The 70,582-nt window shown below is 32.9% G+C and overlaps 8 protein-coding genes across 11 annotated transcripts; 4 read left to right on the forward strand and 4 right to left on the reverse strand.

Annotated features, from left to right (window-relative positions):
- Positions 1 to 11,243: 11,243 nt before the first annotated feature.
- Positions 11,244 to 13,836, reverse strand: LOC107958221 (pathogenesis-related thaumatin-like protein 3.5). The gene is made up of 3 exons (XM_016893913.2): positions 13,348 to 13,836; positions 12,537 to 13,230; positions 11,244 to 11,891 (listed from the first exon to the last, which is right to left on the reverse strand). The coding sequence occupies exons 1-3, from the start codon at positions 13,409 to 13,411 to the stop codon at positions 11,702 to 11,704; spliced, it is 948 nt and encodes a 315-aa protein (XP_016749402.1). The 5' UTR covers positions 13,412 to 13,836; the 3' UTR covers positions 11,244 to 11,701.
- Positions 13,837 to 17,312: 3,476 nt separating this feature from the next.
- On the reverse strand, positions 17,313 to 20,153 carry LOC107958222 (ferredoxin--NADP reductase, leaf isozyme, chloroplastic). Its single transcript, XM_016893914.2, has 9 exons — positions 19,739 to 20,153; positions 19,437 to 19,671; positions 19,202 to 19,335; positions 19,021 to 19,099; positions 18,352 to 18,443; positions 18,193 to 18,270; positions 18,041 to 18,103; positions 17,723 to 17,957; positions 17,313 to 17,652 (listed from the first exon to the last, which is right to left on the reverse strand). Exons 1-9 carry the CDS (start codon positions 19,841 to 19,843, stop codon positions 17,585 to 17,587), a joined length of 1,089 nt encoding a protein of 362 aa, XP_016749403.1. The 5' UTR covers positions 19,844 to 20,153; the 3' UTR covers positions 17,313 to 17,584.
- Positions 20,154 to 20,293: 140 nt separating this feature from the next.
- Positions 20,294 to 23,320, forward strand: LOC107958224 (monocopper oxidase-like protein SKU5). 2 transcript variants are annotated; one of them, XM_016893917.2, is made up of 7 exons: positions 20,294 to 21,104; positions 21,203 to 21,312; positions 21,443 to 21,713; positions 21,782 to 22,239; positions 22,310 to 22,660; positions 22,745 to 22,823; positions 22,915 to 23,320. In XM_016893917.2, exons 1-7 carry the CDS (start codon positions 20,958 to 20,960, stop codon positions 23,134 to 23,136), a joined length of 1,638 nt encoding a protein of 545 aa, XP_016749406.1. In that variant the 5' UTR covers positions 20,294 to 20,957; the 3' UTR covers positions 23,137 to 23,320. The 2 variants fall into 2 exon arrangements, with proteins under 2 accessions (XP_016749406.1, XP_040969708.1); XM_041113774.1 differs by lacking the exon at positions 20,294 to 21,104 and having other exon boundaries at positions 21,197 to 21,268.
- A 1,408-nt stretch (positions 23,321 to 24,728) lies between these two features.
- On the reverse strand, positions 24,729 to 29,414 carry LOC107958223 (protein PSK SIMULATOR 2). 2 transcript variants are annotated; one of them, XM_016893916.2, is made up of 13 exons: positions 29,169 to 29,414; positions 28,454 to 28,765; positions 27,734 to 28,059; positions 27,559 to 27,651; positions 27,371 to 27,461; positions 26,895 to 26,988; positions 26,553 to 26,650; positions 26,259 to 26,322; positions 26,066 to 26,169; positions 25,862 to 25,978; positions 25,648 to 25,724; positions 25,495 to 25,539; positions 24,729 to 25,364 (listed from the first exon to the last, which is right to left on the reverse strand). In XM_016893916.2, the coding sequence occupies exons 2-13, from the start codon at positions 28,703 to 28,705 to the stop codon at positions 24,872 to 24,874; spliced, it is 1,854 nt and encodes a 617-aa protein (XP_016749405.1). In that variant the 5' UTR covers positions 28,706 to 28,765; positions 29,169 to 29,414; the 3' UTR covers positions 24,729 to 24,871. The 2 variants fall into 2 exon arrangements, with proteins under 2 accessions (XP_016749405.1, XP_016749404.1); XM_016893915.2 differs by having other exon boundaries at positions 29,071 to 29,414.
- Positions 29,415 to 32,969: 3,555 nt separating this feature from the next.
- LOC107958226 (tubulin beta-6 chain-like) lies at positions 32,970 to 35,715 on the forward strand. The gene is given in 3 exon segments (NM_001327671.1): positions 32,970 to 33,415; positions 34,472 to 34,741; positions 34,835 to 35,715. Coding segments are annotated over 3 exon segments (1,353 nt in total). The 5' UTR covers positions 32,970 to 33,015; the 3' UTR covers positions 35,518 to 35,715.
- A 30-nt stretch (positions 35,716 to 35,745) lies between these two features.
- LOC107958227 (uncharacterized) lies at positions 35,746 to 37,910 on the reverse strand. 2 transcript variants are annotated; one of them, XM_016893919.2, is made up of 5 exons: positions 37,536 to 37,910; positions 37,296 to 37,407; positions 37,146 to 37,210; positions 36,463 to 37,056; positions 35,746 to 36,014 (listed from the first exon to the last, which is right to left on the reverse strand). In XM_016893919.2, exons 1-5 carry the CDS (start codon positions 37,737 to 37,739, stop codon positions 35,895 to 35,897), a joined length of 1,095 nt encoding a protein of 364 aa, XP_016749408.1. In that variant the 5' UTR covers positions 37,740 to 37,910; the 3' UTR covers positions 35,746 to 35,894. The 2 variants fall into 2 exon arrangements, with proteins under 2 accessions (XP_016749408.1, XP_016749409.1); XM_016893920.2 differs by having other exon boundaries at positions 35,746 to 36,006; positions 37,536 to 37,881.
- Positions 37,911 to 48,075: 10,165 nt separating this feature from the next.
- On the forward strand, positions 48,076 to 51,830 carry LOC121228875 (uncharacterized). The gene is made up of 7 exons (XM_041111885.1): positions 48,076 to 48,571; positions 48,845 to 49,220; positions 49,736 to 49,851; positions 50,356 to 50,766; positions 50,884 to 51,108; positions 51,346 to 51,568; positions 51,683 to 51,830. The coding sequence occupies exons 1-7, from the start codon at positions 48,076 to 48,078 to the stop codon at positions 51,828 to 51,830; spliced, it is 1,995 nt and encodes a 664-aa protein (XP_040967819.1).
- Positions 51,831 to 56,786: 4,956 nt separating this feature from the next.
- On the forward strand, positions 56,787 to 57,611 carry LOC107961304 (gibberellin-regulated protein 1). The gene is made up of 3 exons (XM_016897473.2): positions 56,787 to 56,942; positions 57,034 to 57,076; positions 57,172 to 57,611. Exons 1-3 carry the CDS (start codon positions 56,859 to 56,861, stop codon positions 57,351 to 57,353), a joined length of 309 nt encoding a protein of 102 aa, XP_016752962.1. The 5' UTR covers positions 56,787 to 56,858; the 3' UTR covers positions 57,354 to 57,611.
- The last annotated feature ends 12,971 nt before the right edge of the window (positions 57,612 to 70,582 follow it).

Consider the following 70,582-nt stretch of genomic DNA (forward strand, 5'->3'; position numbering starts at 1 on the left):
AAATTTCCTAACAAAATTTTAATACCACATTACTAACATTTCATAAATATTTATAAAATTATTTTTGACTCGGTTTTACGAGATAGAGGTTCTGATACCTTGTTTTTATCCAATTTCTTCAATAATTTCTTTTTCTAACTAACCACTAAATTGGTAAAATTTTTCTATCAATATTTTCATACGATTTTCCTATCATATCAATTTTCATGCAAAAATATTGAAATAAATTTCTTTTTAAATCGGATTTGTGGTTACGAAACTACTATTCTGATAACTTTGAATTTAGGCCATTACAATTAATGTTATAATATAAAGTTAATAATAATAGTTATGATAAAAGAAAAAAAAAGAAATGATAGTGGATGCATGCAAGTTAAACAAAGAAAGAAAGAAAATAAAAAGAAAGAAAGAAAAAAAAGAAAGGAATGCACGGCACTTGGGGGCTTGGTATTCAAATCCAAATTGGTTAATGTAATTTAGTCTTTACACTTGTAATTTTTACGTTTTTGGAATCTCCGTATTTATGGCTACCCAACCCATATTGTAATTTTTAGTATTTTTCAAGATTTTAGATGTTGACATTGTTGAATAGTTTAAGTGTTAGGGGTTAAATAGATAGATTTAAGTTAGAAATGAAAAAGGACTAAATTGTGGAATTAATTGTTGATTTTAAACAATATGGACTAAAATGTGAAAATTTTAAAATTAAGGAATCGAATTGGAAAAGAGGAAGCTAAATGTGGTCTAGAGTGAAATTAGTATTAAAATATGAAGTTAAATGTGATGATTAAAATTAGTTTGGGTTTAGGGACTAAATTGAAGAATAAACAAAATATAGTGTGAAATTGAAATGTATAATACTAATGTGATTTAATTGTTTTATTTCGTAGCTAACGTCGTATCGGAATTCTCGAGTAAAAAGGGGAAGGATAAAATCGATGTTGAATAGCTTGAAAATCACGGTTTTTGTTTCTATAATCCGAATTAAATAGTAAATAATTGCATATATAATTGTTTGCTTATGGTAAGCAATTAAAGTGAGTACTTTGATACTTAGGAATTGAATTAAATTCATAATTGAAATGAAATGGATTAATTTTGTATATTATAAAATATATTGATTATGAATGCATTTGTATTGAAAAAAATGTGATGATTATCATATTGAATATATGCTTAAATGTGATGATATATATATTCATGAAACTGAGACATTGGTTGTATTGAAAAGTGAAATGAATCCCTATTAACTGTATTGGGCTGAACCGGATATAGATGGCATGCCATAAGATAGGAAGAGTTCAGGAATTACTTCAACCTCAAGTTGATGACGCACTGGGTGTCAATTTGCTTTGGTTTAACTGATGAGACACTGGGTGTCAATTTATATAGCGCTGAGCACAATTATTATTTCGAATTTATCCGATGAGACTGGATACCAAACTAGTGTGCTGGTTGGATCCATGTATCCATTCGAGTCCGTGTCGTGTTAATAGGGAAAAGTAAAATAATAGTTTATGAGATGAGAAAATATTGAAATGGCAAATATGAGAAATGATTATGACATGAGAAATGAAATATGAAATGATGAATTGAGATGTGAAACTTGAATGAATTCAAGTATTGATCAAATATATGAATCATGCCATTGCATGAGATGATGTATTCAGATGTTAAATGAAATGCCATTGATATATATATACACTTATATATTTGAACATGTGAAAATCTTCGTAGATGTGAATAAGGAATGAGCAATAATTATACTATTGAATTGAAACACATGAACATAGATTACTTGTTGCATTTTGCATTTTAAATATTTATATCAAGTTTATGTTATTCAGATTATAGAAATATCACTGAATTTTACCTAGCTTACGGTTTTGTTTTCCGTGCGCAGGTTAGGTACTATTCAAATTATTACTGACTCAGCATCAAATCACAAATCCTGAGCTCAAGTGTGGTGATATTTTATTTTGTAATGGCATGTACCTAGGGAGTTTTTTGTTGATATTGTTATAAGATGTTGTTTACCTAGTCGCTATTGAAATGATGGTTAAATGTGTATATGGTTGTGGTTGTGACTATGTTAGTATGCTAGCCTAGTTTGTAACGCCCCCACGCCCGAAACCGTCGCCGGAGTCAAGCTTGAGGGGTTACCGAACATAATTTATCAAATTAAGAACTTCAAATCATTTGTTTCTACATTCACAGCTTTCTAACTACCCGCATCACAGTTACAAGAAAAATCATATCTCGAGTTACGAAACTCGAAATCAAGATCCGTAAATTTTCCCTAAATCTAGACTCATATAGCAATATACTTATTTTGTGTAAATAATTTTATGATATGGCCATGTTTGGTTGAGAAAATGTTTGATATTGATAAGTCATGGTGATGGCTAATTTAGATCATGTTTGATATTATGGAAGTTCAATAGGTTATCTAGTTCATAAAAATTCATGGAAAGATGAAACTTGCCTTAAAACAGAATATTGCTGCAGCAATGACATGAATTTGAAAAATCACTAAAAATAGTATAAATGGAACTAAATAATGAGTAAGTTATGCAATTGAAGCTTAATGAGTCTATTTTCATGTGGATTGAACAAAACATGCATATAAATTATATTTTATGAGATATTTAAACTTTTGTGGAACAGGGCCAGAGTGATTTCTGGATCCCCTATTCTGACTTTAAAAATTCATAATAATTTTTTTAAAAAATAATTAGAAGTTTTTCTTTATATGTATAGATTCCTTATTGAGTCTAGTTTTAAGAAAAACAAACCTCGTAGTCATTGAAATTCTGTATAGAGAGATATCTGATTCGTAATACACAGATGTCAGAGCAGTCAAACCCTGAAACAGGGGAGACTTTAACTAATAAACTGTACTAATTGACCCAACCAAAAATTCTAGAAAAAAATTAGTAAATAGATATATGAGTCTAGATTTAGGGAAAATTTACAGATCTTGATTTCGAGTTTCGTAAATCGAGATATGATTTTTCTTGTAACTGTGACGCGGGTAGTTAGAAAGCTGTGAATGTAGAAACAAATGATTTGAAGTTCTTAATTTGATAAATTATGTTCGGTAACCCCTCAAGCTCGACTCCGGCGACGGTTTCGGGCGTGGGGGCGTTACATAGTTTATATTTTGGTATGTGATAGTTTAAAGTTAGTAGCTTAACATAATGCTTGGTATGTGCTTAGCTTCATATTTGGTAACTTTAGAAGTTTAGATGTAACAACCCGGTTTAGACCCTAGTCAGAATAGTGGTTTTGGGACCATAAATCCGAGTAAAAAATATTTAAATATTATTTTCTGTGTCTACAGTATGTGGTAAAGCATATGTGAAAGTTTTGTATAAAAATTTATTCATTTGTGTGCTTAATTTGATAAAAAGGACCTAATCGCATAAAATGTAAAAGTTGCTTGCTATATGTTAAGTGTGCCTAATTGTTATGTCTCTTTAATTTAGAGGTCCTTATGTGGTTAATAGACCATTAAACTTATGAGTGGACTATTATGGACATGAATTAATGAATTTCATGTTTTATAATTGAGGTTATATGAGTCTAGTTTCAGGGAAAATTAACGGATCTTAATTTGGAGTTCTGTAGCTCAAGTTATAAATAATTTAGTGGCTATGACTCAAGTAGACAGCTTTGAATGAACTATAAATAATAGTTGAATTATAGAAAATGTTGCATATGAACATGAAATGTATTAAATTGATAATTAAATTTATTTATTTAGATCCGGAAGATTCAAATACGAAGCTAGATCGAGGAAAGGAAAAAATTCGGGATTAGTAGATTTTTATTGTTTACAAACAAGTATCAAGGTAAGTTCGTGTAACTTGAATTGTATTCTTAAATGCTTGAGATTGTATGTTATTGATGTGAATATGATTTGAGTGTTCATTGTATGAAAATTAATGAAACATTGATATATTTGATAAAATGGGAAGAAATCCCGGTTGAATGAAAGGAAAATTCGATGGATCTCTGAAAAGGAATTGACGGTAAAAAGGATCTAGCCCGGACGAGTGATCCTATTCCGATATAGCCCTCCCGAAGAATATGTGTAAAATGGATTTAGCCCGGACGGGTAATCCGAATTAGGGTCTGAATTTAGCCTGGACTGGTAATTCAGATCCAAGCTCATTAGAGTAATTGTCGTTGCAGGGGATTTAGCTTGGACTGGTAATCCCGACAATACTCTATGAGTTTATATTGCAGGGGATTTAGCCTGGACTAGTAATCCCGCTGCAAGGTTGAGGTTCGCGGGAGTGTGCTCTCTGAAATGGATATGTGCGCACATGAATATGAATTGACGGACCCGGAATTGTACACTAAAAGTGTACCTCTGAAAATCCATCGAAATTCCGATAAATTCAACGGGATAAATATGAAAAATAATAAGGGAATGAAAATCATGGTATTGATGAGTACATCAATCATGGTATATATTATTGGTACATGGAAATTATTGTACTAACTTGAATGTTGAGTTTGTGCATATTAGGGTAATAATGCATTGAATGGATATATGGATGTTTATTGTATTGTATTGAAAATATTAGGTAAGTATAATTCTTGTTACATGAGCTTACTAAGCACGAAGTGCTTACCCCGTTTCCTTTTTCCCTGTTTTGTAGTGTTAAGAGCTTGGAGGTCGGATTTGGTCGGAGACACATCACACTGTCAACCTCAGGATTTCGGTATATAAAGAAACTTTATTTTGGAAATCAATGGCATGTATAAGCTAACAAAGTAAATGTTAACGTGAAATGAATGTAAAGTTAGCCATTAGTATGGTTAACAAACCTGGTTTTAGATATGTGATGACGTTATCTTATAAATATGCATGAATTTATCTTGAAAATATGTTGAATTGATTTGGTTGATGTGGATTGGTCTCGATTTAATATTGCAGGGAAGGTTAGATGTTTATAAAGGGGCTATATTGAATATAAAAAAAAAATTAATTCGTAAACTCCGGTAATGCCTCGTACCCTATTCCGGCAATGAATACGGGTAGGGGTATTACATATATAATGCTTATGTGATGGTTTGAATATGGAATGTTGAATTGGCAAGTTGTGGTATGAAGTATGTGATAAAATGATGAGTTTATGTATTTGGAACTTATGTAAGTTGGGATGATTTTGGTACATTGGTTTGGTTTGTTTTAGTTGTGGAATTGAGTAATAAAATGGTTGAGTATGAAATGGCATGAAATGTGTGTGATTTGGTATGTTTTGGGCTGCCTATAAGTGTATGGAAATGATTTCAAATTGGTTGTTATGAGTTCATGATTGTAGGGTGGCAAATTTGGCTCTTGAAATAGCCTATTTTTGTCCACACGGGTAGAGACACGGGCGTGTATCTCAGTCGTGTGCGACATACGGTCATGTTACACGACCGTGTGTCCTCTAAGGTACCCTACGATTTTAAGTTAGTATACTCTACAGTTTTGACACAGCCTAGACACGGGCGTGTCTATCAGTCGTGTGTGGCACACGGGCTGGCACATGGTCGTGTGGTCGGTCGTGTGACCCAAGTCAGTAACCTCTCTAATTTTCACATGGCCTGGCACACGGGCGTGTCTTGTGGCCGTGTGGACAATTCAGTATGTATGCCTTGTTTTACCATGGCATAGACACACAGGCGTGCCTAATGCCGTGTGAGGCATGCGGCTTGTTCACACGGGCGTGTGACCTTTATAATTTAGAAAAATGTTTAAGTTTTGGAAAAAAATTGTATGTGCTTGGTTTAGTCCCGACTCCTTTCTAAAGCATGATTAAGGTCTCGATAACCTAAGAAAGAGACTTTATGTTGATGTTTGATTATGATATGATGAAGTATGACTTTTAGATTGTGAAATAAATTCGAAATGTTTCGATTGTCTGGTAATGCCTCTTAACCCTAGTTTGGCGATGGATACGGGTTAGGGGTGTTATATTGGAAGTTAGTTCAAATATGACAAGTGTGATATAAATAAAAAACTTGAATGTTTGATGTGTTGTTGACGTATTTGAACATATAAAATGTGGTACCAATGAGGGTAAATTGATTAGGCATATTAGGTGATGAATTTGGTGTATTTTGGGCATGTTTAATCGTGTTTTGAATAGGTTAAATGATTAGCAATTGAGTTGCTTAGTGTCCAAGTAAATAGGAAATGATAAACTTGTAATTTAAGGCACATTTTAGGTCTACACGGCTAGACACACGGGCATGTGACTTGGCCGTAGCACACGGGCGTGCGAGGCCATTTTGAAGGATACACGGTCTAGCACACGGGCGTGTGACTTGGTCGTGTGACCCAAGTTAGTGAGTTACACGAGCACAGACACGGGCTGAGACACGGCCGTGTGTCCCTACTTCGAATGCCCACACGGCAGTGTGACCCCTGCAGTTAAAATTTTTATAATTTTTTCCTAAACTTTTAGAATTGTATCAAATTAGTCCTTGCTATTTTTAAACTACTTTTAGAGTTCCATTGTAATAGCCCAAATTTCAGCTATGTCAGAAATAGTGGTTCGAGACCACCAAATCTGAAAAATGAACTTGGAGATTATATTATTTAATATTTATGAGCCAAATGTAGCCTTTAAAAGATTTTTGAAATAGTAAATTGTGTTTTATAAAGATTTATTTGGTCAAGAAATTAAGAAAAAAAGTATCGAAATCTCGGTGTTATAAACCGAGCCATAAATATTTTTATAAATATTTACGGAGTGTCAATAAAGTAGTATTAAAATTGAATTTGATACATTTAAATACTTTACAATTTAATCCTTATACCAATAATCCATTTTTACTTACTGATCCATTCTCTATCATTTCATTTCACATCCTTAATTTATATAACAAACTTGTAAGTAACATTATCTATAATTTTTACTATTTACTTATATGAATATTCAAGCTGTCTATCTGTGTCATAGTTACTAAATTATTTTTACTATTTATAATTCCATTACTTACATCGTTTTTTCTATAAGAAACTAGACTCAATAAGCTTTAATTTCATATTTCATCCATCCTCTAATTCAATTTCTACAATTTTTGGTGATTTTTTAAAGTTAGACTACTGCTACTGTCCAAAAGAGTTTTAATGCAAAATATCGATTTCCATTTTACCCCAAAATTCACGGTTCATACAATTCAGTCATTGCTCAATTAACCCCTCAATTGAGCTAATTTTTCTCAATTAATACTTTAGTCTATCATTTTAAACTACTTTATAACCCCTGAAAATCAAAACTTTAGCACTAGACCTTAATTCTAAACTCTTTCATAATTAGGTCCTAAAATCATCATACATCAAAATTAAAACTTAAATTCTATATTTTTTCATCATATGCTTCCAGCACTCATCCATAAAAACTTTAAAAATTAGCCATGGAATCAAAAACTAATGACATAGTAAGTTGGACCCGATTGTAAAAGTCCAAAATCTTAGAAATTTCAAGGAGAAAGCAAGAATTAAACTTACATGAAGCTAGAGTATGAAAACCAGCTTGAACCCTCTTCCATGGCTGTTTTTCAGCTGATGAAAATGAAGAGAAATGAAGAGAATTCTAGATATTCCATTCTAGTCCCCTTTTTATTTAGTAAATTGTTATTTTCCCATTTTGCCCTTATTTCTTGATTTTTCTCTGCTTGTGCCACCCAAAGTAGCTTATTTTCACTTTATGTCCTTCCTAATTTGACAATTGAGCTATTTAATCCTTCTAGCAACTTTTACACCTTTTTCAATTTAGTCCTTTTTATTTAATTAATAACCCAAACATCAAAATTTTCTAACGAAATTTTAATGTTACTTTATTGACACTTGATAAATATTTATAAAAATATTTATGGCTCGGTTTATAACACCGATATCTCGATACTTTTTTTCTTAATTTCTTGACCAAATAAATCTTTATAAAACACAATTTACTATTTCAAAAATATTTTAAAAGCTACATTTGGCTCATAAATATTAAATAATATAATCTACGAGTTTATTTTTCAGATTTGGTGGCCTCGAACCACTATTTCCGACATCGTTGAAATTTGGGCTATTACATCCATAAACTCGTAATAAGGACTGTAAGAGTAACTTTTACTTTGAATTGGGGTGGATTAGCAAACCTAAATTAGGTGCATTCTATTAACATCGTTGACGATAAATTAAAAAGATAATTGTAGACGTAGTATGGACTAATACTCTGATGCTAATAATTGGAATAGTCTTGTATGTATCTGAATTCTGACATTCTAGAAGGTATAAATAGTGATAAGAGTGTAGACAGTAAAGACTAAGTTTAGAAATGCATAGCATAATTTATTATTCGAATGTATAAGAATCTAGCATGAAAATATTAGATTGTCGTGAACTGCCCTTGCATATTATAATGTTATCAGTTAGTTTATATGTTGATTATGATTGAATTAATTGTTTGATTCGTTAGTAATGCTCATGACCCTAATCCGACGGCGGAGAGGGGTTAAGAGTGTTACAAGTTATTTATCGAGATAGAATTTATACGAATGAAACCGATTGAATTTGGTTCAATTAATATTTATCAATAATTATAAAATATAGAAATAAGTATAAAATATATTTAGTTTAAAGCATATTATCAATATATTACTATTATTTTTATATAATGTTTATCTAAAGCATTTAATTTCTATGAATTATGAAGAATATTGATAACATGATTTAATTATTATGGTATTTAAAATAAATTTCGATTTATAGATAAAATTAGATTGATTTAATTACAAATAAGCTTTTATTATTTTTTAATTTATCAAAGTATATTCAATAAATTTATAAATTTAAATTTTTTATTAATTTATAATATATATATGTGATGTTTTTTAGTAGAACATTTAAATGGTATGACCAACTTAATTGCCACATTAATATATTATCAAATTCATTAATAGTTAATGAATTTTATATTTGTTATTATCACATAAAAATTATTAATATAATGTTTTTTAATTTGGCTTAATAATAAGTTTAACCCTTAACGTTTACATTTTCTGTCAATTTGAACTTTATTCTTTTTTTAACTAAATTTAGCCTTTAACCTTTAATATTGTTGGCGTGGCAACTCGTACAATAGCCCATGTGCATATCATGCTAACATAATATCATTTGCTTTATATGTCACGTCAATAAATATTTCAAAAATTATAAAAATAAAATATCAAAATCAAAATTAAAAATATAAAAAGATCATAAAAATTTAAAAAAAAGCATTGAGTACACGTAGAATGTCATGCAAGTTGTCGTGTTTAAAAATTAAACATTTTAGTTAGTATTCTTATTAAAAAAAATCATTTTTACTCTTTTCCAAAAGGTTGATAGTTAAGCTTTATTATTTTAAAAGGTTGAGAGTTAAATTTAGTTCAAAAAAGAATAAGGACCACATTGAGAAAAAAACGTAACGTCAAGGGCTAAATTTAACATTATGCATTTTAAATTTTTAGTACATAATAAATTTAAAATAAATAATATTTAATAAATAAAAAAAGTTGGAGTCACAATTGAAGTAATGATACAATATTGAAATATATATATTTGTACTATGTTTAATATACAGACATATTGCAAAACCATATTTCTACTCTTCATATAAATAAATTAATTATATTATGAATGTTATTAATAATAATGTTATTTTTATAAATGTTTTAAAAATATTATACAAAGTAAATTAAATAATTAATACCAAATCAACAATAATTTCCTTTTAAATTAAACCTGTCACCAAGCGAAATTGGAATTCTGTATTGTTTTACTTACCTTTTTGGTTTTTTGGATGGACCAACATGTTTTCTCATCAACCGCCATTGCAACTTGCAAGCCAATTGCAGTGTCATTGACTTCGACAGACAAAATACATTTATAAAAGGCGACAGTCAAAGGTTCAATGCAGCAAAACATACTTTTTTCATGACCTGGAAATGTCGTTTTATACATTTCAAAACAATGGATATCGATTCGATTGTCGAAAGTTCAACGTCTTATACGGTTAGGCAGACACCTGACCACTTTTAACTATTTGTTCCTTTTGAAACTTGCAGATGAATATAATCCAGACAGGTCTCCTCTCGCACTCGACAATAACAGTGTGATAAAAGATAAAAGAATTGCAGCCCTTGAATTTGACGGTTGAAAATCAATAAAATTTATTAATTATTCATATTTCTTGTTTACTACCCTTAGTTGGATCCTACTGGATTGGCCTGCCGGCTGTCAACTTTTATTTTGGTTCGTGTCATTTTACCAAAACTAACTTATACGAAGGATCTCATCCACTTAAATTAATGGAGATTCCCAAGCCAGCTTAGCAGACTAAGACGTTTTATCTGTCTGATTATAATTAATTAGCGCACACAAACAGTTAATCACACTACCATCGAGCGTTCTACAATTTCCGTAGCCCTGGGGGAATGGATAAAACATGCATTCAAATCATTAATTATCGGTATAATTTTATAAGTTATTAAAAGTCATAAAAATTTTAACAGAAAGTTATTAAAAAAAAAGTAAAAATTGATTTAACCAATTTAGCCATCCCAATTTCTAATATTTTGTTAGTTAATCAATTTAACTCATCTCTTTAAATTAATATTTTAATTCAACTAATTTAATTGATTTTTAATTTGAATAACGGTCTAATCTAATTTAAATAACATTGGTGGAAAAGGAAAAAACAATCCTGTGCCACCAAATCACGTAGTTGTGGTTAATTGATGTCAACATGTTGCAGCCAATTAGAGCATCTACACGCATACAAACATTTGAATTATTAAGCAACAATTATTTGTACGATCTTATCTTCACAGCCATTGCTTTGATTAGGAAATTTAGAAAAGGTTGCATATTCTGCATGCTAGCTGTCGATGAAAACGTATACTAATAATAGAAATTAAATAAAATTGCGGGTGGGAAAATAACTGATAAAATTGACAATGAAATCCAACAAAAAGCTGGGCCAATCACCCTCCACACAAATTGCAACCTCTCCCGTACCCAAATAGAATTGCTATTTAGCTGGTTTATTAGTAGTCACTTTGCACGCCTTTTAACACTCCATCCTTTTAATTTAATTTAATACATTATCCTATTCATTATATTCTGTTTGACGAATCACTAGAATTAATTTAATCAAATTCCCAATGGATACGACATAAAACATCAAGACAAAAACAGGTAATAATAAAAATAAATAATTTCATTTTGCTTGGAAGCAAATGTTGCAGTTGTTGGTAGTGGCAGCGTACATGATAATACTAATATAGTCCATACATTCCATGAATTCAACAATCGAAAGAATCCCATCCCCTCCTGTAATATATACTATAAAAAAAATATTCATCCTAAAATAACTTTAAAATAAGCCTAAAAGCCTCCCTTTCGTTCATTAGGCTCTTCACCCCCAGCCCCACCCACCAAGTGCTCCATTGGACTGTTGCAAGTTGAAAAGCAAATGGTTGGGCAAACTTCTGTTGATTTGACGGATGAGCTTTTAAGTCCTGACCGGAACCCACGTCATAGTAGGCCATGCTCATGGGCCTACAGGGGTCACAAGGCCCAAATATTGATGGGGCTTTCCTCAGTTTATAGCCCTATATGGCCTCGAATCCTACCCTATGGATGAAGTTAGTGAACAAGTTAGAATAGTTGCCATGACCACCAAAACGCCATAAAAAATGTTATGCCGACGAACACGTGGGTGCACGTGGACGGTGATGCTGCATTTTCGTTCAAGGCACCTTCGTATACCATTGTGCTGTTTATAAGAGGTGACGTTGGCGTTGTTGTTGTTGTGGGTTCCCCGTTTTCCCCTTTTGATGATTTCTGGCTGCAAATTTACGTGCCAAAACAAAACGTTAAAAACATTGCACGTTACAAAAAAAATAATAATAAAAACTCTGGGTCAGAGTAAAATATATTGAAAAACCCTTGGAATTGAAGCATTTATTTTGAGTATTACAATAATAGAATATTGATGATAGGCGTGCACTGCTCAGTCTGGCAGAGCAATGGTGTCAAGGGTTTGGTATCAAAAAGCGATGCCTACAGGCTATAATAAATTAAACTGTGTCGGTAATAATGCCTATCGGGAGATGAAGAGGGATTGATGCATTAAAATTCAGCAAGAACGCCTAAAATGACCATTCCACGGCCACCCTACCTAGCAAATCAAGGAGGCAGCCATACAGCGACTCTTAACTACATCTTTTTTTTAAGCTTTAATGGGCTAGCTCCCGGGGTGATTTTATTGGAACTCAAGGTGAGCCATCTCAGTACGTAAATGTTAAAATGTCCCACAGCCGACATGGCGGCCAATGAAGGCCAACTTTCACATTTATTATTTACGGCCACTGGGGATAGAACCTTTTTGTCATGATAAAAATTACACTTTGACGTTTAACGTGCAAAAAAGTTGGAAAAGGTTGGTAAAGTCGACCAACAAAAAAAAAAGCAGTTTAGTAAAGTAAATTACCTGGTGTTAGGCGAAGGGCAGAAAGTAATCGTGTAATCAGCATTGGCACATGTGAAAGTACTGGTTTTATCATCGTAGGCATAGCTGTAGGCGAGTGGGCAAGCTGTCTTAAAGATCTTCGAGTACGAAGAAGGCTTGCAGGTGTCTGGTGTTGCATACGCGCCGTTGCAACAGTACTGAGGCTGGCGGAAGGCCTCGCAAGCACTCTTGCAAGCGACGCCGTCTCCGCCGTCTGCGCTCATCACCCTGAGATCTGAAGGACACGAGTCATTAAGATCCACCGCGCAGCCGGTGTAGGTACAATTCGGTCCTGTGCCACCCTGAGGAACTACTAACATAGGGACGTTATAACCATCCACCAAGCTCACATCGAAAAAATCGAGTCCGCCAGCGCCATCTAAAGTAAATTCAGCCAAAGTGGCAGGCGGAGTAGCGCCATTCCCCGAACATTCTAACTTGCCGGAGCCACAATCGCCGGTCAAACATGAAAATTTACCAGTGGAATCTTGGGAGCAATGGGTTCTACCCCAAAAACGACCACCCCATGATGTCGGTGCGGCAATGGTCTTGGTTTCACCTCTTTGGAGAGTGAAACCTGTAGTGGGAAGCGGTGGAACACCTGCGTTTGTGAGAATTCCAGGCCATACAACATAGTCGCATTTGTTTACTATGGTAAAGGTTGTTGCTTGTACACCTGTTTACAATGCAGCGAAAAATCTAAATTTATAAGAAAAACCCAAACTAGAATCCAATTCTCGATGTTTAACAATAGAATTGATTAAGTATGTTTGAATGTTTCCCAAATCAGTACCTGATATGACCGAATGTGATAGAATAAGAACACAAATCGAAGCAATAAATGTAAGCTGGGCCATGAAGTTTGCAAGGAAAACCCTTTATATAATGCGAAAGAAGAAGAGGAAGTTTTGGGGAACGCCAAAATCCAACACAACACTTCTTCTTCTTCTTGAGAAATGGTGGTTGGGAAAAGGTAAGATTATGCAATGGCGATACAGCATGGGTGTTTATAAAGGGAAATCGAGCTTGAGCTATATACAAAAAAACCTAACGTCAGATACAGTCAGAAAGATGATGGGCGGGCCCAACTAGACGTTGCTATTTTGTCTACCTCATTGAGTTTTGAGATGAGCTGCAGTGCTCAGTCGAGAATTTATTTTCCTTCCTTGGGCTTTTTTTGCATGTAAAACAACTTCGATGATAAAAATACAAATACGAGGCTCCACTACAATGAAACCATAATAGTTTCCATTTGCTGAAATAATCTGCCGTCTAAAGTTTCTAGTTAGAGGCGTTATAATAGATATGACTAGAAATAGGGAGAATTAATCAGTATAACTTTTAAAATTTTAATTCGCTCAAATTTTACAAATTATTTTTCTACTGTATTTCGAAGCTGGAAGAATGGTAAAACTTATGAACAGGGAGAGCCAAATCATTGCCGAGGATGATGCAGAACACCAAGTCAAATGCGGCTGGCTACAGCCCTTACATCTTCACTTGCTCCGGTCCCTTAATTAGACGGTTTAGAGCTCTTTTGATATAAAATAAACAAGAAAATCAACGAGGGAAAATAGTTTATCATAGATTAGCTTTTTCTAGACCCATAAAGGTCGCAGCAAGTCTAAAACCAAGATTTTGAAACATTATCTTCATTTGTTTCGAATTTTGCAATATAATATATTTTAATAATTAAAACTCAAATTTCCAATTTCCCAAAATTTGAACAAAGAAATTAAAAAAAATCAACCTAACTTGATTCTATAGGCATAATAAGGAGAGAGCAGACAAGGGGTTTGGCTCCCTCTAGAAAAAGTTCACTTAAAATTAATGAGAAATTAGTTCAAAAATTTATCATTTGAAATAATTTTTTATCCTGATGGCTTGTGTTTTATTTGAATTTAAATTTTTGTTTAAAAGACGAAATAGACAAGCTTGTAAACACAATCCCCACTGACCAATTTTTTTTGGTTAAACTAATATTTGTATGAGTAGAACCCATTGGCCCCTCGACGACAGAGTATGGCGTTGTTTGAGCAACTTCTATGTTAACTATGTTTACACGGTAAAGCAAAAGAAGAAGATAAAATAAAATTAACCAAGTTTATTTAGTTCAATAGTCTGAACTCTGAAGTTAATAAGTATTAATGAGTCAATTTCTAACAATAAAGTGTCATGAACACAAACGGTATAACCTGAAAGCAACCACTTTAAAGATATTTGCCCTCGAAAATATCTTAATACTAACTACCCCAATTAAAATATCTCAAAGCTTAAATGCTGAAATTTCCCTCGGGAGTATTTCGCGCGCAGCCGTCGGCTTTAAAGTTGAAACCACTAGACCAGGAGGTTTGTGGTTGAATTTTGCAGTTAGCAAGGTGGGCACGCCAGCTTTGAAAACTGAGATAAGGTCAAAATTCATCGTTATTAGGTGTTGCTCATTTTCGCTTATAACAGATTACTTTTAATATATGCTTATCGATTTAAGACTTTTCAAATTAAAATTAAAATTAAAATTAAGATTTCTGAAAGCAATGTAATTAATTACAACCAACAAGATGCCCATTTATAGTGCATTTTTTTTAACTTTTCTAATCATCTTACAAATTATTGTAACGATCAAAATTAAAATTCTTTATTTGGGTGATTAAAATGAAAAGGTTAAAAAATTTAAGTGATCAACTGAATAATTTACCCAAAAGAAAATTACCCATTTACCTCAGTTGAAAGATATATATAATCTTCTGTCAAAATTTCAGTGGAATCCAAATAAATTTAAAGCACATATTAAAATTGTTTAAAGCACATTTTAAGCTATCAACATGTCTGCATTGGCGCATTCTTTTAGCCTCTGAAATAAAAAAGAAAAATAAATAAATAAAAGAATTCATTTACCTTGATTCTCAGTGAGGCCAATCGTTTAACCCTCGAAGTTTGTCTCCCCTAACCCAGAAAAATCCCAACAACAAACAAAGGCACCAACGTGCTAATAACATACTAAAATTTACATGATTGTGTTACCTTATTTATTTATTTATTAATATTTAGGAAATATTCACTGAATCACTCAGTTTTGATTTATGAAATTTGGTTATGACTACAAGACAAATGAACGGGTTTAAATTAAATGACAGTGATTTATCGAGAGAGGTAGAATCCAAATGCTACTTCTCTTGGTATTTGGTAGAAAATTGTACTGAATATTAGCGGTAATGATTAGGCTACTGACGTTTAAACAAACATATTACACAGTAATTAAGTTGTTCAATATTAAATTGTATCTATTGGTTTCTTATTCATTATTTTGGAACACAAATTAAATATCGAAATATAATTTTTCTCCACATAAATAGATTAATATTTAATTTATTGAATCAACTTGGAATATTGAAATATATATTTGTTAAGAAAATTTTACATGAATATTATTTCCATCCAAGTGGAATTATGTTCAAATAATATAGCTGTATGATTATACAGTCAATTAACTTAATAATAACATAATATTAATTTAACTTTATTTTTAATGATGTGACCATCATTTTTATTGATGTCAAAAGTATTCAACAGCTGGCTTATGGATAACATGTATCGATAAGCAACGACAACGACATTAACGACATTTTTTTTATCACCACAGGCCACAGTAAGATCAGTGAATACAAATCTATCACGCCTGGGCTATAAAATTAGAGTCGCATTCTAGAAAAACGTCAATACTTCGTCGGCGTTTGGGGGAAAAAAAAGGGAAAGAAATTGCTAGTTTTAACTTATAACGCATAGATACAATAGGTTTTTGATGATGCGAATCGTTGAACTATAATATGAATAGGGATTGGGCAAATGATGTTGAAATAATGGCGTGAAAATTCAAAGAAGAATTCCAAGAGTAGAAGCATGAAAAAGGTGTATATCATTGGTGACTTGTTTTTATGCATGAATGATTTGAAAAGAGTAGGAAAAGTAGGGTTTTTGTTTTTGTAAATGTGAAACATTGAATTTTTTAGACTTGGCAAGAACAAAATGCAGAAGGCCTGACATTTAATGGGATGTTTTTTTGTTGTTGTTGTTGTCATATTATATGATTTGAGAAGATGAGAAGCACTGAAAAAGAGATGACATCATGCTATTCGTAATATTCCAACAATGGGAGGTGGTGATAAGAATAAAAAGAGAATCAAATGAAATCAGCTGATGCAAGAAGGCTGGCCTGTGGTGAGAAAAATAATAACACCAATTATTGATGAGGTTATCAAGATTAGTTAATTTACGAAGCAAGCATTTGTTGGTTACTAATAGGAAAAAATTGTTGTTGTCTCTCATTGCCGCCTATTGGCAATGCACTTTCCATTGGTGATTTGCACTAACAAACAAGAGGACAACCCCAGACTACTCCAAAGAAATAAAAAAGAACATAAGCCCATTTTACTCTCTGTGTACCCTTTCCTCACATATTAGACTTTTACCCATTTAATGACTTTAGATGAGGTATTGAATCATTGGGCTTGACGGGTCCTAATAGTTAGTTTTAGAGCCAGGCCCAAGAAATACTTTTGAGCGAAAGTTGGAATTTTCTACTCCTTCAGGTTAAAAAAAGTATTTTCGTAAAGCAATTTTTGTCCCAATGGTATTTTCAAAAAGTCCAAAAACATCTTGTTTAGTAATGCTTTTATCTTAAAAATATTTTTTTTGTTCCAAAAGTGCTTCTAAGAAGTAATGTTAAACTGACTATTAAAATGATAATTTCACTACACTCACTTTAATGTATCAATTTGGAGATAAAATTATGTGGAGAAAATAAATGTTAAAATTGTAAAAGGACAAATACAATAATTAGACCAAAAAGAAAAAAAAGGAGGATATTACAGGATACGAAGTTATCTCCTTCAAATTTGCACTATACAACCTGTTCTGAGGCAAGAATTTATGAGTTGAGTTGATAATTCAACTTCTACAGCATCAAACAAGTTCAAAAAGAGATGGTGCAGAGAGAAGCAAGGAAATGACTGAATAGCAAAATCCCACCTAGATCAGTAGACTTCAACGTTCCATTGTTCTCCTTTCTTCATTTGTCTCTTGTATTCAATCCAATCAATACCTGGAAGATACAAAAAGTTACAAGATAAGATGGTATTTTTGCAAATGCTGAACCCCGTTACATAAATTACCATCTTTGGCAGCCAAAGAAGTCATGATATCGTCGATTCCCTTTTCCATTCCCTTCAGCCCGCACATGTAGACATAGGTGTTATCTTTCTTAAGCAATTCCCAAAGTTCTTCAGCATATTGGGCCATTCGGGTTTGAATATACATCTTCTCACCCTGCTCATTTGTCTGTTCTCTACTAATCGCATAATCCACCCTGAGGTTATTTGGTGCCTTCTCCTTCATCTTCTCAAATTCCTGGGTTGAAAGTAGAAAGCCTAAGCCAATATGTTCCAGTACCAAGAGAAAGCATGATGTGAAAGTTAAGAAAGCTTGCTTGCCTCTGGGTAGAGCAGTGAGCTACTGGTGGGAACACCCAAGAAGAGCCAAGCCAATCCGTTGAACTGCATTCCATGCCAATAACAGGTCAAGTACTTTCCATAACTTGCTAAAGGCTAATCTTTTTTTGTTAAGCTTTCGATATCAAGCCTACCTTGTAGTCGTCGTGCTTTTCGAAGAACATCTTCCACAAGAATGAACGGAAAGGAGCAATTCCAGTTCCAGTAGCGAGCTGCAACAAGGAAACCAGAAATTAACATAGTAAATTCTCAGATAACAAGATAGTAAAGATACCATTGTGATGTAAACACACCATTATGATGGTGGCATTTGGATCTTTTGGCAAGAGCATCTCTTTCCCAACAGGCCCTGTGATCTTCACTTCAGCACCAGGCTTCAAGTCACCTGAATGGAACAATTACGACTGATAAATGATGTAATGTTCTAGAATTGCAAATTCTACCATAGTTGATTATATTTAGAAAAAAAAAAGATGAAAAATTTATCCAAGGCAGAAATTTGGGAAAATATTAAGATTATCTGTCATGCCTTAATTTGAACCAGTAAATGGTTTCTTATAGTTACACGGGACAAAATATGTCAGGTGCTGTTGAACATAGGACCCAGAAGATGTTACCATGGACAGACCTGAAAGCAAGATGTTTATTTATGTTTTTTTCTGCAGTAAATTGCTGGCCAGCTTTATCATTATATAAACGATACGTGCGGTGCTTTGTCAATCCACATTTTGAGAGATAATTCCATAAATATTAGAAAGAACGATATATAGAGATAAACCTTTGTTATAATGCTAGACATTTTTACAAAAGAGGTAGCTATTGGCTAAGAAGCCAACATGCTGCTTATTAAACAATCAACAAGCTTAGAAGATCATTATAAATATGTTACAAGATTGATCGAAGTGAGGGTTTCCTTGAAATTATTAAATAAAAAAAAACACTAAAAACTTTAAAATCCTTACACAGGAAATTGGAGCAAACTCCTTTCACTATCTCTCCTTGTTCGTTGGTGTAGACAAGCCTTTTCACACACAAGGAAACCTGCAATTACAAGCTCATCAAGATCAGATTAGATATCACACTGAATAAAGGCACAAAAACCTTATCTATATAACATGTTATTTGAAGGGATCAGATCCTTACAGTTTGAGAATTGCCAAAATCTCCCAAAGCACTGCTAGCAATAGAGTACAATCTAAGTTTGTGGGGTTTTCCGTTCTTGTCAATACCATCTGGGATGACACCAATGGATTGTCCTTCTCTGTATGGTACTTCCCCTGTGCCATCCAACTTCATATGATCAAATGCATATAAAACTGACACAAGGTCACCTCATTTTCAATGACTAAAGCAAGTTCCTAAATCGTTAAAAGTTCACCTTCGGTACTAAAAACCATGTGCCAAGTCTCTCCTGGAGCATCATCTCCGGTAATTTTGGTGTTGAGGAGGCACTTTCCAATGTAGGGTTCCTTTGGTTTGAACTTGTTCACAACAATACCCTCGTCATCTTTCTTGGAAATTTTTGGTGCTTTTGCAGGAGCTTCTGTAGTGACCTGAGCTCTAATGGAAACCACATTTCCACCAAGGCTGACATTTTTTGGGTACAAAACACTCTGGAGAGGAAACCAAGAGATTGAGTCAATGCAAATGAATGAGTGGATCTTCTTAAAGAAACCATACCTTGTTGAAGTTGATTCTTTCAGGGACAGTGACTGAGTTTTTAAATGACAGGGTAGATGACTTGGAAGATGGAAGAGATACTGCTGCATTTACAGTCATAGCCATTGTGTACAAGCACAGGAAAAAAAAAAGAATGAATTGTGGCCTTCAAGTGGAGGAAGAACTTGAGTCAAGTAGAACCAAATTGAAAAAGGAAATAAAAAAGACAAAAAAAAAGTATGGGAAAGGATTACAGATTGGTTGGATGAGAGAGGAGGACAAATTCAGTGGCAGTTTAGTATCTATGGTTGGAAAGTATTCTCGGTTTAGATTCTTGGGAGATGCATTTGTGGTGTAAGTGCCTTCATTGCCAATGGGAAACTCCTAAAGATATTGATTCCATTTGGGAACCACTCAATTTTATGAAGCCCGTTTGCTTTCGGGTTAGATATTTATGTGCTGGGTGAATTTGCTGTCTAAGAGCCTGTGAAGGAAGGCCTAAACCCAATAAAACTAATTGAATATTTTATGGGTTGTAATTAAAACCCCAAACCAGAAAGACTATAATCTAAATGATTTTATCCTTTTCATGCCCCTTTCTTGACTAATATAGCTAGGCTTACCCATTAACCACTATTAAGTTTAGGTCACCTATGGTTCACTTGTTTAACTTCTAAAACCACCGGCTAATGTTGTTTTATCATGTAAAATTTTAAAATTTTGAGGTTTTTTTATATTATTTTTTATCCATTCATCCCATTGTCATAAATAAAACTTCTTTTCCTTATTTATTTTTTAGGAATTCATTTTCTATTATAAATTGAATAAATGTAAAGAAAAAAGAATTGCACTTTGAGTTATATGGCTAGGCTTACCCATTAACCATTACAAAGTTTAGGTCACCTATGATTCACTTGTTTAACTTCTAAATCCACCAACTAATACCGTTTTATCATGTTAAATTTTACAACTGAAATGATAACATATTAACAAGGATAGAGTGAATTTTAATTTAAACCAGTAAAGATATGCATAACAGTTCAAATTTCAGAAGTAAGACACCTTTTTCCATCATTCTCTCACTTCATCCCTATATCACTCGAGTGTTTGAATCAATGTATCCCATTGCTTGATGGAATTGCTGCCAAAAAAAGCGCATCAAACCCAAACTAGAAATCTTCTCCTTTATCCAATCTAGCCTAGGGTTGCTTTGTTTGTGATCAGCTATAACCTCCAACCAATGAACCCCATCAGGCTGTTAACATCGTCAGAGCTTTGCCTTTGCACTTGTTTTTTACTGGTGTTATTTTATAGAGGCTGGTCACAACTTTTCTATGATTGGACTGTTTCTTACTCTCAACTCGCCCCTCTTGGCGTTGATAAACAGGTTCTTTTTTTTCTCCATTGTCTTAGAAGTTCTGGTTGTAGTTTTTAGTATCTATTTGATTCTGGTTATAATGTTGTTGTTGTTTTTGTTACAATTAGGTGATTGTGATCAATGGTATGTTCCCAGGGCCAGTGTTGTATGCATCAACAAATGACGTTGTGAATGTTAGTATTCATAATAACTTGAGAGAGCCCTTTCTCATGACATGGTTAGTTTAGAAAGTGGAAAATCAGGATCAAAGTCTTTCTATTTTTTCCCCTTAGAAACATTGATGTTTAGTAACTACTTGATCTTTGAATATAATTTGTGGTGGAATGAGTTTTTTTATTTTATTATAGGAATGGGGTTCAAATGAGAAAAAATTCATGGCAAGATGGTGTGCAAGAGACGAATTGCCCTATACTGCCAGGCCAAAACTGGACGTACAGCTTTCAGCTTAAGGATCAGATAGGAAGTTTCTTTTATTTTCCTTCACTTCTCCTACACAAAGCTGCTGGTGGGTATGGTGCCATTCATTTGAATAATCTCCCTATCATTCCCATTCCATTCCCACAACCATACAAAGACTATGCAGTGCTGATTGGTGATTGGTTCAATGCCGACTATAGGGTATGCTAAATTGAATTGGTCCCCTTTTTTTCATTCCAGAGAGTTGTTGAATCTGTGACCTTTTGCAGGACCTGAGAGCATCACTGGAAAATGGTGTCTTTTTGCCCCATCCTGATGGGATTCTCATCAATGGACTAGGGCCTAATCAAGCAAGATTTGAGTTCGAACCAAGTGCCACATACAGGCTAAGAATTTCAAATGTAGGCTTGAAGACATCCTTGAATTTCAGAATCGAGGGCCATCCAATGTTGTTGGTGGAAACTGAAGGTTCTTACTTGATTCAGCAATACTATGATAGCCTGGACATCCATGTTGGGCAGTCTTACTCTGTATTGGTAACAGCAAAGAACCAGGCCAATGGCAAGTCTTACTACATGGTTGCAAGTTCTCGCTTTACTATTCTCGAACATTCCGGCATCGGTGTCATTCATTATCCAGATTCTGCTGGAGACCCTGTCGGTCCTCTTCCTTTAGGACCAGGCCTGTCCAATTACAATTTCTCGATCGAGCAGGCTCGTTCCATGAGGTAAACCACACGGGCTTTGCTCCCAAAAACTGGCCAAATCGTTGATTCTGACTTATTTTTATTTCAATAGGTGGGATTTAATAGCATCAGCTGCTAGGCCAAATCCACAAGGCTCCTATCACTATGGCACCATCCCTATCACTCGAACGCTTATTCTTGAAAATAATGTGATGGTCATTGGATCGAAACGAAGATTTACGATAAATGGAATATCGTTTATGCATTCTGATACACCATTAAAGCTACTAGACTACTTCCAGCTCAATGAAGAATCCAAGTATGCTGCTGCTGCTGCGCTTCCATCTTCAGCCACTTCCATTGTCGATGCCTTTTACCGTGACTTCTTCCATATTGTATTCCAGAATCCTTTGCTAGAAGTGCAATCGTGGCACATTGATGGCTACAACTTTTTTGTCGTTGGGTAAAACCGGTCCTTTTTCATGTCTCAGTGTTGGCTAAATCATCGGCAAATCTAATGAAACTGATGTAATCCTACTATTTGCAGAATGGGATGGGGCTTGTGGGATGAAAGCAAGAAAGCAGGATATAACATTGTTGATGCTGTTTCTCGATCAACAGTTCAGGTTTTGTGTCCGATAAAAACATTAAGTTGATGTATGTTTCATAAACTTGTACGTGTGTTTTGATTGATGAAAGTTAATTGTGAACGAGCAGGTTTATCCGTTGTCATGGACAGCGATATTGATGGAATTGGACAACATAGGGACGTGGAATCTGAGGTCTCAGAATGCAGAGAACTGGTATCTAGGGCAAGAGCTTTACATAAGAGTTAAAGGTGTTTGGAATTGGTTGGATGAGCAATCAGACATTTCTGCAAGGGATGAAGCTCCCATCCCTGATAATGTCATCAAATGTGGAAGAGCTGCTGACCTATGAAGTTTTCTGGAATTCACTAGTTTATATTGGTTCAATATCATAATTGTACAAATAGTCCCTGTACTTTTAGCTTTCCGCAACTTCAGTCCTCCATTATTATTTGCTCAAAAATAGTGTTTTACTTTTTCGAGTTGCTCTCAATTTCAATCCAAAAAGTAACAAATTCTATTTGCTCCATCTAAAATTATAACCTCCACTTTTTAATTTGCACATCATTAATATTATTATTTTTTGAAAGGAAGCATATCATTATTATTTCGGTGTTAGGTGCTTGGTACATTTCACCATTTTCATTAGCCACATGATAAAATTCTTAAATTGATATAAAAAATCATTTTAGTCTTCTATTTAATTTTTTGTTTTTTTAACTAAATGTATTTTTGTCAAATCATCTTAAAATGAATGGAAAAATCATTAAAATTTATAAAATAAATATTTTTTTTAATATTTCTAAATTTTAATTAAATCTTAACATGTCATCCATATATATGTCACATCAGTAGAGTTAACAAATTATTTCAGCCATCCATTTTGAGTGATTTAAAAAAATATAAATTCAAAAGTAAAAAACAAAAAAACTTAAATAAATGATTAAAATAAATTTTTTATAAAATTAGAGAGTAAAATAATTATTATACAAAATCATTATAGCTTTTGTTAAAAGACAGCAGGCAGGTGGTGTTCATTTTCTTCAACATGGCAAAAATGCCACTTCTTATTATATTTATATATATGTATATTCATTTATCTCTTTTCGTTTTCTTATTTTATTTCATCACTCTCAATTTAAAGTTTAAATTCGAGCACCGGCCACCACTTAAGTCATTGATCATAGGCCGACATTGTTTTCTTTTCTTTCAAATTTTAAAGGTTATTAAAATCTATAATAATTTGATTGTCTTAACTACTTATTATCTATTTGAAAGAATATTTGATGTTATATTAAAAATTATTAAATTTATATCAAATGCTATTAAAATTAATCAAAAGTTAACAAAATTATATAATAAAAAAATCACTACACTTTTTACCTGATCATCCAGCCCAAGACACAATATTTTTCATCAGATTTATGTAATCACTAGTGAATCAAACAATTCATTTGCCAAGTCAATGGTCAATCTTTACACCAAGCATGATTGGACCTCACTATTATTAAACAAATGTCTAATCATTAATACTTGTTATACCCTAGCATGAGGATGAAAGGAGCTTCTTTCTTTAACCAAGTCAATGGTGAATCTTTCTTTTTTTCTTTATTTATTTATTTATTATTTTGGTTATCATTCTATGACAAGTAAACCGGCTTCTTTATCTTTACCATTAGTTTCTTCTTATCTTCTTCTCAAGAATTAACAATACAAAAAATCAAATCTTACATATTTAATTACACATTAATTATTACAACTCACATCTAACTTTATTTCATTGACTTTTAACATTTACGTGTGAATTTTTTTTTCTTATTTTAATAAGTTAAATATAAAAATAGTAAATTAATGTATCACTAAGCCTAACCAATTCAAAAGTTGTAAACTATTTCACTTTTTCATATGATAATGTCCTGAACCTTTCGTGTATCAAGTTATGGATACAGGAGCAAATGTACTTTTTGAAATTTATTACTTATTATATACATCTAAAACAAAACTCACAAGGAAAATGACAATCTATACAATAGAATAAGTAAGAGTTTATGACAAGAAGCTAGGGTGAAAAGTTTTTAATGCCACTCTCAAGTTGCTAGATCTAAACCGTCCATAACATCCAATATATTTGAATGGGAATGCTTCAAAAGATTTCTTGTCCTAAAACTCCTATCAGGAGAGTTCCCAGTACTCCTGCTTAATGCCCAAACTTTGATCCCTTTGCTTTTGCCTAAAGGAAGTTCTTGGCTTTTGCTAATACCCGGAACCAATCTCCTTGCAGTCACCTTGTTTAATAAGTTTCTTTCTTCTTCACAAAGTTCAATCCTCTGGACTTTACTACCATCTTTGAGGGAAAGAAACCGCTGCATCTTAGAGTGAAAAACAAAGCCTTTATAAGTCGGAGACCGAACTGGCTTTGGCTTGAAGCTCTCATCTCTTTGTTTTGCTAAGCTGGTCAGATGATGGAGCCATGTCACCACGTCAAGGATGTATGCATCTGTCTTCTGTTTATTTGCATGATGAAGTGTCTGAAGGCGGGTCAGGGTAATATTTGCGGCTCCACCTTTCCCAAATTCAATGCTGTGGAAAAAGAACAAACAACCAGGAAATCTCATATTTATGATGTAATACCAGTGATTCAATGAACTTTTACATTGCACTGCATATGACCATGTGCACATAGAGATGATAAAGAGAAGCCTTGACTAACCCAGTGTTTGCCCATTCTCCAACCCATCCAAAACCTTGATGTGCTCTGTTGCAATAAATTACAGCAAAAGGAAAACATGGAAACAAACATTACTTAGGAAATGACATCAATAAGACAGAATAAGTTTTTGCAAGCATGTTAGTTTTAGCATACTTGGTTGTGTTTGTGGCAACCGGAACAAGCCACTGTAGTGTCTTTTCCATCTCATCCTTAACCTGTGAAATTGAGCGCTGCAGGAAAAAGCAAGGAATCCAGAATAATGTTAATCAGGAACTTAGGGTAACAAATAACCTCAAGTCAAATGATGCTGGAAAGGAAAAAAGAAATGAATTAAAGAAATGAAAATCAAAGTCTGTTTAAATAATACCTCTTCCTTGGTGTCAGTGGACTGTAACCTGGACCTTAAAGATATCTTAACACTGGGTGGCAACCCACGGTATAATGTGTCCCTGATATTAGGTGGAAGGTAGGCTGGGCGAGCTGCCTATAACATATAAATCCAATTTAAACAAATGCGACATTTAAGTGTGCAAATAATAAAGCAGAAATGAGGAAATGGACAAGGACTTACAATGTTATCAATCTGATGAATTACATTAGCATAGTGTAGTGCAAGTCCAGCAACACCTAAACTTTGAGGATTTTCAGTAGTCTCCTTTGTAACTGATGCCGGTTCTGTAACATGTCGAAAATTTTGTTGTTAACGTTGTCAACTGACATAGCCCTCACTAATGCTTTGATAGTAGTCGGGTCTATATGATTACCTCCAAAGGCGTCAGAGATTGCTTGATGCATATAAGTAACAATATCCACAAACTTCTCTACCACCTGCAACAAAACAAAATTTATTTCATAATGCATAATCCAAAAAGCAAAATAGATTCCATAGCATTTCAGACCATTGCGAGTGAGTGTTAACAGTCATATAAAAATCAGACATAATTAAAATTGAAAAAAAGGCAGTAGTGAATCAAACATAACAGTCATGAACAACAGAATATTTAAGGTTTCCACTGAGAACACCTCTGAAAATATCAGTTCAACTCATAGTTATATACCTCTTCCAAGGTTCTAGACCAAAGTGATTTCTTTTTCAAACTCTTGACAAGCTTTCTTTGTTGTTTTAACTCACTTTGTAAAATCATGAGACCTTGTCCTACAATTCAACAGAATGAGCTGTTAATACAATAACTGCAATCCAGGTTAGCAGCTCCCTGGCTAATATCAGAAACACAGAAATAATAGGAAGCTGTTAACAAGAGAAATTCGACCACTCCGAAGTTAGCATATTTAAATCATTTGGATGGTGTACAAATGTTGAAACAAAATTGGAAATGGTTCAAATTTCTGCATACATAAATGAAAGCTCTGGAAAGAGAAACCGATTGTCTAAGCCTAACCTCTTTTAGGGAGATTTAAGGACTCCGCTTCTTCCAGCTTTCGCTTAACCTCTAGTTCAAATCTGCCCAGATCATTCAATTCGTGGTACAATTCCTACATATGTAATTATACGTTAAATTCTCGGTGGACAATTCACGTAATAAGAAATTTTCAAAACCAGAAACCAATATACAGCTATAAATCATTCCCATAGATGAACAACTCTGATATCACAGCTTTAACATAATACACGATGCAGGATAATATCTCAAAGGTATCAGACAGGATTCCTAAAAATGAGATACTCAAGGTCCCATTTACGTGGCAAAGCTTTATTGCAAACAAGAAAGTTAAACATTCTTTCATGTAGAATATATCACGGCACTCCAAACCATTCATATAAGACACGAAAGCATCTAAAATTCCTAATGCATGGAATAGGAAAAACATAAAAGGTAGAGAGGCAAAGCTAACAATTAAAGGAGGATAAACTTACAGAGGTATATTGAGCAAGAGAAGTTAGTTCTTGCATTGTCTGCTCTGCATCAGCTCTAGCTTGTTTATGAAGTGAATTGTCTACATCCAGTCTGACAGATAATGACAGTAGCAAGAGATATATTTCTCTGTCAGTAAACATCAGAGCATTGCAAGCTGAAGTAATGCTACCAAAAGAAACTATCTTACTTTGAAAAGAATCGGCCGAGGTTGTGCCATTGTGGATCTTTACATAGATCTCCGAACCTTATTACTTCCCGCGAAAAAATATCCAATTCATCCCTAGAATTCCCAAACGATTGAGTGTTATGAAAAGAGACCAAAGTGCAAGAACTAACATATCGAGAAAAAAGAAGTAACCCACCTCTTGTCAGCTGCTGCAATACTTTGCAGCTCATTCATGTTTGTAGAAACTAGCTTTTGCACCCCTTCTGATTGTAGGACCTCCTTTTTCAGGAACTGAATGTTTTCTTCTGAAAGTGACTGCAATAAACTTGCTCCTTTAGCTATTGTGTTAGCCACTTCGAATGCCAATATAGATACTCTATGCCCTCTTGAAGCCAAGCCCGTAACAAAGCCACTTCCGGCATTAAAATTTGACATGCTACTTCCAACTGTATCTAGAACGTCGACTGCCTTTTCTAATCCAACAATGCCGGCTTTTCCAAGATATGAGTTCCTCTGGGAACCCTACAAAAAGAAAAATAAACATGAAGTAAGAAATTGCAATGTTAATGGCATAGAAGCCACTTTCCCTACATAAATTGATCTCGGCATTTTAATTCATGCCATTGTTCTTCTAAAAAAAAGCATTCTTATAGAAAAGCCCAATATAATTGAAACTTTAGTTTATCTGGCAATTCAGTTGGCCAGCACAAGATTCTAGCTGATACCATCTTATGTGCTGCAACAAAGGAAAATTTATGTTCCATGGATACACATGAATTTGGACACTGTATCATCAACATTGTTTCTTTGCCGATTAGCTGCTCTTTCGGTCAATATTTAAATCGTTGCAGTCCATACATTTCCGACCTTGAAAGCTCATTACAACTAGAAACGATATGGGTAAAGCAAGCAATACCTTGGAAAATGCAATCCTGGCGGGTGTCGATGACTTCAATTCCCGGGAAATTTGTAATCCCAAGTCGCCAGAATCGTCCCACTGTCGCGCTTTGTCGGAACCACTGCCGTTGGCATTGGAATGTGAATCTGAATTTCCTTTTTGCTTACCAAAGCTCCTTTTGGACTTGAGCTTCCCTGAAAATCCTGTTGTGGTCTTTTGTTCAAGCTTTGTATTCAGCTCCTTTGTTCCAGAAGAACAAACACCTCCCATTATTCTTCAAGCACTTAGTTTTATCTCAATACCCCAATCTATATCTCACAGAGAATTTGACTGGAAAAAAAAAACAGAATCATCCTTAATCCAGGCTATGTTTGTTAGTGATGAATCTCTGAATACAAAATAAAATAAAAAAGAAGGAAATTTGCAATCAAAGATTTTCTGTATAAAAGCCTGACAAAAGCTAAAACCATATTAAAAATTAGATAAAACCAAAGAATCTTTGGTTTTTTCTAATCAAACTTCAAAAATCAATAAAAAAAACAGCACACGGGAGAAAAAAAAAACGTTTCCACTAGATGATTCTACAATCAAATCAAGGATGATATGGAACAGTTTCCAAACCAATAATAACAAACCTCCTAAACAGAGAGGAACTGCAGAAGATGGAAGAAAAACCAAAGAAAAAAGTTGGTATAGTAAAATGAAGAAGACATAGATAGAGTCAGGGTTATACAGGAGACTGAAAAAGATTTGCTCTTGATTGACACGAAACTCCACAGAATCAAGGCGATATTTTCCCTTAAGATGGAAAAGACGCGTAAATAAGTTTCAAAGGCAAGGGATGGAAATGTGGTGGTGTTTCCAGGAGATTTGTAGTTTGACTGAGAATTGAATTTTGGAATTAGACTTTTAGTATGAAACATGCAGCCTTCGAAAGCATGGAAGCGACCCACCCGTCTGGGCTTTGATTTCTTTGGTTCCCTCACATTCTCTGATTTGCCCCTCCCTCTCTCTCGTATTTAAAATAAATCAAATCCTAAATTATATTCCCTCGTTTATTTCTTTGCCCTTTTCAATTTTTCTTTTTTTAAAAAAAAAGTAGTAGATAATACTGATTTTTTTTTTTGGTTACATTTAAGATCATTAGAGATTATTATATCTTTGTTGCTTAAAAAAAATTCAGTACTACTAGATATCAAGGCCATTGATTTTAAAATGTTTAATTGAAATTACTTTCGTTTTTATCTTAAAGATGGAATCATAGGGATCACGTCAAAGAAAATGATCAATCAGGTCAAATTAGGAAAGCTGTTAACTGAGTTAGAGAAAGTATGTTAACGAGTCATTTTATTTCAATAAAAAATATTAAAAGTTCGAAAAAAAAAAGGCAGTTTCAAAATTTCACAAAATATCCTCACTTATAATCCTTTAGGAAATGCAAAACTAAAGAAATGAAATGTTGTTTGAATATAAAAGTAGTAGCACAGGCTCCATTTCATATATTATATTCCTGACTCTCCTACCCAACATTTTGAAGATTACTTAAAAGACAGAAGAAAGACTAGTCAATGGCGATAGTTGGATAAATCAACTACAAAGGGACAGGAAAAGTATTAAGAGGAGGAGGAACGAATTGTTGCCATCTGGGGGTTGAAAGTAAAGGTTGTTATAAACAATGAAACCCGCGTGTGAGTTTCTTATTGGTTGTTGTAGGCGCCGACGCTGCCGTCACAGCTTTACCACCATTGGGGATTTTCATATCGAGATTTTTTTAAATGATTCCCCCGTTGACTTGAGATTTTGACTTTGATCGAAACTTGACACTTGATGGATTTTCTTAATTATATATAAAATTTTATTTTAATTTTATTGTATATAATTAAAGTTTCATTTATGTCGATTTTATTATATTAATTTTTTTTTGAGAATTTACGTATGTCTTCTTAACAACATTTTCTTTAGTATTTAAATTTGTGTTCTCTATTGTGATTATTTTAATTTTATTGTATATAATTATATGTATTTACTTTTATGTAGGATAAAAACAAGAGTAAATTAAACTAATAGTTATTCAACTATTAGTATTTTTTTTTTGGTCAATTGACTATGAAAATTTATAAAATGGTCATCGAACTATTCAATTTTATCTTCTTTTTTGTTACTATCTCGAAAGCTAACAACTTTTAAAATTATCGAAATAGCAGCAACTTTAATCTTCAACATTTATATTTTATCAGTTTAGCCTTGATTCTAAAAAATCTAACCCTAAACATCTACTCATTGTGTAATTTAATTTTTTTTGTATTTTTATTTTTCTTTGTGACCCTTTTCACCTAAAAAGCTAAAAAAATAAATTTATCAACTAAATTTAATTAAAAATATACAAAAAAAAACATATTCTCTCATTCTTTTAAAATAAATCCTCAACGTCACAAAAAAGAAAGAAAGTAAAACTACAAAAAAAATAGACCTAATTGGTATCATTTATAAATGTTGAAGGTCTTTCTTTTAGATTCAAGACTAAATTCATATAGTTTATAAATGTGGGGGGTTAAAGTTGCTATTATGTCAATTTTAAAAGTTATCACCATTAACCAACTGGTGACCAAAAAGAGAAAATTGAATAGTTGGATGACCATTTGTAACTTTTCATAGTTAAGTGAGCAAAAAAATAATTTACTAATAGTTTGGTGACATTTTTGTAACTTTTCATAATCATGTGATTGAAAAAAATAGTAATAGTTGAGTGACTATTAATATAGTTTACCCTAAAAATAATCAATTGTATATGTAAGATAGTACTATGTTGATAACAAACTTAGTGGTTTGTGAAAAAAAAACAAATTTTATGTATATAATTGCATCATACCATAAATGTAAAGCACAATTGGGTTGAAAATCAAAATATGATCTAATAAGGTTATCACTTAATATTTACGAAAGGACTCAAACAAGACAAATCATGTTTTTGAAGACTTCAATCTTACCTTGCTTTGTTAGCAAAATTATTTTTGTTAATTATATGTTGTTTGAATTGGATAGAGATATTTAATTAGAGGGGTTAATAGGCCAGGTGTAACTAGATTGAACTAAGTATTTGTCAAGCCTATGAATGGTATTAATATCATGTATAATTGTTTAATCACAACTCAACTCGAGATATGGACTTCAAAAATTACCCAAGTCCACTCATATTTCTAATTGATCAACCTAAGTCTATTTAGGCTCATATTTATTAAAAAACTTGATTGCTTTTATATTTATTTTGCTATCGTTATATACTATTTTTTCTTTTATTAAATTTAAACATGCACAATTTAACATATTTTAATATTTATTAATTTTCATATGACATAGATTACATAACATATAAAATAAAATAAAAAATAACGTAACATCACATAACATAAAAATTGAAAATAGGTTGAGTCGGGTTTAAGAGTTCAAGCATGACCTATATTTTAAATGGATTTAACTTTTTTTACTCAAATTTATTTTTCAAACCTAATATTTTTGTTAAGGTTTTCAGAACCGGATGGTGGTTGAACACCATTTCAATTAAATAAATAATTAAAAAAATTAAAAACAAAAATAATTTAATCAATTTTTTTTCCCGATTCAACCGATAAGTGTTGGTTCTCCGATCAGCCCAACCTAATAATTTTCTTTAAACCAATACCTTAATTGGTTCCCGGTCCAACCGATAGATCCAATTTAACTAGATTTTACTTAAAAAAAAAAGGGTTTCAAGATAAGAATCTCCTTAAAGTTAGGTTCTAGTTTCCAATGGTCTACCTGATATTCTATAAAGGGCCTAAAAGTTAAGGAGTTTGACTCAATATTACGCTAACAGTAATGTATATTAGCTGATTCGCTAGAAAATTGGGCCAATCAAGCAATCCGGAGGCCGCAGACCTATTGTCCAAAGTGCCATTTGCAATCTAATTTGCAGCCCTTCAAACTAATCAGGATTAGGAAGAGAGAAAGATCAGGAGTTTTTATTTCCTACAATTACAAATTAGACAATTTTGTTAGTTAAACGGTTAGTCGAAATTAATTAAAAAAATTATAAAAAAATTAATTAAATCTTGAATCAATTTTATTAGGTTAGAACGGAATTATACACTTCATCGAAAAACAACAAAATAGTAAACCTAAGCAATAAGCCAATAACCGGACCACAATTATCCAACTCAGGGTCACGAACATGGCGGGTAAAAACTAAAAATAAGAACAGAAATTCCTAAATACAAGCTCAATTGAAAAACAAATTGGTAAAATGGCGCCTCACCACGCTCGATTGACTCACTCTTTTACGCTTTCAATTGCTTCGTATGGGCGGTTAGTTGTTAACTCTGGTTCGCAGTTGTCCTTCTCATGACAGAACAGACAAACAGACAATCCTTCAAAAATATCATGCCACTCTATTAATTATTATTATTATTCGCATTTTCCTTCTTTAACATCTTCCCCACAATAAATACTCCTTTCATTTCCTTCTCTCCACTCCAAACAAGATTTAAGAAAACCCTTAAACCTCTTTGCCTTTTTCTTTTCGTTTCATTTTCGACGAAATAACAATGAGGGAAATCCTTCACGTGCAAGGAGGCCAATGCGGGAACCAAATCGGATCCAAGTTTTGGGAAGTGATCTGCGACGAGCACGGTGTTGATCCTACCGGAAAGTACAGTGGAGATGGATCATCCGATATTCAATTGGAGCGGATCGATGTGTATTACAACGAGGCTTCCGGTGGAAGGTACGTCCCTCGTGCGGTACTCATGGATCTTGAACCCGGTACCATGGATAGTATCAGATCCGGTCCCATTGGCCAGATCTTTAGACCTGATAATTTCGTGTTTGGACAATCCGGTGCCGGAAACAACTGGGCCAAAGGTCATTACACTGAAGGAGCTGAGTTGATTGATGCTGTTCTTGATGTTGTTCGTAAAGAGGCCGAGAATTGTGATTGCCTGCAAGGTATATGTTGTTTTCCCTACTTACGTTTCCATCGTAATCTAAATCTGCGTTGGTTTTCGTGAAATTGATTCTATCTGTACTTTCTCAATGCGGTATTTTTCTTTGATCCATTCCAACATAATTACTCTACTCTATTCTTTTTCACCTCGAAGTTTGAAACTCCTATCCATTTGAGTTACCATGTCAATTTCATGATAACGATATAAAACCTTTTCTGCTGCTCATTTTTTCATTTTCTTTCCGGGGATGGAAATACCAGGGTGAAATAATCTCATTTTACCTATCCAATAAACTGCAATAAAGACGAGAAAATCTTGAACGTTAAGATTAATAATTCACCGTGAAACTGGCATGGAAGGTCTGCCAATTTGCTCAATTATTAAGCTTCGTTTTATCTGGTATGGAGGCAGTGAGCAGGTGGCTTTATAGACCTTATGTGATAGAAGATTATCTATATTTTCTATATGATATTTTCATTTTATCTTCCTTATATCGACAATCTTTTTCGTATTCTAATCTTCTTTCCAAAAATTAACAAAATGTTAGATCTTACACCACTTGATAAACTTCTCGATGAATAAGGTGGAGCCTTGGGGGCCCTCACCAGCTCATCAGCAGATATATGAATCCTTGCATTATTACGATGGTTTTATCAATAGTTTAATATATGAACCTATAGGAAAAGTAAAAGATTTGTAAAGGAGCATGGAAAATGATAACTAACATGCAACTATCTAATTATAGTATCAATGGACAAAAAAAAATTTAATTACAGTATCTATCTAAAAATTATAACAATCACACAGTAAGCTGTAACGTTGGCATGAGTACCGGATACCATCCAAAAATTGAGGACTATTAGGTATAAACCTATTAAAAAATGGAAAGAGAAAACCATGACTCTAGATCCAGATCTATATGAAAAGGACAAATCGTCATACTATTAGTATTTAGTAATAATAAACCTTATTGGTTAAATATATAATGGCAATTTCTTGGTTTCCCCTTGAATTGTCTGATGAAGCTCACTTGCTTATATTGTTACTTCTGGACCAGGCTTCCAGGTATGCCATTCACTCGGAGGAGGCACAGGCTCTGGCATGGGAACTCTCCTGATATCAAAAATCAGGGAGGAGTATCCAGACAGAATGATGATGACATTTTCGGTTTTCCCTTCACCCAAGGTCTCTGACACCGTTGTGGAGCCTTATAATGCCACCCTTTCTGTGCATCAGTTGGTAGAGAATGCTGATGAATGCATGGTTCTTGACAATGAGGCACTTTATGATATTTGCTTCCGAACCCTGAAGCTCACTACTCCAAGCTGTAAGTGATAAAACATTTATCTTGACCGATGGTTTGCTTTAATATGATACAATTTAACATAGTGTAGCTAACTCTGCACTTTTAATTTTGCAGTTGGAGATCTAAACCACTTGATTTCTGCTACTATGAGCGGTGTAACATGCTGCCTAAGGTTCCCCGGACAGCTGAACTCTGACCTCCGAAAGTTGGCTGTGAACCTGATCCCGTTCCCACGTCTTCACTTCTTTATGGTTGGTTTTGCACCACTTACATCTCGTGGTTCTCAGCAGTACGTTTCTCTCACTGTCCCAGAGCTAACTCAGCAGATGTGGGATGCGAAGAACATGATGTGTGCTGCTGACCCTCGCCATGGTCGCTACCTGACAGCGTCAGCCATGTTCCGAGGCAAGATGAGCACCAAAGAGGTTGATGAACAGATGATGAATGTCCAGAACAAGAATTCATCTTACTTCGTGGAGTGGATTCCCAATAATGTGAAATCCAGTGTTTGTGATATCCCACCCAGGGGTCTGAAGATGTCATCTACTTTCATAGGGAACTCCACGTCAATCCAGGAGATGTTTAGGAGGGTGAGCGAGCAATTCACAGCAATGTTCCGTCGCAAGGCCTTTCTGCATTGGTATACTGGTGAGGGAATGGATGAGATGGAGTTCACAGAAGCAGAGAGCAACATGAATGACTTGGTTGCAGAGTATCAACAATATCAGGACGCAACTGTGGAAGATGAGGAAGAGTACGAGGGGGAAGAGGGTCTCGATGAGAACTATGAGACCTAAAATGCGTTGGCAATTACCATATATGAAAACCTGCATGAAGTTAGAGAATGGCAACAACTTTTGCCTAGTTATATACTGCTGTGTGGCTATCTGTGTGTGTCTAAATTTTCTGCTCTGTTCGTTCCTTTGTATTCCGACTATGATGATGTTTGCTTTTCTTCAGACATTCAAATAAAGAAACGATCAGTTTCAGTTTTACTTTCAAAAGTTTAAAACACCCGCTAAATAGACAGGGACGGTCAAATTGGATACCAATTTTTATTATAATCTTTCAAAACCACCTAGTTAATTATTTCTAATTTACAAATTCACAATCACAAACACTATTTCAATCATTGGTAAAAGATACAAATGGATGAGTAGATTTAGAAGAAAGATCATCTTGACTTGGGAGAGGAGTCTCTCAATCTGGGAACTTTAAACGTAGAAGTGAATAGATTTGGAGTTTCAGAAATACGAATTTCATCATCCTTTTTCCTCTTCGAGCTTCTGCTTCCCTAAACAACAAGACAATACAATCTGGTCAGTGAATGGATCTTACCTAAAAACAAACATTAGTTTTACTACGGTGACTAACGCATCAGAGTAATTTGTTAATTCCACCAACAAGCTAACATATATAATGTATATAGCCTTGGTGTTAAATTCTTGGAATATATTAAATCTAGAACAATAACTTCCTCGGTGGAATTATTTTGGGGAAATTTAAGATCCTTGAGGCCAAAAATGAAGAAGATTTAAGGTCTTTGGACCCTTAATAGTAGCAGTTCCTTCATGGCCACAACGTACCTGTTATATAGTACGATGAAACAAGGGGACAAAAATGCTTTTCTTTGGACAAAGGCAGAAACAATCAAGTGCATTAAACAATCCAAAAACATACTAATTATTAATTATCTCAAAAACATATGAATCCGGCTTTAAGCTAGATAGACTAAAAATTACCCTTCCATTGTCCTTCAGAGAATCATGAACATGTGGAGCGGAGCTTCCTTTCTTCATGGTTATGCTGCATTTGCTGCGGCCGCCATTCTCATCTCCCAAAACAGAAGTTCCTTCCCTAGCTGTACAATGTTTTATTACAGGCGTATGAGATGAACTTCTAGGCTTCCTTAAGAACTCTACCTGCCTCGACATTTTAGAAACTTCATGAAATCTACTTGCATCAGCCTCCTTTTGAGATAATTCGGATTTTAATATCTGGATCATTTCATCCTTTTCGGCATTTGATGACCTCAGCTCCTCCATACTGGAAATAAGTGCCTCAATTTTCCTGTTAGCTTTGTCAAGTTCAAAATTCTTGCTGTTTAACTTATCTGTAAACTGAGTTTCCATAATGTTGAGCTGGTTCCATGCGAACTTATTCTCTGCCATAAGTGCAGCAATTTGACAACTCTTTTCTGAAGCAAGATTTTCGTATTTGAGCTTTAGCCTTCTTAAATTGCCTTCCAATGTCTTCAAATTAACAGACTTTGAACCAATATCCTCATCTCCCAACATTCCCTTTTTGGTTCCTTTGGGGTCCCTAAGAGAAACATCCTAGATGTAGTGAAATGGTTAAAATTGCTTAGAAATGGTCAAATGTATAAACTCTGGGGAAAAGGAAAAGAAAACTTATAGGAACATACATTTGAATTTTTACAGAGGATGTCAAACCAGATTCTGAAATCAGTCAATTCATCCGATGTTTCCTCTGCAACAATCCAAAGACAAGCAAATGCAAACGTCAAACAAATACTCAATTACTAAAAAGAAAAATTCAATTCCAAAACGCATACCTAATTTCAACTTGCAAAGAAAAGCTTCTCTTTGCTTCAATCCTACTATCATATCGGCTTTAGCAGCCTCAAGCAAACGCGTCATTTCTTTCGATTCCAGATCAGTCCTCATCTAAAGAATGAAAGACATCAAAACAACCCAATCTTACCCCCTCCAATTAAGGAGGAAAGAAAATAATTTTTAAAAAACCCTAAATTTATCGAAACTCCTAAAAATCCTGAACTCAGAACTCTTTTTACCTGAGATATGTGATCTTCATAGAGACGAACATCAGAGGCCCATCGTTCATATTGCGTATTGATCCGATCTCCGAGGATCTTTTTTTCTTTAGTAAGTGTTTCAAGCTGTTGTTGCTGTGTTTTAAGCATACCAACTACACCTTCAAAGATTTGATCCCATTTCTGACGCTCCGATGAGACTTGAGACCGCGCTTTCGTGGGCATTGTTGAAATTCGAGCAGAATTAAAAGTATAAGACGATTGAGTTTCACTTTCAGTGTTGGAATAGAATCGTTGCAGTTGGAGAAGAGGGATTTTCAAACGGTCGACTTCTGACTGACAAGGGAAAGTAGATACGGACTGAAGCTAACTTGCACCGCTGATACAAAAATACGTAAAAGCCTCTTGGGCTGAATTGGGTTCTTTATTTTTGTAACACTACGTCGACATAAACAGCTTGTCGGTTAAATTCGGCCCAAAGCTATTTTCAAAACTAAAAGCCTGGCCGAAATAAATCGATTTCGTTAAATTGATTCGGTTTTTAGTTTAAAAATCGACATAATTGTAACTTGATATGATAACTCAATTAATTTGAAGAGCTTAAAAATAATGATTGGTTAGTAAAATGAAAAATATAAATAACTGGTGTTTTAGCTTTTTTAATCTCACTTATTTAGAATTAACCATAATCTCTTTCTAACTCTTAAATAAGAAGATAAATGTGTTTTAGCGTACTCGAATTTATATCCTCTTACACCAACAATAATATGATACTAATCAAACTAAGATTCAATCTATATCAATAAGACAAATTTAATTTATAAACCAATATATAAAATTTATTTAGAAGGGGGGCGAATTCAATTTAACATAATACATATACACATTTTTTGAAATAATCAATAATCCAGGAAAAAATCGAAGGCTGAAAATTTGAAAATGACATTTCTATCGTAAAACGCATTACACTTTTATGAGAAGAATTTAAGTTCAAATCTTGGAGATGATATTGTCGGGAAGGGTAACCAAAAACTCTGAAAGAATTAATTTTCATGGACCATAAATCAGACATTAACGAAATCTTAATTCTACCAAAAATATTCGAGAGAATTCAAATTCAAATCTTAGAGATGATATTATACTGGTAAGGTACATTGCACTGACATGAAGAGAACTTAAATTTAAATCTCAGAAATAACATTGTTGAAAGATAGCAGCTATAAATTCTAAAAAGATTAGTCTCCGTAGTTGTTGTAAAATAGATGTGAATTATACCTTAATTTTAAAAAAAATATCAATGTTTACTTGCTAATATTTCAAAGATGTTGGGAATAAACTAAAGTTGTCAATGGGCTAGGACTCTCGACTTGAGCCGAAAGCCTGCTCGAAAAATGGGAAGATTTGAGAAAAACATAGGCTTGAAAAATGGGTTTGGGTAGAAAAACAAGGCCCATTTAGAAAATGGGCCAAGCCACAGTTAAGTTTTTGTGGCCCATGCCTAGCTCGGCCCGAATTTTCAATAAAAAAACCCTGCTATTCTGTTGTTTTTCCATGTTTTGCTATTGTTTTCCCACTTTTTGTCATTATTTTCCCATCATTTCACTATTATGTTGCTGCTATTTTATTGTTAACATTTGGATATTGTATAACAGTTGTTTTATTGTTAATTTTGCTACTATTTTATAAGCATTTGCTTGTTAAGTTGCACTTATCTTAGTGTTATTTAAGTATAAAGTTTTTTTTAAATTTATTTTCAGTTTGTTGGAAAGTATTTATTTTAATATCTTTAGTGTATTTGATGTATTAGATTGTTTAATTTTTTTTATATAAATTAAAAATTTTATTATGGGTCAGGCCGAACTCAGATTTTAGTATCTTTATTTAGGTTAGGCTTGAATAAAAATTTAACCATATTTTTTGGCCAAACACGATCCTAACAATCGGGCCTAAAATTTTGTTAGGACCCGACCCGATTCATAAACAACTCTAGACCAAACTCCCTGACTTGTTGGAGGCTCCGCCACCTCCGAAATATGTAGTTGTACTAGAGTTAGTTCACCAGATTTCGTCTATAGAATCAGCGTTAATTAGTATTGGCATTTTGGGCCTTTTGATTTAGCTGGATTTCTGCTTTATCACGACCCATACTTCCAGCAACTAGTTTTGAATGGATGAATGAATAAGCTGTAAAACAACAATACATAAAAGTTGATTGTTTGCTACTATCTTGATGGCCCTGTTAGCTTTGCATGCTTGTCTATTATCTGATTACGTATCCCCCATTTTCCAAGCATTGCACAATTATTATTGTGCCTTTGCGTCTTCAAAGTGAAACTCTGCTTTGAGTATTGAAAGGAACCGGGGGCCTCAATGAATCACGTAGAAACCTTTATTCACATTTCCACACATCAATGGTGCATTTTTAGGGGTGGGGTAGGTTCTTTATATATAAAATATATAATGGATGAAAAAATATTTGTCAATACATAATCTATTTGAGATTTTTTTTTGAAATATAGAATTTTTGCATTGCAATATAATCAATATAAGTAAATAATATTTAAGCATAATGGTTTATTTGGCGATAAAAGTATTATAGAGGTTTTTATATTAAGAGTTAGATTGAATTTTACTCTCCCTAATCAAAAAATGGGTAAACTAGTATCTGTACATTAGATCAAAGATGAAACTAGACATTCTTTTAAAAAAGTCATCTATTTTTACTATTAAAAATTAGTCCCTATGCATTAGCATGAGGTACGCGTGGTACACCACATATAATTATCTAGCTATTTCAATAGCTACATCAATTTTTAACAGTATAAATAGATGGTATTTGAACAAAAAAGACAAATTTACCTTTTGGTTTAACTTACAAGGACTAATTTATCTATTTTTTTAGTACAGAAGGCAAAATGTAATCCAACTCCTAGTACAAGGGTATTTATAGTACTTTTACCCTTATTTGGGCTTTCAACTTTATAAAAAAAATCATTTTAGCCTTCTATTTTTATTTTTATTTTTGCCTTTTTTAGCCATTAAACTTGCATTGTTTATCAAATCACCCCAAAATGAATGAAAAAACTTAATATATGTTAACTTTGCTGACGTGCAGTCTACGTCTATGCCCGTTAGCAATTAATTAATTTCTTAAAATTAAAAATTTTTAAAAAATATATTTTAAAACTTTTTAATACTTTAAAAATAAAATTTATATTTTTTGAATTTTTTTAATTTTTAAAAAATTAATTATTGACATAAAATCTATATAACAATTCAAGCGTATATTACGTCAGCAAAGTTAGCATACATTAAAATTTTCATTTATTTTGAGGTGATTTGAAAAATTATACAAATTTAAAAGATACAGAAGATAAAAATTAAATAAAGGATTAAAATAATTTTTTTTTTAATTTGAAGGGGAAGTAGATAACTAGATATTGTGTCTAATATTTTAAAAAATACGGTGACGTAGGGTATATTTGAAAGCTTTCTTTACTTATCTATAATAACACTGAAATATAGGTTGCAAAATTTTAAATAAAACACGTGGCTTTGGAATTGGAGATCATCATGAGAGGGTTTAAACGCATAAAACGTTCCTGATTGGTGGAGTAGCCTGCCAACTGTCCTACATTCTTGTCGTCAAACCCTTGTCTTGTCCCAAGCCCCGACAAGGCTTGGTTCCAAGCTGAATCCTCAAGTTTAGTCCCACCCCAAATTCGACAATGATTTCACTCGTGCGTATCTTGAGGCTTTTGAGCCTTTGTTGCCAGGGTAGGGGCCCTAGGCTTCCATAGTGTTTTATTATTATTATTATTATTATTATTACTACTTTTGCTCTAATTATTTTTAATTTTATACTTTTTAAATTTTAATTTTCACCTAATGATAAGTTAAATTTTATTATTTTTCAAAATTTGATATAACAAATATATTATTATATCAATATATCAAGCAGACAATACTTAAACGTTGGAAATATTCAAGTATATAAATATATTATCATAAATAATCAAAATTGAAAAATAAAACCCAAAAACTTTCACATAAATTCAAAAATTTAACATGTGTATGATCAAATTATCAATTTCTTATATAAAATTCATAAGATATTAAGAACGATTTAATTCAAAAATAATAAAGCATCAATTCATTTTAAATGATCCTATATGAAGAGACTCGAATGTCACTTGTTAGAACTATAAAAATTCTGATATAAAAGTTAATAAACAAGATATGTCAAGTCGAATCATCAAGAACAAAACTAAATGGGGAAGCTTACTTGAAATCCATCGAAATATTAAATCTTGTGGTTCTGATCTTCTAAATTAACACACAAATATTTTAGAAAATGTGGTTATTTCTTTTCCGAAGATAAGATGTCAAAAAAGTTTTATATGTGTAGTTTGGGGCCATAACTTTAATATATAACTTTTGCAGATTAATCTGAATTTCTAATTAGTTCATTATTAATTAGAAATTAGTTACTAGAGTATGTACACATACTAGACTCATACTTTATTTAATAACTGAAGCACAATAAACCTTTAACTAAACTAGACCAATTTTAATTTGCATTAACTTTTTTATGGTAGTAAAATAATAAAATGTAATTGTTCTTATTAAATATGTGATGTTCATATTTTTCCAACAATATCAATTTGGTATTTCCACATATTACTCTCTAAAAATCCAATTAATGAATTAACAATTGTCATTTTTGTCAAGATTGAAAAATCAAAATTTGAATAACATAGGGACTTAGAATGATCCAATTAGAAAATATGGACTAAATGTACCCATAGTACAGTGACTCAAATTGATCAAATTAAAGTATATGGAATAAATCCACAAAATTTGCAAAGCACAAGGACTAATAGCATAATCTAACCTTTTTAACATAATACAAAATTTAGCTTTAACATTTACATATTTTGTCAAATTGACTGTTATTCTTTGTTTGAGCCAAATTTGGTCTTCAACATTTTTAAAAGTGTAATGAACCGAAAGTTACGGTATCGGAAATTGAGTCTTGAGTACTGTTTTCGTGAAATTTATTCATGAATATTTATTAGAACCATTTATGAATTATAGTTGAATGGTTATTTAGTGTTTAATTAAGTGAAGTAGCTTGAATTTAGTTTAAAGGGCTAAATTGCATAAGGAATAAAAGTTTAATTATAGATTAAAAAAGTAAAAGGGACTAATCTAGAATTAGACCCTAAGTGCCATGTGTGTGTTAATATTGAATAACGTGTGTAATAGTTGGTATATATGTGTAATAGCTATAAGATATTTTATGTTATAGCTATTACACATGTTAGTTTTATATTTATTATAGGTTAATAATAGTATAATAAGTAAAATTGATAAAATAGAAAAAGAAGATAGAAAGACTAACAGAGAGCAAACGTGAAAGAAAGAAGAAAGAAAGAAAGAAATAAAAAAGGAAAATTTGAGGATTAAGGCCCTAAAGTTTGATTGGTAAGTTGTTTTAGCTCATTTTCTTATGATTTTTATGTTTATGGATGCCTAATTCAAAGTTCTACATGTATGAGGTTAAAATGAAGAAAAATAGATAATTTTTAGATATTGATTTAGTTGAATAAATTGAGGTTTCATGGGTTAAATTGATAGAAATTAAAGTTAAAAGTGATTAGTTAAAGGAATTTCTAAGTTAGGTTTAAATAGGGACTATTGAATAGAGCTCAAAATTTATGTTTTATAATGAATTTTATGAGTTAGAAATTGTTAATGAATTGATTAAAAGAGAATATGAAGCTTAAGTTAAAGAAAAAAATTAGTAAGTAGATATATGAGTCTAGTTTCAGGGAAAATTTACGGAATTAGATTTCGAGTTTCGTAACTCGAGATATGATTTTTTTAGCGACCGTGACGCAGATGAATAGTTTACTACGAAAACTGTTTAAGTGCTAAGATAAGTTTTGTAATGTCTCCTGTTCGACTCCGGCGACGGTCTCGGGTAGGGGGACGTTACAAAAAGAGTCAATTTTGACCAATAACCTTTCAAAACAAGTTGAATTTTTTTTATTATAGAAATATTGACTAAATCATTAAATTTTTAAATACAATAGTCCAAATGGCAATTCACATTTACTTCAAGCTAATTTTTTTGAATTTTTATTAACTTTATATAAATTTTTTAATATTTTTATAATTTTAAATTATTTGTTGACGTACCAGACAAATAGTATCATGTAAGTATGAAGTACATGTAGATTATCACGTGAATTGCTATGTCAACATCGTTAAAAGTTAATACTTTTTGAATGGTTAATGGCCAAATTTAAGTAAAAAAAAAGAACAAATTAACAAAAAAAAGTTTTGAGAAATAAATTTATTATTATACCTTTTATTTTTTATAAAAGCTTTCGATATTTTTAATAAAAGAGTTGTTTTTTTAAAATGGAAAAACAAGCAAAATTGTTTTTCATTTCTTTCAAATGGAATTATTGATATAATTTCACATATAAATTGTTTTACTTTTTAATTTGATTAATTTTTTCCATTTAAAATTAGTTGAACGCATGACAGTGATAAGTATAGATATAAATTACTTTTTAATATATAATTATCAATAATATTTAAAATTAATAGTTATTATTTAATATAAATATAAATATATATATTTTATAATTAATAATTAATAATTATATGTAAATACTAATATAAAATTTATTACTATGGACTCAACAGAAAGATGCTTTTTAATTAAAAGTAATACAAGATTTGATTCTTAAAACAATATAAATAGAAAATAAAAATGGCCCTAGATGGATTTAAACTTAAAACACTCTTAACCAACTAAACTAAATATTTCATTACTTAACTTCTTTTTCTAACTTAAAACAATATTTTCTCTAAACATCTCTTCATTTACATTATCTATCACCTGTTATATTTAACACCAAAAATATTATTATAAATGATTAGTCAAATAATCTTAATTTAACTGAACTGAAATATTTCGGTTGGTTTACCGAAATTTATATATTATTATTATTATTGGTTAAAACAAGTATAAAACATATTAAAAAGTTCATTTGATAAAATTAATGTAACGACCCAAAATCCGTGGGCACCGGAAAAGTGTGTGATCGGGCCTCTGTCTTAGTGAAATAAGTTCGAAAATAATTATTAAAAATATTTATAAGCCTAGTAGTGTGTCTAATTAGGTTTTAATTAAATAAATTTAGCTTAATTTAGAGTAATTAATAAAAAGGATTAAATTGAATAAGGGTAAAAGTTTAATTATAGATTAAAGAAAAACTAGAAGGACTAAAGAGGAAATTAAACTATTTCTTATAGCTGAGGCGGTTTAACGTGTAAAAATATCAAAGATTTTATTGATTAAAATATATATATAATATATATATTTATTTAATAATTAAGTATATTATATTATTATTATATTATATTATATTATATTATTATATATAAAAGAAACAAATGAGTTAAAAAGAAACAGAAATGAAAACGAAAACAGAGAAGAAACAGGGGAGAAAGAAGAAAAAGGAAAATTTAGGTTTTCAAGGTTCAAAATTAAATTGGTAAGTTAATTTAATCATTTTCTTGTAATTTTTAAGTTTTTGGAGTCCTAGGACAAAATATGTCATGATTTATATTGAAATTTTGAAAGATAGTAGATTTCTAAACATGAGTTATGTTGAACATATGATAGAATTGGAGGTCTATTTGATAGAAATTTTAATTGGAATTGAATAAAGGATTGAATTGTAAACTAAGCTATAAGTTTTGAGTTTTAGGGATTAAATTGAAATAAATTCGAAATTATGAAAATATGATAAAATTTAAATAGTTAGATGTGGGTTTGACAAGAAATTAAGTAGCAAAGAGGTACGAATTGAGAAAGAAAAATATATAGGTTTAGTTGGGATTAAATTGGAATTAAAGTAAAAGTTAGATAAAAATTTCAGCATTTAAATTGTGTTATGCTAATAATTGTGAAATTATTTTAATTGTTCGTAGCTAATATCGAGCCTGAAGCATCGGCCCAAAAAGGAAAAGGAAAGATCGTCGAGGATTAAATCCGAAGAAAAAAATTCTGGTTTGTATCACTATAACTCAAGCTTTATAATTAATATGTGCTTAATTTAATATGAATGTGTGGTAAGTATTTTAAAGTAAGTATTTAATGAACTGATAAAATTTGTGATTGGGTATTAAAATTTAGATTGACACTGAACTGAATTATGGGATACTGAATATTGTTTTGAATACCGAATTGAACTGTGAAATTACTGAATAATGTTACGTATATTGCATTCAACTGTAAAATTTCTAATGAAGTGAATTACTGTATTACTGTGAAAATTGATCAAAATGATAAATTATAATTAATATTGAATCGAAATGGAAATTGTACTGAAAATGATTTAAATACCCTATTAACTAGTCAGGCTAGTCGGATATAGTTGGCATGCCATAGGTTATGAAAGAGTACGGGTTTTTGCCGGCTTACTGATCAGGCACTTATGTGCCGACTACTGTTACTGTTACCGTTACTGTTACTGATTCGATACTTTGTGTGTCAAATATTGTTACTGTTACTGTTATCGATTCGACACTTTGTGTGTCGAATATTGTTATCGTTACTGTTACAGATTCAGCACTTTGTGTGTTGAATACTGTTACTGTTACTGCTACTGCTACCGTTACTGATTACTGATTAGGTACTGTGTACCGTTAAGGCACATTGTGCCGTACTGGTGTGTTGGTTGGAATCCGTGTATCCGCCGAGTCCGAGTCAAGTTAATAGGGGCAAATGAAATAAATCTACTGATAAAACTAAATTTGAATGATATGGCATATGTGAAAGTTGAGAATTGAAATAAAGAAATAAGAATGATATATATATATAATCGAATGATAAAATAAAAAGATTTACTTGTTCATTAAGTGATGATGATTGTAACGTAAAAATATGTGTGTGATTTAATGTATTTAATTATAAACTGAAATATAGTGATACCACTGAGTATATGCATACTCAGCGTACAGTTGTTTCCGTGCGCAGGTTGTAGAAGTCAAGTACTGAACCAGCATCTAAAGCCAGACCCGACTTCAGCAAACTTTTGGTGATGTATATTTTCTTTTGATAATGTGGCATGTACATAGGATGTGCATAAATGTTATTATGTTTTGAATATAAATGGTTTAAAATATTAGTATCGCAAGTCTAAAAATTATAATGAAAAAGTTTATCCATTTCAATTTAATTAGTACAATGATAATTTTAAATTGATACTATATTGATTAAGTTGATTAGAAAGTATTTAGGATAGAAAATAAATGTGAGAAATAAATTGGTTGAATTGGTTATGTTTGAAATGAATATAGTTTAATTGGAGGGGGTTTTATGTAAAAATAAGCAGAAATGCTGTCGAAATTTATAAAAAATAAAAAAATAAAAAATTGGAGTACTTAAATGAGTCCCGTTTCACTTAAATGTATGATTTAGATTTGAATAGTTCAATATAGGGATTTAGTAATTAAACTATGCTATGAATGTTATTTTATTTGTGAATTATTCATAAGTTGTCTGATATGGCTAGTAATGCCTAGTAACTTTGTTCTGGCGATAGTTTGGGGTTAGGGGGTGTTACAATTATTAGTATCAGAGCTAAGGTTTAGCCGATTCTCGGACTAAATCAAGCTCGTAAATGAGTCTAGAAGTACATGCCACATTTAAGTCGAAACTGAGTCTGGTTTTTGGATGCTAATATATTTATTTTATTTTGTTTTATAGATAAAATGTCAGATGAAAGAATGGATAATGTTGAATAGGAAATATATACCGGAAGTCGAGAATTTGAAGAAACTGAATCTGCTACACCTAGCGTGAATCCGTTAAATAATCAACCTCCTAACGTAGGAAGAGAAAGAGATGCCTCACAACTGTTAAGAGATATAGCTGATGCATTACAGCATATAGTGAGAATTATACCTGTTACTACATCTGTACCTACTATCAGACAGGCCCTGATTAAAGAGCTACGAAAATATGGTGCCACGGAATTTCAGGGATTAAAAAGAGTTGATCCGTCCGCTGCTGAAAATTGGATGGAAACAACAAAAAAGATTTTTGCAACAATTAGACTGCACCCCCCGAGAGAGTCTGATATGTGCTGTATCATTGTTACAAGGAGAAGCCTATCTCTGGTTGGAATCTGTGGTTAGACATTTACCGGATGATCAGGTAACCTGGGACTTGTTTCAAAAATAATTTCAGAAGAAGTATATTGGGGAATTGTACATCGAAGAGAAAAAGCAAGAGTTTTTAGTGCTGAAACAAGGGAAAATGTCAGTACTGGATTATGAGCGAGAGTTCTCTAGATTGAACAAGTATGCATCAGAATATGTTCCAACCGAGGCTGATAGTTGTAAATGATTTCTACGAGGACTGCGAGATGAAATTAAGATTCAATTGATAAGTCTCAGAATTACTGAACTTGTTGATCTGGTTGAGCGAGTAAAAATGATAGAACAAGTACTAGGCCTGGATAAAAAGTCAGAAATGGGTAAATCAGTTGGGAAACGTATGGGAACCACCAGTTCTAATCCATTACCGAAGAGATTCAGAGAATCAAGAAGTGGTTGGAGATCAAGCTTTTGGTTTGATAGGGGTGACAGAAGTAAAGACAAACAGATTACTGTCTCTACCGGTAGTGTAAAAGCTCTGCCCCGGGAAAGTGAAAATCCTGAATGCGATTATTGTGGGAAAAGGCATTTTGGTGAATGCTGGAAGAAAATCGGAGGATGTTTCCGCTGTGGCTCTACTGAACACTTTGTTAAAGATTGTCCGATAACTCAGAGTAGTACACTTGCCACATCTCAGAGATCGGTATCGACTGCCAGAGGTAGAGGAATATTTAGAGGAGGTTCTGTTTCAAGGAGAGGAGGAGTTAGTAGAAGCAGTGATATAGCTACACAGCAATCTGAAGCCAGAGCTCTAGCTAGATCTTATGTAGACAGAACCCGGGAAGAAGGCAATGTTCACGATGTGGTGACAGGTATATTTTTACTGTATTTTGAGCCTATTTATACTTTGATTGATCCTGGATCTTCACACTCATATATTAATTCAAAATTAGTAGAGTTGGAGAAATTAAAAATAGAAATGTCTAAAGTCTCAATAGAAGTATCAAGTTCATTGGGGCAAACAATATTAATTAATCAGGTGTGCCCGAGATGCCCGCTAATGATATATGATAAAACTTTTCCGGTGGATTTATTAATAATGCCTTTTAGAGATTTTGATGTTATACTGGGTATGGACTGGTTAGCTGAACATGGGGTAATTTTGGACTATTATAAAAAGAAATTTAGCGTTCAGACTGAAGATGGTAATAGTGTAGAGGTAAATGGAATTCGTACCAGTGGGTTAGCTCGAATCATATCAGCGATTAAAGTTAATAAGTTGCTTCATCAGGGTTGTACAGCATATCTAGCATATGTTATTAATTTTGATTCAGTCGGAAGTCAGTGTAGTCAGATTAGAACTGTATGTGAATTTCCAGATGTATTCCCTGAAAAGTTACCGAGATTTCCACCTGACAGAGAAGTAGAATTTGCAATTGAAGTATACCCAGGTACAGATCCAATGTCAATACCTCCATATCGTATGCCACCTACTGAACTGAAGGAGTTGAAGGTACAACTGTAAGATTTACTGGAACGAGGTTTTATACGACCTAATACCTCACCGTGGGGAGCTCCAGTGTTATTTGTTAAAAAGAAAGATGGTTCGATGCAATTGTGTATTGATTATCGATAATTGAACAAGGTGACAATCAAAAATAAATATCCATTACTACGTATTGATGATTTATTTGATTAATTGAAAGGAGCTTCAGTATTTTCAAAGATTGATTTAAGACGGGCTACTATCAGTTAAAGGTGAAAGAAAATGATGTACCGGAGACAACATTTCGTACACGATATGGTTAATACGAGTTCTTAATGATGCCATTTGGGTTAAAAAATGCCCCAGCTGATTTTATGGATCTTATGAATCGAATTTTTCAGCCGTACTTGGATCAATTCGTGGTAGTTTTTATTGATGACATTTTGGTATATTCAAAGTCCGAATTTGAACATGAGCAGCATCTCCGAATTGTTTTGCAAACGTTACGAGAGAAATAGTTGTATGAGAAATTGAGTAAATGTGAATTTAGGTTATCAGAGGTGGTATTTCTTGGTCATGTGGTATCAGCAGATGGAATTAGAGTGGATCCAAAGAAAATTGAAGCAATCGTCCAGTGGAAGAGTCCTAGAAATGTATCAGAGGTACGTAGTTTTCTTGGATTAGCTGCGTATTATCGAAAGTTTGTGAATGGATTTTCAAAAATAGCTTTACCGATGACAAAATTATTGCAAAAGAATGTTCCGTTTGTCTGGAATGATCAATGTCAAGAAAGCTTTATGAAATTGAAGCAGATGCTGACAGAGGCACTAATTTTAACTTTACCAGAATCTGGAAAAGATTTTATGGTGTATAGCGATGCTTCTTTAAATAGGTTCGGGTGTGTACTAATGTAAAATGGGAAAGTGATAGCTTCTGCTTCTCGGCAATTGAAACCACATGAACGTAATTATCCGACACATGATCTGGAATTAGCAGCCGTGATCTTTGCTCTGAAAATATGGAGACATTATTTATTCGGTGAAAAATACTACATTTATACAGATCATAAAAGTCTAAAGTATCTTCTATCACAGAAAGAGTTGAATTTGAGGCAGCGTTGATGAATAGAACTTCTAAAAGATTATGATTGTGTTATTGATTATCATCCAGGTAAAGCTAACGTGGTAGCTGATGTATTGAGTAAGAAGGCAGCAATTGAATTGCGAGCGATGTTTGCACAGCTCAGTATTAGTGATGATGGAGGTTTATTGGCTGAATTAAGAATTAAACCAGTGATGTTTGAACGAATCAAGTCAGCTCAATTAGAAGATGATAAGCTAATTAAGAAAAAAGAAATGGTTCAGAGCGACACAACAAGGAATTTTAATATTGATAAGCATGATTGTTTGAGATACCGAGATCGGATTTGTATTCCAATCAATTCAGATATTAAAGAATTAATTCTTCGAGAAGCACATGACGGTCCATTTGCTCTACACCCTGGAGGCACAAAGATGTACCGTGATTTACGAGAATTGTACTGGTGGCCAGGGATGAAAAAAGATATAGTTGAATATGTCAGTAAATGCTTGGTTTGTTAGCGGGTAAAAGCAAAGCATCAGGTTCCTACTGGATTATTAAAGTCGATTACTATTCCAGAATGGAAATGGGATCGTGTTATGATGGATTTTATTATAGGATTGACATTGTCTGTAAGTAAGAAAAATGCTATATGGGTAATAGTTGATCGACTCACAAAATCGGCTCATTTTATAACTGTCAGAACGGATTGGTCACTTCAGAAACTTGCAGAGGTCTATATTCGGAAAATTATAAGGTTGTATGGTATACCGGCTTCTATAATTTCTGATCGAGATCCTCGATTAACATCAAGATTCTGGAAACAGTTACATGAGTCTTTGGGTACTAAACTTAATTTCAGTACAGCATTTCATACATAGACTGATGGGCAATTTGAGCGAGTAATTCAGATTTTGGAAGACATGCTTCGAGCTTGTGCTATTGATTTTGAATCTGGTTGGGAACGTTACTTGCTGTTAGCTGAATTTGTTTATAATAACAGTTATCAGTCCAGTATTCAGATGGCTCCGTATGAAGTTCTATATGGTAGAAAATGTCGATCACCTGTATGTTGGACAGAATTAAATGAAAAGAAGATAATTGGACCTGAATTGATTCGTGAAACAGAAGAAACAGTCAAGAAGATTCAACAGAGATTAAAAGTAGCTTTTGACAGACAAAAATCTTATGCTGATCTGAAACGTCGGGACATTGAATACTCAGTCGGGGATAAAGTGTTTCTCAAAGTTTCTCCTTGGAAGAAAGTATTAAGATTTGGCCGAAAAGAAAAGTTAAGTCCTCGGTTTATCGGACCATATGAAGTTATAGAGAGAGTTGGACCAGTTGCTTACCGATTGGCTTTACCTCCGGAATTACAACAAATTCATGATATTTTTCATGTTTCCATGTTACGAAGGTATCGATCGGACCCATCTCATATTATCTCTACTGAAAACATTGAGATTAGACCAGATTTGTCATATGAAGAGGAACCAGTTCAAATACTAGCTCGAGAAGTGAAAGAATTAAGAAACAAACGAGTCCCTCTGGTAAAAGTACTATAGAGAAGCCATAGTGTAGAAGAAGCAACATGAGAACCAGAAGAAACTATGAGATCACAGTATCCTCACTTATTTTCAGGTAAAATTTCGAGGACGAATTTTTTTTAAGAGAGGAGGAAATGTGACGACCCAAAATCAGTAGGCACAGGAAAAGTGTGTTATCGGGCCTCCATCTTAGTGAAATAAGTTCGAAAATAATTATTAAAAATATTTATGAGCCTAGTAGTGTCTAATTAGGTTTTAATTAAGTAAATTTAGCTTAATTTAGAGTAATTAGTAAAAAGGATTAAATTGAATAAGGGTAAAAGTTTAATTATATATTAAAGAAAAACTAGAAGGACTAAAGAGGAAATTAAACCATTTCCTATAGCTGAGGCGGTTTAACGTGGAAAAATATCAAAGATTTTATTGATTAAAAAATATATATAAAATATATATTTGTTTAATAATTAAGTATATTATATTATTATATATAAAAGAAACAAATGAGTTAAAAAGAAACAGAAATGAAAACGAAAACAGAGAAGAAACAGGGGAGAAAGAAGAAAAAGGAAAATTTAGGTTTCAAGGTTCAAAATTAAATTGGTAAGTCAATTTAATCATTTTCTTGTAATTTTTAAGTTTTTGGAGTCCTAGGACAAAATATGTCATGATTTATATTGAAATTTTGAAAGATAGTAGATTTCTAAACATGAGTTATGTTGAACATATGATAGAATTGGAGGTCTATTTGATAGAAATTTTAATTGGAATTGAATAAAAGATTGAATTGTAAACTAAGCTATAAGTTTTGAGTTTTAGGGATTAAATTGAAATAAATTTGAAATTATGAAAATATGATAAAATTTAAATAGTTAGATGTGGGTTTGACAAGAAATTGAGTAACAAAGAGGTACGAATTGAGAAAGAAAAATATATAGGTTTAGTTGGGATTAAATTGGAATTAAAGTAAAAGTTAGATAAAAATTTCAGCATTTAAATTGTGTTATGCTAATAATTGTGAAATTATTTTAATTGTTTGTAGCTAATATCGAGCCTGAAGCATCGGCCCAAAAAGGAAAAGGAAAGATCGTCGAGGATTAAATCCGAAGAAAAAAATTCTGGTTTGTATCACTATAACTCAAGCTTTATAATTAATATGTGTTTAATTTAATATGAATGTGTGGTAAGTATTTTAAGGTAAGTATTTAATGAACTGATAAAATTTGTGATTGGGTATTAAAATTTAGATTGATACTGAACTGAATTATGGGATACTGAATATTGTTTTGAATACCGAATTGAACTGTGAAATTACTAAATAATGTTACGTATATTGCATTCAACTGTAAAATTTCTAATGAAGTGAATTACTGTATTACTGTGAAATTGATCAAAATAATAAATTATAATTAATATTGAATCGAAATGGAAATTGTACTGAAAATGATTTAAATACCCTATTAACTAGTTGGGCTAGTCAGATATAGTTGGCATGCTATAGGATATGAAAGAGTACGGGTTTTTGCCGACTTACTGATCAGGCACTTATGTGCCGACTACTGTTACTGTTACCGTTACTGTTACCGATTCGACACTTTGTGTGTCGAATATTGTTACCGTTACTGTTACCGATTTGACACTTTGTGTGTCGAATATTGTTACTGTTACTGTTACAGATTCAGCACTTTGTGTGTTGAATACTGTTACTATTACTGCTACTGCTACCACTACCGTTACTGATTACTGATTAGGTACTGTGTACCGTTAAGGCACATTGTGCAGTACTGGTGTGTTGGTTGGAATCCGTGTATCCGCCGAGTCCGAGTCAAGTTAATAGGGGTAAATGAAATAAATCTACTGATAAAACTAAATTTGAATGATATGACATATGTGAAAGTTGAGAATTGAAATAAAGAAATAAGAATGATATATATATAATCGAATGATAAAATAAAAAGATTTAATTGTTCATTAAGTGATGATGATTGTAACGTAAAAGTATGTGTGTGATTTAATGTATTTAATTATAAACTGAAATATAGTGATACCACTGAGTATATGCATACTCAGCGTACAGTTGTTTCCGTGCGCAGGTTGTAGAAGTCAAGTACTGAACCAGCATCCAAAGCCAGACCCAACTTCAGCAAACTTTTGGTGATATGTGTATTTTCTTTTGGTAATGTGGCATGTACATAGGATGTGTATAAAGGTTATTATGTTTTGAATATAAATGGTTTAAAATATTAGTATCGCAAGTCTAAAAATTATAATGAAAAAGTTTATCTATTTCAATTTAATTAGTACAATGATAATTTTAAATTGATATTATATTGATTAAGTTGATTAGAAAGTATTTAGGATAGAAAATAAATATGTGAAATAAATTGGTTGAATTTGTTATGTTTGAAATGAATATGGTTTAATTGCAGGGGGTTTTATGTAAAAATAAGCAGAAATGCTGTCGAAATTTATAAAAAAAAATTGGAGTACTTAAACGAGTCCCATTTCACTTAAATGTATGATTTAGATTTGAATAGTTCAATATAGGGATTTAGTAATTAAATTATGCTATGAATGTTATTTTATTTGTGAATTATTCATAAGTTGTCTGATTCGACTGGTAATGCCTCGTAACTTTGTTCCGGCGATGGTTCGAGGTTAGGGGGTGTTACAATTAAAACTACATATAATTTGTATTATTAAGTATTATGTTTGATTAATTCAGTTAATTACTCGATTTCGAACCAAATTAATTGATAACGATCTTCCAAAAATCATTAACCAACCTCTGACTGAATTAGATCGATTATTCGACCGATTAATCGAATTAGATCGGTTCGGTTGGTTAATTCGGTTTTAACCGAATTTTTTTCCATGTCATTAACACATAATTTTGGTACCTGAATCCCGAATCCCACCTCGAACTCAGGACCTGAACCTTGAACCCTAAACCTTGAACTCAGGATTCGAGGTTCAAGATTTAGAATTTTGAGTTTAGAGTTCAAAATTCAGAGTTCGAGGTTTAAAATAAAAAAAAATTATCAAAATTATGTGTTAATAACATAAAAATAAATTACTGAAATAATATTAAATAATTAAAAAAACACCATAAAATAATTTCTCCAAAACCTCTTCTTTCTCTTTTAATTATCATTGGGACTTTCGCCTGGTTGCTTTTCAAATTAGATGTGTAGCATTCGTTAGTGGGACATGGGAATCAAATTTATTAGCTGTTGCCCTGTTGGTAGCAATTCAACAATGATAATATGTAAATATGCTTAAAGATAAGACTTTAACTTTCATATTGTCAAACAACGGATGAAGATCATTGATAACCCTTCATTTTTTGTGCAAGCAAGAATTCAGTGAATTCAAACACTTGCAAAGGCCTTGAAAAATGCAGAAATGATGGATATGAGGCACTGTGGCAATAGGTGCGTGAGGTGTGAGCAGAGTACAGCTGTTGTCGGAAAGTGGCTTTCGAACAGCTGTCTGGTTGATTTAGATTAGGCTGGGTACTTAGACTCATGTTTAATATGAATATGTGGACAAAGTGACAAAGTTGCCATCCTTTTCCGACTGAACAATTGCTGATTAGGCAATTACATAATTTCAAGCTTCCAAATCTAATACTTCCACGTTTAGTGAAATTGTGGGACATCAAGAGGATTGTAAGCTAGTTAATCATATTGTCAGCTTTTCTCAGTTTCACTTTCATTTTGGTTGCGATGTGAGAATATCAAAACCTCTTTCTTTCCTTCACAGTTATTATCTCTTATCTTTAAATGAAACATAGACCTTCAAATATAGACATGTAATCAAGCTGAATGACTTAATCCTAAAATCAGGAGGAAAATGCTATTCTTTTGCACAAGATATATACTTTAAACACAGATATTTTTGTTTCAAGATATAAAGGGTAAACCACATTCCAACAAGCTTATTTCTCCCAATATCCCAATAATATATATAGTAGTTTTCGTGGAAGCCATCTTTGAATCCACCGGCCTACTATTCGCCGTCGAGAGGCTACGGTGGTTGAATTATTCCTATATTTAAGTTCCAAAACAAGTTGGCTTTACATTCCCATGCCTCCGATGTTTGCACGTCATTTCCCCTCAAGTTTGGTTTGTAGACATATAATCCGGTTATATTAGGTAGCAAATCATAATTGTATAAAGAAAAAATAATGAAAACTAGAAGGGACTTCATAAAGGTTGGTTTAACGAAAACTAGTCCATTAATTAATACAGGGAAACAAGAACAATAATTCATATCTATAGTTCACAGGGTGTTGAATAATCTTACCGACTTTGAACAATAATGGTACTAAGTAGAATGCATGCATGCATGTATGCTTTAATTAATTAGACGTTTTTGTTTACTTGGCTTGCGACTTGTCAATTGTCATCTCAGGCCAATATCAACTTAATTGCAAATTAAAGCAAGCTTCGAAAAGATGGCTCTGTCTCTTGAACTTACGGATCAGAGAAATGGAAGTCAATTTGCCAATGAACATAAAGAATCATGATTCATGAATCAATCATAGATGCTTCTATTACTCCTCCAATAATTTTTCTGAGACTCAGCTAAGCCAACCGACTTAAGAATATCAAAATAATCTAAGTTTATGGTCTATTCATTAACCCCACAGAAAAACGATAGCAAGAAAAGCACCAAAAACCATGCTTGGCAAAGCCACTACTAGATAGACAAAACACCATCTATCAAAAAACTGTGAGAAAATTGCTTCTTTAATCGATCCAGATGATTCTAATGGGGCCTTTCAATCCACAGATATTCCCTGAAAAGTGAAAACTGACAACTCAGCACCGCACATTTCTTTTTTCTCCGCTCTTCTGCGTACTTGCTATCAGATTGTTTCGGATGTTAGCATGCAACAACTAACCCCTTTCAATTATTAAGTACTATCCGTACTTGTTTTCACTCTCCAAGATTTTTGCTATAAATACGTAACACTGAGGAAAGGACATTCACACTTGAAACGTAAACAATAATCTGTTTCTTTCTTATAATTAGGTTTCAGTCATGGCTATTGTTTCTAAAGCTTTGATTGCCTCACTTCTCATCTCTCTTCTCCTTTTTCAACTGGTTGAAGCTGATCATCAACTGGTAAAGCTTTGATCACTTTGGATCATTATTAAGCTCTTTTGTTTTCACTTCCTTTGGCTCTTCGATAATGAAAGGTTCTTGTGAAATACAGGAGACAGATGCTAGGAAGGGAACCTCTCCCCCGAAGAAAATTGGTACATGTTTTAACACGTTTAATAAAATACTGAGATGTGAAACAATTAAAGTAAGACCCTTTTCTGATATTTATATTTGTGTCTGGTTTTTTCAGATTGTGGTGGAGCATGTGCAGCTAGGTGCCGGTTATCATCAAGGCCACACCTATGCAAGAGGGCATGCGGGACATGTTGCGCGCGTTGCAACTGTGTTCCTCCAGGAACTGCCGGTAACCAAGAAATGTGCCCCTGCTATGCTAGCTTGACCACCCATGGTGGCAAACGCAAGTGCCCTTGAGTTGATATCGACTTGAAACGAGCCTCTCCTTAGTTTAATGATAATTAAATGAGTCGTGGTAAAATAAATTAATGCATGCATGGGGTAAGAATGAATAAAAGAACGTCCTATATATATATATATAAAGCTAAAGTCATTCAGTTAATGGTTTGTTTTCCTTTCTTTCTTTGTTTGGCGTGATATTACTATGATTGATGATTGCTTGTATTGTATCAAGTTTGAGTATATAATAGTGAAATAATAAAGAAGTTTGTATAATTCTCTTTGCTTTCGATTATGTTACCTTGTATTTAAATTCTATACGTGTGTTCTTAATGGGTTTTGGACTAGCTTGGGTCTTGATACTTGGGAGGTGGAAACTAACTAAGAATTCATTTTAGATGAGCATTGAAATTATTGTTAAATGTTGTCATTAGAAATTTGGATTTTGAGTTATCTCAAAGAAAAAAAAAATATTTGTTGCCGAGAAAACAAAAGAAAGAGTACAGTGAGAGAAAAAAAGAACTGATAAGGATTTATGAAAAAAATCCTGGGGATGTCGCATTTTAACAACAGGACGTGTAAGATATCTAAAAATACGTATATGGTGGAGCAAGCAAAAATGTACGATCACGACTTATCAATAGAAAAATGTTTGCTTTTGCCATGTCAACCACTTCAAAAATACATACGCTTTAAGTTTAAGCAGCAAACCTGAACCTGGAATTTTCTTCTGCTCCATTGGGATTTTCTCCTGCGCATGTCAGAGGCCTTCAAAGACTATGATTGACTTCAAATTCAGAGGCATCATATTAGGATAAAAATGAATCACATTATTATAATAGTTGTTAATGTCATATACTACGAAAAAAGTGGGGAAGAAAAATGTGACGGCTTACAGATTGAATTGAACCAGTTCATGCGAACAAGACATCCCCTAAAACAATGAGATTCTTGAACGATCAAGCAAGCAATAACTGAAGTTTTATTTAGACGACATTCCACATGGGCGTCGTGTTATTTGGGGAAAAAAAGAAATGTTGTCTGAGAGTTTTTCTTCACATGACTTGACATCAACGTTGGAACACGTAAGGGAATTTATTGAAAAAATTCAAAGCGAAACACAAGTTTGATATGTTGATATTATTAGTATAATCTTGTCGAGAATGGAATATGATTCTACATGATGTATGTTGATCTACCCTTTTTTGTTTCATCAGTCTGCCATGCCATGTTTACACACGACTCACACCATGCGTATTGATCCACTAGTGTGATACCTCTCCTTTTAAGGCTTTAACTTTGGTGAGAAACCAACAAACTTTTTCACTACCGTTTAATATTCAATCCTTTCTCTTGCTATAAATACCAGGCCAGGCCGTGTGGATCTTCTCACCTTCTTGTGGTTTTATAAGTTAGCTGTTGTTTTTGAAATCCAATTGCAAATGGCCATCTTCAAGTCTCTTTTGACTTCCCTGCTTCTTTCTCTGTTTTTTCTTCGCTTTGCTGAGTCGTCCGATCCACTGGTAAGTGAAAGTACTCGCATTTCTAAATTATGTGCTTACAGTCACCATTGAATATAGTTTCAGACTGTGGGCTCACTTGTATGTTTACAGGTGATCGAGAACATGGTGGAGGAGAACTCTTTCAATGATAAGAAAATATGTAATGATCATAACTTACTTCTTCATCTCATAATAATAACAATTCGGTTTTTATTCAAGTTTTATGTATGTGATATTGTTGCATATGTTTATGGTTTAATTAGATTGCGGTAGGCTTGTGCTGAGAGATGCAAGTTATCGTCAAGGCCTAACCTTTGCAAGAGAGCATGTGGGACATGTTGTTCTCGTTGCAACTGTGTTCCTCCGGGCACCTACGATAACTATGATGTGTGTCCTTGCTACCGTGACATGACCACCCATGGCGGCAGACACAAATGCCCATAGCCTAAAACTCCACTTCATCAGCCTGTCGTGCGTCAAACTCGTAGTAAATTATACAATAAGAATGTGATGATGATCATAATAACGAATCACAATGTATAAGGTATGGTTGTAACTACTTGAGCTTTAATTATAGTGAAGATACATATGTTTCTCGCTACCTTTTGTCTTTAATTAAAAGTGATTTGTTGGATAATATATATATTTGGTGTGTCAAAAATGTGTTTTTTGACCCCTCAACTGATGGAATGCGTAGGATTACTAGGGATTACTGTCCCAACGATAACAAAGCATTTATTAGTAGTATTAAATGGATGAAGCACTAACCCTTTGGAGAGGGCAGAGTCAGCATTAATCGCCGAAAATTTGGTCCTCGCACTTGTTTACTCATAAATATTAAATTACTTAGTATTTAACTAAAATTAAATTTTATTAAGTGATTGAATAGTAATACGAAAAGATAACTTGTATTGTATTAGTAGGTAATCTAAAGGTCTATAATATGATGAATTAAAATTGAGCAAATTAGTTAAAAAATTATTATATTATCTATCAAATCTAAAAAAATAGATATCTTGTTTCGAGTATCTAAATAGTTAATTTCAGAAGATAGAAACACAAATATAATTGTCAATATTGATTCTAATAAATCTAGATACAAGTAAAATTAGTTCCAGATCTATTTATAGATTAATTCACTTGTGATGTTTTTAATGTGACTTACTTTAACCCTAAGTAACTATGTGTGTGTTACTTGTCTACTTTGAAGTATTAGAAGTTTGAATTTAAATAACTAGACTCAAAAAATTGGTACGTTAGGTATACGACTTCTGTATGACATAGTTTCATTTACAATAGTGGAATTTATATCCCAATAAAGGGTAGATGGTGTTCACTCATTAACATTACATGATAGATAAAAAAAGCAACGTGGTTATGGATCATTTATTTAGAACAAATGATTTAATTACTATTTGTTAGTAATTTCTTTTTTCAAGAAAGAAGGTGTAATAGTTCTTATGAGATAAAATAAAATCATATTTGATAAACAGATTTAATCCAAAGAGATTAAGGATATCCCATGATGGTAACACACTTTTGACAAAGTCATTAGATAAGCACTTATTAAGTTGCTTTTGTAACGGTATATAACAAGGAGAGTTCAATCATGGTACTTCAGTAGAATCACTGACCCGCAAGTGCATGTGCGTAGAAAACAAACAATTTTATAAAGCAATTTAAAAGTACAGTATTAATTGCAAGTGTACAATGTCAGTTGTAATATTTGTAGTGTTAATGGGACACTCAATGTAACACCCTCTAACCCTTATCCATCCCCGGAACAGGATTATAGGGCATTACCGGTCTGTACAGTTCAATTATAATCATTTATTAAAATAAATGTTTCTAACCCTGCAAATTAAAACTTCAACCAATACAATTTGCTAACATTCAAACAATCCAAATGCACTCAAATATGCTCAAATTTTACCAATCTAAACATTTTATAACCTATCCAATGAATCTTTTTAAGTATATCACTTACTATATCAATTATTTCAACTTCATACTATATACCATTGATAACCATAATTTACTTATTTCATCAAGACTTTCACAACCTAGATGACTCTCATAAGACGTCCTAGGTACATGCCATTACCAATACTCAACATTTTTTACCTCATTGAATTCGGGATCGGCCTGGGATGCTGATTCAACGGTCTAGCCTTAACCTGCGCACGGAAACAAACCGTACACTGAGTATACACTCAGTGGTATTTCTATAATACGAACACTTAAACAATTATAAAACATATTAATTTTTATATATATTGAACTATTCAAACTCAATGAGTATTCAAACATTCACTTTCCAACCAATGTTTTGATCTACTTTAAATTCAAAATCATTTATTATTTTTCAATAACAATTAATCAATCAGTAATATTCATTAACATTCAGCTAATCAGAACAATTATTTATTCAATAACAGTCAGTAACAATCAATTATTCAATAATAATCTGTTATTCAGTATCAATCAGTTGATCGGTTGTAACACCCCAAACCCGGCCCAGACGTTATGGCTAGATCCGACATGCCACATCGAAGCGTTCAAAACTTTTTATATTGTTGATCCAGAAAAAACCTACTTAGTGTTTTAAAAGGTAATTTCATTATAGGTTAAAGTGAATGGAAGCTGTGCACCAGGTAGGAAACCGGAAAAGAGGTGGTGAGTCCATCGAACTGCTTAAGTACCAAGCTCCCTTCGGATCCAATCCTAGACATGCATACCGCCATTGCCACACCTTAACGTCATGGATATTTCTAAGAAACCGATTTGATTAAGTCATTTTTAGGAAAAGTGATTAATTTTGGAAAATACTTTCATTGCGGAAGCTTTGCTTGTTGTCGTGTTATTTTAAAATCAATTGTTGTTTTTTTTTTTGAAAACGCGCTCTAAAGCTATCCAATTTCAACAGTTAAAATAAGTAATACCTATCTTAGTAATACATATTAAAACCATCAAAAATAATTAAGCGGCCTTATTACATTTAAAAACCCAAACCTCAACGTAAATAATAGGATGTCCAGTTCACCAGAAGAAAACCAAACTTTCAGAATGGGTGGCCACTCCGAATTCCCTCACAGCTCCAAGCCCATTATGGTTGGGGATTTCCTGCGTGGATGAAAATAAAATGGGTGAGTTTGGGGAAACTCAGTGTGTAAGGAAAACCTATTCAAAGTCCAAGTCAGCTCAAGCCTATTGGGCCTAAGCCCATTCAGGTAATAGTGATACTGGACCAGAGCCCTTTTCAGATTACAATAAACTGGGCCTTAGCCCCTTATTCAGATAACAGTATGGCCCATAGGCCCATTTCAAAATACATGCAACATCAATAACATATGCAAGCCCATTTGGGGAGACTACTCAACCCACCAACCACTAACACTCCACCCGTACCAGCCCTACACTCCATGTGGGGAATAGCTCAACCCACCCAGCCCAATACTCCATAGTTGCAGCCTTGCTGCTCAGTTAACAGTAAATTGAGGCAAAGCCTCCAGTACGTGGACAAGCCACTTTCAGTACTTCCTCCGTCAATATCCCAATCCCATGCATCAGATAATAACAACATGGTATGCAGTAAATAACAACAATCAAACATGCATTTAGGTCAATTTAACCCTAAGGGTATTTCGGTAATTTATCTATTAGGGGTAAAACTGTATATTTTCCACTTTTAAAGGTATTTCAGTAATTTATCTATTTTAGGGTTTTTCATGCATATTCCTACTTTTCACGTACTAACAGAATCACGTACCGAGGGTTCTTAACGAATTGGGCCCGTTGGCCCATCATTCCAATTTTGGCCCATTAAGCCCAAAAATATCGAGGGCGCAGAAATCATGCACTTTGCAGTCCAAATTTTGCAGCTTACCAAAAACATTAATTGATTTACCTCACGAGCATTCGCACACTCGCAAATCTACAAAATACCAGTTTTCGGCATTTCGGCTTTTCGACTTTTACCGATCCAGACTAAGAAAGAGGGTGTTAGTTACACACCTGTTTGCGACGATATGCTGACGAGATCCACACACGAACTGCCTACAATTGGATTACTAACACATTAATCTAACTATTCAAATACGAACTACGTATTAACCCCTTACAATATTCGGCCAACCACACTTACAGATCATAGTAAGCTTATAAGAAAATAATAAGCAACTCATTAACAAATTTTTGTCAATGTTTACCACATAATCATAATTTCACTGCAAGCTGTCTTCCTGAGCAACAGTCACTAAATTATTTATAACTGGAGCTACGAAACTCCAAATCAAGTTCCGTTAATTTTCCCTGAAAATAGACTCATATATATTCTATCCATAAAATTTTCAGAATTTTTGGTATGACCAATCAATACCAGATTTTTCTTAAAGTTTCCCATGTTTCACTGTTTGACTAATCTGACCACTCTACATTACGAATCAAATTTCTCATTGTACAGAATTCAAAATATGTTCTCGTTTATTTCATTTGAAACTAGACTCATTAAGCTTTAATTAAATAATTTATGCAGCTTCTAACTCATCTCCCACAATTTATGGTGATTTTCCAAAGTCACGTTACTGCTGCTGTCCCAAGCAGATTTATTACCAAATCACTCTTTCACACCTAACTTGCATGCTTGTTATTTAAACATGTATATCACCAATCAATCATCACATATCTATGATTTTACTTAAGTGTAATCTCTATTTCATCATTTTAAAGCACAACATGTTAGCAGATTTTTTCCCCTTAGCATCTAAGGCACATGCATGCTCATTTGTTTGGCTCAACTTCACCTATCTTCCATTTTTCATCAAAAGAACATGAAACAACAACCATTTCCTTCATTTTAATTCATGACTAAATGCTCACAACACAACTAAAAACCAAAATATGCTTTAAGAGTTAAGGTAGAATCAAGAAGAACTCATGAACATCAAGATAGAAGCAAACTACCATGAACTTACCTTTAATTTTCTTCCCCAAGTGACCGAACATTCAAGAGCTTTCTCCTCTCCTTTCTCTTCTCTAACTTTAGGCTATGATGAACAAAGGTGGACAAAACTTTGTTCTTTTCACCCCTTTTTCTTTTAATAAAATTTCATATTTCATCCATTTAATTCTTTAATACAAAAGACATGAAATGCCCATCATGGAATATTTACCTAAACCATTATCATGGAACATTTACCTAACCCATTATCATGGAATATTTACCTAATCCATTATCATGGAACATTTACCTAACCCATTATCAATTTGTACCATGAATTATGGATATCAAGTGCTCATATTGTCTACAACAACATGATGGCTGGCCACTTCATGTAAAATGGGAGGTTTGTCATGCAAATCCTCCTATTTTGCACTCCTATTTATTTGACCACTTCAATTTAGCCTATAGCATTTTCAAACATTTTCACATAGGTTCTATTTCATAATTTCACCCCCTTTTTCTTATGGAACAAAAATTAACTAAAATTGCCAGGTTTTACCTTAAGCTTGGGCCTTCTAGAGGCCCACTAACATAATTAAACCTATGCCAACATTCACAGAATTCCCAAAAATTAGGGCGTTACAACTCTACCCTCCTTAAAGAAATTTCGTCCTCGAAATTTACCTGATCCAACTAGTTGAGGGTATTGTTGACGCATAATCTCTTCTGATTCCCAAGTAGCTTCTTCCCTTCCATGATTACGCCAAAGTACTTTCACTAATGGGACAGATTTCCTTCTAAGAACCTTAACATCTCGAGCCAATATTTGCACAGGCTCCTCCTCAAAGGTCAAATCAGTCTGAACTTCAATTTCTGCAACTGGCAGGACATGAGCAGGGTCAGCACGATAACACCTTAACATGGAGACGTGAAAAACATCGTGAGTCCTATCTAACTCTGGAGGCAATTCCAACTGATAAGCCACTGGGTCTACTCGCTTCAAAACTTGATAAGGCCCAATGAACCGCGGACTCAACTTGCCTTTCTTACCGAACCTTAATATCTTCTTCCAAGGAGAAACCTTTAAGAAGACCATATCACCTACTGAGTACTCAATCTCCTTACGCTTCAAATCTGCATACGGCTTTTGCCTATCAGATGCTTCTTTTCACCGGTCCCTAATTATTCTGATCTTATCCTCAGTATCAGCTACCAACTCTGGTCCAAGAACTTGTCGCTCTCCTAGTTCGGTCCAACAACTAGGTGTACGACACCTTCGTCCATACAGTGCTTCATACGGTGCCATTCGAATACTCGCCTAGTAATTTTTATTGTATGCAAATTCTGCCAATGGCAAGTAATCCTCCCAACTACCTCGAAAGTCAATCACGCATCCCCTCAACATGTCCTCCAGAATCTGAATAACCCTTTCCGATTAACCATCAGTCTGGGGATGAAAAGCCGTACTAAAATTCAATCACGTCCCCAACGCCTCATGCAACTTTTGCCAAAACCGAGATGTAAATCTGGGATCCCGATCAGAAATAATTGAAATTGAGACTCCATGAAGTCGCACAATCTCCGCCACATACAACTTGGCTAACTTTTGAAGTGAAAAGTCAGTACGAACAGGTATAAAATGGGCCGATTTGGTCAACCTATCCACAATCACCCACATCGAGTCTTTTTTCGATGGTGTCAAGGGCAGCCCACTCACAAAGTCCATGGTTACCCTCTCCCACTTCCAAAGTGGTATCTTCACTGACTATAACAGTCCAGACGGTAATTGATGCTCAGCTTTCACTTGTTGGCATGTCAGACATTTCATTACAAACTCTGTTACTTCTCGTTTAAGTCCAGGCCACCAATACAATTCTCGTAAGTCGTGATACAACTTATTCCCTCCAGGATGCATGGCACATAGTCCCCCATGAGCTTCCTTCAATATTGTCTGCCTTAAATCAGAGTCCCTCGGAACACAAATTCTTCCTCGGAAACACAGAACTCCATCACCATTTAAACCGAACTCAGAAGTTTCCCCTTTCTTAACTTGTTGAAAACGAGCGACCAAATACTCATCGTTCAACTGCTTTTCCTTAATCTGATCCACTCAGGTTGGCCTCACTTGTAACTCAGCCAACAGACTTCTATCATCATACAGACTCAGACGAGCAAACATTGCTCTCAGATCAGATACAGTTCTACGACTTAGAGCATCGGCTACCATATTAGCCTTGCCTGGTGATACTCGATCGAATAGTCATAATCCTTAAGCAACTCAATCCATCTCCTTTGCCTAAGGTTCAGCTCCTTCTGAGTCAACAAATACTTAAGACCCTTGTGGTCTGTGTATATAATACACCTCTCCCCGTACAAGTAATGTCTCCAAATCTTAAGTGCAAATATCACTGCCGCCAACTCCAAATCATGAGTAAGATAGTTCCCTTTGTGAGGTTTAAGTTGTCGTGATGCATATGCAACCACCTTACCCTCCTGCATTAACACGCAGCCCAAACCCACGTGTGATGCGTCATTGTACACAGTAAAATCCTTCCCAGACTCTGGCTGAATTAACACAGGTGCTTCAGTCAGAACTTTCTTCAACTTCTCAAAAGCTTCCTGCTGCTTCTTAGTCCATACAAACAGTACTCCTTTCCTTATGAGTTTTGTCAAAGGTGCTACCATCACAGAAAAACCTTCCACAAACCTTCTGTAGTATCCTGCCAGTCCTAGGAAACTCTGTATTTCGGATCTAGACGGATACACGGATCCAACCAACACACCAGTACGACACATAGTGCCTCATCGGCCGAAGCCGAAACAGTAACAGTAACAGTAACAGTAACAGTAATAGTACGGTACACAAAGTACCTCATCGGAACAAATCCGGAACAGTAACAGTAACAGTAATGGTAACAGTAACAGTAACAATATCCAGCACACAAAGTGCCAAATCGGTAACAATAACGGTAACAGTAACCAGTAACAATATTGGCACATAAGTGCCTGATTAGTAAGCTGACAAAACCCGTACTCTTCCATATCCTATGGCATGCCAACTATATCCGACTAGCCCGACTAGTTAATAGGGTATTTAATTCACTTTTCAGTTTTCAATTAATTCATATTTTAATTAATTAACTATATATTTTCAATTCAATATAATTCCATTCACTTTTCACTAATAAATATTTAATTTCACAATAATCACAATTTTCTATCAATTTCATCACACATCCAACTACATATATTTTCCAATATAACAAATATTTATTATTCAATTTCCACATCAATATTCATTTCAATTCAAACATTCACATATATTCATAAATCAATTCAATATAAATTTATCACACACTAAATCAATTCATTTCAATTATAAAGACACAATACAAATAATTCCCATCTTAACTATTTATCATAACATTTATCCAAAATTCAATTATCATAATTGCACAATATCTCATTCATACACACACACACACATATATATATTTATAATATATAATTCAATTTAATTCAATCAATATAAATTCATCACATACCAAATTAATCCATTTCCATTATAAACACAATAATTCTCACTTCAACATTTATTAAATGCATTGAATAAAAAAAATATAACAATTAATAACTAGGCTCGGATTATAGAAATACAAACCGTATTTTCTCGAGCTAACTCCCGTTGTCTTTGCCATTTTTCCTTGCTTAGTCGAGATTTCCCGAGACAACGTTAGCTATGGGAATTAAAACAATTCATATTCTTTAATTCACTACTATTTATATCTATTTAATACAATTTCTATTCAATTTCTACTTTAATTTCAATTTAATCTTAACTAAATTCACTTACTTTTTCTATCTCAATTCATACTTCATTTCTATTCAAATTTTGTCCAAACTCATACTTAACTATTAAATTTCCAGCATATTTTCCTAATTTCAAAATTTCATCAATTTAGTACCTACAACATAAAACTTATGAATTACTTTACAATTCAATCCTTATTTCATTTCTAGCTTGAATTTCTATCAATTTAACCTTTATTTCATCATTTTACTCAACATGAACATTATCTAGGAATCTAATAACTTTCAAAATATCAACTTAATTTCATCAAAATCTTATTCCAAAACTTTTAAAACATCAAAATTAAGTAAAAAGGGCTAAATTGACTTACCAATTAAACTTCCAAACCTTGAAATCTCAATTTTTCCTTTTCTCCCTTTCTTTCTTTTCTTTCCCTTTCTTTCTTTTCTTTCCTTCCCCTGCTATCTGTTTGGTTTGGCTTTGTGTTTCTATTTCTATTCTATTCTTTCTTTTTGTTTTGTTATATATATAATAACAATAATAACTATAATAAAAATCTATTTAATAACAAATATTTATTTAACATTTGTAGCAATTATTTTTATACACTTTTTTTTCTTTTCTTTTATATATATATAATAACTTAATAATATATTTATATAATAAATAAATATACATGTATTTTACAATTGTATGTATATTAGTATTACACATGTCACCATATGCACCATACATTTGTCTTATTTGTATTTACTTATTTCATAAAAATATTATAATATAATTATTTAATTAATAAATATCTTTTATAAATAATAAATATCTACTAATAATTAAATATACATATTACAAATATATGTATTCAATTTGTTACACATGTATTTTATAATTACCACACATTTGTCACTATTTTAATTTATTTCATAATATAATATTAATAATAATTAAAAATTATAACAATAATTTATTATTTAAATAAATATCTATTTATTATCAAATACTTGTATTACAAATGTGTATAATTTTATTTATACACTTCTATCAAATCATTTTCATAAACTTGTCTTTTTTTAATTTATATTTTATAATATAATATCAATTTAAATAATAATAACAATAACAATAATAATTAATATATATAAAATCTAAGAAAAATCTTAGATTTTTCAATCTAATTGCCGCCTCAACTATATCAAATGACATATTTTTCATTTTGGTCCCCCTTTCTTTTTTATTACTAATTACTCTTAATTAAGCTAAATTCACTTAATTAAAGCCTAGTTAATTACTCAATTAACTTCGTAATTATTTTTAATAAATATTTTCTAATCCATTTTTTTCAGAAACAGAGACCCGACAATACACTTTTCCTATAACCTTAAAGTTCAGGTCGTTACACTCAAATATCCCAAGGATTGCCAAGTGAGTAATTACTAATCTAATCGAATCAGAAATTATTAGTGCTAACTCAACTTTAAATTGTTTATTAACTAAAATTAACCTATTAATTAAAATAACTAAACTAAAACTTTCCTATTGCTTTAGATAATGTAAATGATTAAACGATGGTCGATTAATTAGTTGAGTGTTATTAAACTAATGAACCTACACTGATTATATTTTTATCACTCTTAGCTAGGAATCTCCTCTCAATCTCATCTTAGACTAAAACATATCACCTAAGATTACCTCTCGATCTCACCTAGGCATATAGATTACCTCTCAATCTCACTACTCGGCACAATTATATTGAACTATCTAAGGATAAACTCTCTTCTCGGTCTCGTTTATCTAGGTTTTTTGCTAAAGGCGTCAATTTTAACGTATTAAGCATTCCGATATAATCAAACAACCAATCAATTAAGTATAGACACTAATTTAAGCTAGCAAACAACTAATCAACCAACTATCCAACAAATTTAGCACATACTCTAACTCAAAATCCAAATGAGCATTTTGTTGTAAGCATCCAACATATTGTAAGCATAAAATGAAATGAGAGGGCTTAAGAAAATGATCATTCAATCGATGAAGATCAATTGAAACTCAAGAGTTTGTTTATCCTTATTTACAAAATCTTTAACAATAAGGAAGAAAGAAAATTATCACACTAAGATCTAACCTAAAAGGAAACAAGAAAACTAAAATTAAAACTAAAACTAAAACTAAAAAAAAAAAGAAAAAAAATCTAACCTAACCCTGACAAAAAACTAAAGAAAAGTTGATAAAAATTAAAGCAAAAGGAGTCCCTCTTTCACTCAGTCAAAAATGACTTTAAATAGTTGATTACAACTTAAAATTTTGGACCAAAATGCCCCTAAGCGCTTAATTTTTATTGGTGTAGGTGTTCAACTAAAACTACCCCTACAATCATTTTTTGTCACGTGGGACTCGGATATCGCGATATCGCTTATAGTCTCCAAATAGGGGTTTCCTTGATATTGGATATCACGATACTCACAGAGGATGTCACGATACCACTGTAGGTGATCTTCGTTCTCTCCATTTCAGTAATGTCTGAGGTGTTGCAACTTTCATACTTCGATGTCGCAATACCCTTGCCTTTGGTGATGTTTTAGCTCAAGTTCAGGCCACAAACAAGCTCCTACAACACTCAATCAACCATTAAGGTCCCCAATGGCATAATTGGCCAATTTGGATCACAAAAATGAGGAAAATGAGATATTTACACTTACTCAATTGCAAAAACCAAAATTAAGCTAAACTACTAAAAATCACTTAAATTGCTTAAAAACAAGCTCGTTAAGTGACACGGGAGCTTAATTTTTGCATATTAATAATTTCATGATTAAATAATGTTGTAATTAATAGATAAAGAGTCCGAACTTAATTACAAATTATTTAAGTCCTAATCATATAAGTCTAATCAGTTCCTTCACTTGCTCGATATAAACCTCTTAGATGTACATTTTCTCAAAAATCAAGTCTCCATCCACTTAAAATCATTCTCACACTAGTTTAGAAGTTTCATTTC

The sequence above is a fragment of the Gossypium hirsutum genome, chromosome A05 (assembly GCF_007990345.1).
Source record: "Gossypium hirsutum isolate 1008001.06 chromosome A05, Gossypium_hirsutum_v2.1, whole genome shotgun sequence".
Lineage (NCBI taxonomy): Eukaryota > Viridiplantae > Streptophyta > Magnoliopsida > Malvales > Malvaceae > Gossypium > Gossypium hirsutum.

Excerpts from the sequence above, each read along its gene's own strand:
- LOC107958221 (XM_016893913.2), bottom strand. The coding sequence starts at position 13,411 with ATGGCCCAGCTTACATTTATTGCTTCGATTTGTGTTCTTATTCTATCA. Across the intron at positions 13,231-13,347 it reads ATCACATTCGGTCATATCAG|GTGTACAAGCAACAACCTTT; the intron begins GTACTGATTTGG and ends CATTGTAAACAG. Across the intron at positions 11,892-12,536 it reads TGCCCTTCGCCTAACACCAG|CCAGAAATCATCAAAAGGGG; the intron begins GTAATTTACTTT and ends GTAAATTTGCAG.
- LOC107958222 (XM_016893914.2), bottom strand. The coding sequence starts at position 19,843 with ATGGCTATGACTGTAAATGCAGCAGTATCTCTTCCATCTTCCAAGTCA. Across the intron at positions 19,336-19,436 it reads CATGGTTTTTAGTACCGAAG|GGGAAGTACCATACAGAGAA; the intron begins GTGAACTTTTAA and ends TGGATGGCACAG. Across the intron at positions 17,958-18,040 it reads GCTCACTGCTCTACCCAGAG|GAATTTGAGAAGATGAAGGA; the intron begins GCAAGCAAGCTT and ends CTTTCAACCCAG.
- LOC107958224 (XM_016893917.2), top strand. The coding sequence starts at position 20,958 with ATGAACCCCATCAGGCTGTTAACATCGTCAGAGCTTTGCCTTTGCACT. Across the intron at positions 21,105-21,202 it reads CTCTTGGCGTTGATAAACAG|GTGATTGTGATCAATGGTAT; the intron begins GTTCTTTTTTTT and ends TGTTACAATTAG. Across the intron at positions 21,714-21,781 it reads GGTTCAATGCCGACTATAGG|GACCTGAGAGCATCACTGGA; the intron begins GTATGCTAAATT and ends GACCTTTTGCAG.
- LOC107958223 (XM_016893916.2), bottom strand. The coding sequence starts at position 28,705 with ATGGGAGGTGTTTGTTCTTCTGGAACAAAGGAGCTGAATACAAAGCTT. Across the intron at positions 25,979-26,065 it reads TTCATCAGATTGATAACATT|GCAGCTCGCCCAGCCTACCT; the intron begins GTAAGTCCTTGT and ends TATATGTTATAG. Across the intron at positions 25,725-25,861 it reads CCACTGACACCAAGGAAGAG|CGCTCAATTTCACAGGTTAA; the intron begins GTATTATTTAAA and ends TTTTTCCTGCAG.
- LOC107958227 (XM_016893919.2), bottom strand. The coding sequence starts at position 37,739 with ATGCCCACGAAAGCGCGGTCTCAAGTCTCATCGGAGCGTCAGAAATGG. Across the intron at positions 37,408-37,535 it reads ATGAAGATCACATATCTCAG|ATGAGGACTGATCTGGAATC; the intron begins GTAAAAAGAGTT and ends TTCATTCTTTAG. Across the intron at positions 37,057-37,145 it reads TCCTCTGTAAAAATTCAAAT|GATGTTTCTCTTAGGGACCC; the intron begins GTATGTTCCTAT and ends CACTACATCTAG.
- LOC121228875 (XM_041111885.1), top strand. The coding sequence starts at position 48,076 with ATGGGTAAATCAGTTGGGAAACGTATGGGAACCACCAGTTCTAATCCA. Across the intron at positions 51,109-51,345 it reads ACAGTTACATGAGTCTTTGG|AATTAAATGAAAAGAAGATA; the intron begins GTACTAAACTTA and ends TATGTTGGACAG. Across the intron at positions 51,569-51,682 it reads AAAGAAAAGTTAAGTCCTCG|GTATCGATCGGACCCATCTC; the intron begins GTTTATCGGACC and ends CATGTTACGAAG.
- LOC107961304 (XM_016897473.2), top strand. The coding sequence starts at position 56,859 with ATGGCTATTGTTTCTAAAGCTTTGATTGCCTCACTTCTCATCTCTCTT. Across the intron at positions 56,943-57,033 it reads TTGAAGCTGATCATCAACTG|GAGACAGATGCTAGGAAGGG; the intron begins GTAAAGCTTTGA and ends TGTGAAATACAG. Across the intron at positions 57,077-57,171 it reads CTCTCCCCCGAAGAAAATTG|ATTGTGGTGGAGCATGTGCA; the intron begins GTACATGTTTTA and ends TGGTTTTTTCAG.